This window comes from Sesamum indicum, linkage group LG7 (genome assembly GCF_026168435.1).
Source record: "Sesamum indicum cultivar Baizhima isolate 11 linkage group LG7, ASM2616843v1, whole genome shotgun sequence".
NCBI lineage: Eukaryota > Viridiplantae > Streptophyta > Magnoliopsida > Lamiales > Pedaliaceae > Sesamum > Sesamum indicum.
Window position 1 is genome coordinate 2,971,756 of NC_142663.1, and position 72,089 is coordinate 3,043,844.

The window sequence follows — 72,089 nt, forward strand, 5'->3', positions numbered from 1 at the left end:
ATCTATTGCCGAGAAGTGCCATTAGAAGAGGGAGTGTCCTAAGCTCCTCTCTGATGAAGGTAAAATCTTTAATTTAGTATTAAAATAATTACCATTCTACTCTTGGTATTGAATACCAATAATTCATAATCTGCAAATGATTTGTAAGTGGTGATGAGGAGTAGAAAAGCCAAAACAAGAAGATCTTAAAGCTTAGCGATAGCAGGACTGTTATTGCAAAGACCAAGGACTTAGTAGGTTTAGTGGCGATCATGTTAGGATAGTATTTATGTAACCTAGCTTGATTGATATAGTATTATTCAATTATTTTTAGACAATTTAGATTACATATTTTGATCAATAAAGTCTTTTATTTGACATTGAAAGGGATTCATGTCTGCTGGGTGAAACATAAAATTTATACTATCTCATAATTGGATTATGCATACTCAAATAAAGAATAAAGTGACAATTAAGAACGAAATGTACAGTCCTGGTAGGTCAATCTCTTCTAGTTGAGGATGAGAAAGAGTGATGGATTCAAAAAGTACTAGAAATAGACGATTTGCATCCATTAGTTTTCAAAACCTTTATTGAGAAAGAGAAAGACCACAAAAGCACTTTTAGATCTTGCTTACCAGCTGGGACTAACGCAGATATCTGCCTTAGTCCCAACTAGTAGCATGTCTACTTACCAAATGGGAGGCCCGCTAAAATTAGCCAGGTCCTGTTCTCTCCCAGATTGTGCAGGTCACTATAATCCCCCCCCTGGCACCCTAGATACAAATCATGCCCTCCTGTTTCATCTCTTTCCATGGTTGTATTTGACAATAATGCCCCCAATTTTCTAATGTGAAATGTCCGGTTTCGCCGTCTGCACCTACCAAATTAATTCCACTGTCCTAATATTTATTTTCTGACCGATTTCTTCCTCTGTTTAAAGGGAAGCGTAGAGGGAAGGGCTTGCAAACACCACTTCCCATTATGGTTCTTAATTCTTCTTCATCAAGACATGGGTCTTGGTAATATTATTCTTCAATTTTTTCTTATTCCTCAATAGCTTCATATTTTTCACTCCACTTAGCTGGTGTAGAGACTGATGTTAGGTATATTGTATGTTATTTAGTTTTGAAAACTTCCTTACCGGAGACGGCACTAACATTCTTTTCTCAAATCTGCTTCGCGTTGAGGTGCATCTTCGTTGACAAATCGAGAAGTCGTCTGGATTTGAAGCTCAGGTATGCTAGATCCCTCTATTAATTTATTTGCTGGTTTGGTGCATCCCTTTCAGTTGACTTGTACTCTAGTGTGTAATGTTGCAAAATGTTGCGTGCTGTTTTTTTTTTAGGTCCCAACTCTGGTTCATCTTTGTTGCTATTAAAATTTTTCTTCATTACACAGTTATGTTTATACCCAACATTTGTAATAAATATCAAATTCTGACAGCATATGTTGCTGGTATTTACTATTTACTGCAAATTTCGGTAATAATACAACCTTGTTCTGTGTTTGGAAATTGTGAATAATCAAAATGTCGAATCTAGTTGCTCTTATGTATTGCAATCGTGCAAAATTTTTCAATGTGGACAACTATTTTTGTGCTATTTAGGATAAGTCAATTCAAAGAGTTACATGGCTTTAATAGCTCTACAACAAGTTATGGACGAGATTGCAGTTGCTCTAACTATATTTACTTCTGTAACAAAATACCTCACCTCCCATAATCGTACTCACCATCAGTCTCGGAGTCGGAGTTACACGATCAATAATAGGATACCTGACCAGGTTCGACACCTGCATAGGCTACTTTTTGTTTTGATGAGTCACTTGTGTAACCTACGTATGGACCTTAACATCTTTGGACGGCTTTGCAATTTACTTGAATATTCTGGAGTTGTTTCGTCAACAAAATATATGACAGTACAAGAGCAAGTCGCAATATTACTTAGAGTGGTGGCTAATCACAAAATGAATTGTGTGGTGAAACATGATTTCTTACATTCTGGCCACACGATTAGCAAACATTTTCATCGTGTGCTGAATGCAATAGTTAAGTTGTACAATATTTTGCTAGCACGGCCAATTCCGATAACAGAGTACTACATAGACCCCCTTTGGTGATGGTTTAAGGTACTACTAGAAAGATATTTTTCTTTAATGCTTACCAATACAGTGTAATAAGTTGTTGTGTTCTGAGATGTGCTGATTATTTTTCACTGCAATTTATTATTGGAATCCATACGATAGGGATGTCTCAATGCTTTAGTTGGCACATTCATTGATGTCCGAGATACGAAGCATGAAAAGGGACGCTACCAAACACGCAAAGGTCAAGTGGCCATGAATGTACTCGAGGTGTGCAACCACAATATGCAATTCATATATGTTCTTACCGATTGGGAGGGGAGCGCAGCGGATAGCCGTGTATTACATGATGCTGTCCACAGACATCTAAGAGTGCTAGTTTTCCATACATGCTTTTGTGTTGTATATATTACTCAAAAGGAACGTTACGGAATTTAAGTAATCAAGAAAATATAACCTACGCTCAAACCTTGCATAGGCAATTACTACTTATGTGACAATGGGTATGCGAATGCGGAAAGCTTCTTGACCCCATACAGAGGTGTTCGCTAGTATCTACAAGAATGATAGTGGTTGTAGAGGACAGAAAAATCATCAGGAGTTGTTCAACCTCAAGCACTCGTCCGCGTGTAACATTATTGAGAGAACGTTTGGTCTACTTTAAGTTTGTTAGGGTATTTTACAAAGTCAGTCCCTACCCCATCAAGGTGCAGGATAGAATAATCTTGGCTTGTTGCACAATTTTTTAAGGAATGAAATGCCTGATAATCCCTTAGAGAATGAGCTACATAGTCATGGTGAAGGTGGGGCCAATGTTGAGTATGACTGTGTCTCAACTATTGATAGCAACCCGTCATGGGCGAGCTGGAGGGATGCATTGGCTACATCGATGTACAACGAGTGGAATAATCACCAATGATATCATTCTGATTTTATCAACACAATGCTTGCTCTCTTAGCTTATGTTCACAAGTGTAATGATGCGTGTGAGATGTTGTATTTCGTGAGTTAACTGTAGTCACTGTATGTTACCCACACTTTTTAACCGAAAATTTTGTGAAGACAGTCTGCGAATGGGTTTGGCCTCATGTTTTATAATCAATGGTGATAATTCAATCAATGTTGAGTTCCAAAGGTTGCAGATGATATTAATATCATTCCCTTCGTACAGTCCTTTCAAATTTATTTTTAGGTCTATACCTGCACATTATTTCCATTGTCTACCGATTGTGTTTCACTGCCAATTATACATTTGCATTTGGATAATTAACCATAACATTGATATTTGTTGCAGGTTTTACCCAAAAAAAGAAAAAAAAACAAAGCCAAATTCCCTCTGAAGATGGATCTCAGACCTGATGAGGGGAACAACAGACAGCATCAACGGGGACGGAACAAAGAAAGGCCTTTCAGTCGCCGAACATAGACGATTAAGGAAGAGGAATGTCTTCTAGCTAGACTTAAGTCTCTTGTTGTAACTGGTTGGAAATGTTATAATGGCTTTCAGAATGGTTATCTAGCGCAATTGGTGGCTCATGTGGCTAGGAATTTTTCATAATGTGATATTAAAGCCGAACCACATATCACCTCTAAGTTGCACGTCTGGAAGAAGGATTACTCTACACTGAGCACTATGATGACCAAGTCTGGCCTAAGTTGGGATGAAAGCCGCAATATGATAACGGGTGAAGATGATAATGCGTGGGATGATTACGAGAAGATACAAATAAAGATAGTGATTCGTAGAATACTTTTCCACCTAGATGGATCTTTTGTACAATGTGATTGACTTTATTCCTTTGCGGTTTCAGATGGACCCTAAAACAAAGGGGATGCGTTATAAGACTTGGTCTTTCTTCAAGTCATGGCAAGAAACCTTTGGGAAGGACCGTGCGAATGGGGATCGGTGCGGACCCTTACAATGATGCAAATAACATTAGAATTGAGGAGCTGAGCGACATGCAGGATTGTTACGTCTGCACCGCTGAATGGAATCCAGACATAGGTTTCATCGGCCTGGAGGAGGAGCCCGCGTCGTCATTCAATGAATGTGGATCCCACAGTTAACTCATCTAGTGGCACTAAACGGACGAAGCAGCACTTTAAGGAAACACAAGCTATGTGAAACTACTTGAGATATCCCAAAGTTCGTTGAAATGGTCTCTATATTTTGTCAATCAGCCAACACGCGCTTAGGAACATTGACTCAGGTACTTGAAAATGAATTTGGAGACCCCGATCAACGAGCTGTAATCTAGTTTTAAGTTAGAGATTTAGAAGTATTCGATGAAAACAAAACTTGATGGTGGCAAACAAACTTGTTAAGAACCCAAAGGAAATGCAGTTTTTCCTCGAATTATCTAAGGATTCTCGCGTGAAGATGGTAAGGCTGATGCTTGCCGATAAGATTTAGTGAGTTGTCATCCCAGTTAATTCCATATGATAAAGTTATAAATAGTTTTTGTAAATTTCAACCTAGGCCTTTTGACATGCAGCCATAACCTTGATTTTCAATCACTAATTTTCTATGCTATAATTTTTGTTGCCTACAAATAATTTAAAAGGCTTGTCTATATTTTCTTGTTGGAAGTCTACAGCTTGTGTAAGTTATAATAGAACGCTTTTTCTGCGATATTTTGTATTATTGAAAAGGCCAAGCCCTCCGACTGTATTCTATTCTACTTATTCACTCTGTCGTGGTTTACTTTATTTTTTTTTTATTTGTACATCTAACGAAACTAATTAGTGGCTTAAAGTCCACAATCCTCATTGCGGAACATAATTTTTTAGAGGTAGCTTAACTTACTCTCTATGTACACAACAAATGGAATTGCATTCACAAGAAAAAAGTATATATTTGCATCTTATATTTTATTTTATATATACACGTTTCGTGTATAAAGATTACATCATCAATTTTTTCAATTATTTTATACATACGACGTGTATATGTAAAATAAAATAGAAATAGCTCTGTCATGTGCAATATGGATTGCAATAAGACTTTTATATTCAACTTTATCTAGGGGAAAGTTCAACTTATAATTTTGAATATTTGCTTTGAGTTATTCTTAACTATAATGGTAAGATTTTCCTCTCCCGAGATATATAATTTTTATTTTTAAGACAAAGAATAAAATAATTAATGGTGACAAATTACTTACTTAGTATCAAATAAGTAATAGCGAGAAATTACGTACTTTTGAAAGCATCTATTTTTCTCTAAATATTATAAACTATTTTTTAATGTTTATTTGACATATACACATACATATATATCAATTTTGGCAGGCCTATTAATAGATATTCGTGTTGGGTTTTTAGTTTCAATTACAACTTATTTCGATAAAATGTGTCAAATAAATAATAACACAGCAAAAAATCAACAAATTGTTATAAACTTAGAGAAATTCTAAGTTTATTGGCCTATCACTCCTAATAGAATATAAAGTAAAATGTATATGTATTTCTCCAAAATCACTTTATTATTCTCTCCAAAATCTATTTACAAATGAAATACATGGTGGTATTTATAGACCACAAAAAATATGATTACAAAATACACCATAAATCATTATAATTATAAATCATAATGGGGGATACAAAAAGGTATAACATAATGGGTATTAAAAAATAATATGAAGAGGTATATGCATTCATATATACATATTATATATAATACTCCCCTTAAATGCATACCTCTTTATCATATACATCCTGCCTCGTTAAAAATCTTGCCTGAAAAAATCCAATGGGATAAAAACCAAGGTTAAGGAAAAGAGTACAGTTGTATAATCTCCCCTCAATTGAAGTAGATATCTTTTAGGTGTCGCATGCCAATATTACGTACGAGTTGTTGGAATACCTTTGTTGGTAATGCCTTCGTAAATAAATCTGCTAAGTTCTGACTTGATGAAATTTGTTGAACATCAACTTTGCCTTCCACTTGAAGCTCATGAGTGGAGAAAAATTTTGGTAATATGTGCTTGGTTCTGTCGCCTTTAATATAACAATCCTTGATTTGGGCGATGCACGCTGCATTGTCTTCATATATTACTGTGGGACTTTTCTCGATTGATTGCAGTCCACATGATTCATGCACATAATGTATTAGTGATCTAAGCCATACACATTCACGCCCAACCTCGTATAATGCAATTAATTCTGCATGATTTGATGAGGTGGCTACCAAATTCTGTTTGGTTGAACGTCATGAAATAGCAGTTCCACCATACATGAATATATGTCCAGATTGAGATATAGCTTTATGTGGATCAGATAAATACCCCGCATCTGAATAACCAACTAATTTGGTTGTTTTGGCATCATCATGCCTTTCAAAATATAGTCCCATGTCACTTGTTCCACGTAAATAACGTAGAACGTGTTTAACACCATTCCAGTGTCTCTTTGTTGGTGTTGAACTATATCTTGCTAGTAGATTAACTGAAAATGCTATATCTGGTCCGGTATTATTAGCAAGATACATCAATGCACCAATTGCACTAAGATATGGTACTTCTGGACCCAAAATCTCATCGTTATGTGTTGGAGGACGGAAATGATCTTTATTAACATCAAGCGATCGAACTACCATAGGTGTACTCAATGGATGAGCTTTGTCCATATGAAAGCGCTTAAGGACTTTTTCTATATAGTTCGATTGATGAATGAAAATTCCACCCTTAGTATGTTCGAACTGCAGGCCGAGAGAATACTTTGTAGTGCCTAAATCTTTCATCTCAAACTCACTTTTTAAGTAATCAGCTGCTTGTCGAATCTCTTCAGGAGATTCAATAATATTCAAATCATCAACATACACAGCTATGATTACAAATCCCGACTTTTTCCTCTTTATGAATAAACATGGACTTATTTGACTATGGCAAAATCCTTTCTTTATTAAGTACTCACTAAGACGATTGTACCACATACGTCCTGATTGTTTAAGTCCGTACAATAACCTTTTTTATTTGATGGAGTACATATGACGAGACTTTGACTGTAATGCATCAGGCATTTTTAATCCTTCTGAGATTCTCATATAGATATCTGTATCCAATGACCCATACAGATATGCAGTTACCACATCCATGAGTTGCATTTGCAGTTGTTCAATTACTGATAAACTGATAAAAAATCTAAGTGTGGTTGCATCCACTACAGGTGAATATGTTTCAGTATAATCAATTCCGGGCTTTTGAGTAAAGCCTTGGGCCATAAGTCTAGCTTTGTACCTTACAACTTCATTTCGTTCATTTCTCTTGCGTATAAACACCCACTTATAGCCAACAGGTTTGATATCTTTTGGTGTTGGAATTATTGGTCCAAATACTTCTCACTTATTTAGCGAGTCTAGCTCATTTTGTATGGCCTTTTTCCAACTTTTCCAATCATTTCGATGTCTACATTCCTCCATAGTTTGAGGATCATTTTCATCTTTATTCATGATTTGAACGGCTACAAAATAGGCAAAAACATTATTCATTTTAATTTCTTTTCAATACCAACCTAAATTGTTATAAGCATAATTAATAGACATCTCATAACTATTCTCGAGATCTTGCTCATTACTTTTAGAGTCATCAGATAAAACCGCTTCAGGGATTTTATCCTTAGAGACACTAGTGCTCACATTAGCATCGTGATTAATTGAGACGATATGTTCCTTTCTCTTTTGAGGATTTGCATCTTTAGAGCAAGTGGTCTACCACTCTTCCGGCGTATTTGTGACTCAGATGCGTTTGATTTATTTAGAATCGCTTCAGGGACTTCTAAATGAGCTGGAACATTTTCAACCGGAATATATGATTTTGTGACCTTTTTGGTATCTATCAATGCTTCTGGTAGACTATTTGCAATGCTTTGCAAATGTATGATCCGTTGAACTTCAAGTTCACTATTATTTGTCCGTGGATCCATAAAAGACATAGATGTTGCATTCCATGCAATATCTTTCCTTTTAATCTCCTTATCTACTCCCCCTAATGCCGGGAATACTGTCTCATTAAATTGACAATCCAAGTACCTAGCAGTGAATTGATCACCGGTCATTGGTTCAAGATACTTAATAATTGGGCGAGCTGGAGGGATGCATTGGCTACATCGATGTACAACGAGTGGAATAATCACCAATGATATCATTCTGATTTTATCAACACAATGCTTGCTCTCTTAGCTTATGTTCACAAGTGTAATGATGCGTGTGAGATGTTGTATTTCGTGAGTTAACTGTAGTCACTGTATGTTACCCACACTTTTTAACTGAAAATTTTGTGAAGACAGTCTGCGAATGGGTTTGGCCTCATGTTTTATAATCAATGGTGATAATTCAATCAATGTTGAGTTCCAAAGGTTGCAGATGATATTAATATCATTCCCTTCGTACAGTCCTTTCAAATTTATTTTTAGGTCTATACCTGCACATTATTTCCATTGTCTACCGATTGTGTTTCACTGCCAATTATACATTTGCATTTGGATAATTAACCATAACATTGATATTTGTTGCAGGTTTTACCCAAAAAAAGAAAAAAAAACAAAGCCAAATTCCCTCTGAAGATGGATCTCAGACCTGATGAGGGGAACAACAGACAGCATCAACGGGGACGGAACAAAGAAAGGCCTTTCAGTCGCCGAACATAGACGATTAAGGAAGAGGAATGTCTTCTAGCTAGACTTAAGTCTCTTGTTGTAACTGGTTGGAAATGTTATAATGGCTTTCAGAATGGTTATCTAGCGCAATTGGTGGCTCATGTGGCTAGGAATTTTTCATAATGTGATATTAAAGCCGAACCACATATCACCTCTAAGTTGCACGTCTGGAAGAAGGATTACTCTACACTGAGCACTATGATGACCAAGTCTGGCCTAAGTTGGGATGAAAGCCGCAATATGATAACGGGTGAAGATGATAATGCGTGGGATGATTACGAGAAGATACAAATAAAGATAGTGATTCGTAGAATACTTTTCCACCTAGATGGATCTTTTGTACAATGTGATTGACTTTATTCCTTTGCGGTTTCAGATGGACCCTAAAACAAAGGGGATGCGTTATAAGACTTGGTCTTTCTTCAAGTCATGGCAAGAAACCTTTGGGAAGGACCGTGCGAATGGGGATCGGTGCGGACCCTTACAATGATGCAAATAACATTAGAATTGAGGAGCTGAGCGACATGCAGGATTGTTACGTCTGCACCGCTGAATGGAATCCAGACATAGGTTTCATCGGCCTGGAGGAGGAGCCCGCGTCGTCATTCAATGAATGTGGATCCCACAGTTAACTCATCTAGTGGCACTAAACGGACGAAGCAGCACTTTAAGGAAACACAAGCTATGTGAAACTACTTGAGATATCCCAAAGTTCGTTGAAATGGTCTCTATATTTTGTCAATCAGCCAACACGCGCTTAGGAACATTGACTCAGGTACTTGAAAATGAATTTGGAGACCCCGATCAACGAGCTGTAATCTAGTTTTAAGTTAGAGATTTAGAAGTATTCGATGAAAACAAAACTTGATGGTGGCAAACAAACTTGTTAAGAACCCAAAGGAAATGCAGTTTTTCCTCGAATTATCTAAGGATTCTCGCGTGAAGATGGTAAGGCTGATGCTTGCCGATAAGATTTAGTGAGTTGTCATCCCAGTTAATTCCATATGATAAAGTTATAAATAGTTTTTGTAAATTTCAACCTAGGCCTTTTGACATGCAGCCATAACCTTGATTTTCAATCACTAATTTTCTATGCTATAATTTTTGTTGCCTACAAATAATTTAAAAGGCTTGTCTATATTTTCTTGTTGGAAGTCTACAGCTTGTGTAAGTTATAATAGAACGCTTTTTCTGCGATATTTTGTATTATTGAAAAGGCCAAGCCCTCCGACTGTATTCTATTCTACTTATTCACTCTGTCGTGGTTTACTTTATTTTTTTTTTATTTGTACATCTAACGAAACTAATTAGTGGCTTAAAGTCCACAATCCTCATTGCGGAACATAATTTTTTAGAGGTAGCTTAACTTACTCTCTATGTACACAACAAATGGAATTGCATTCACAAGAAAAAAGTATATATTTGCATCTTATATTTTATTTTATATATACACGTTTCGTGTATAAAGATTACATCATCAATTTTTTCAATTATTTTATACATACGACGTGTATATGTAAAATAAAATAGAAATAGCTCTGTCATGTGCAATATGGATTGCAATAAGACTTTTATATTCAACTTTATCTAGGGGAAAGTTCAACTTATAATTTTGAATATTTGCTTTGAGTTATTCTTAACTATAATGGTAAGATTTTCCTCTCCCGAGATATATAATTTTTATTTTTAAGACAAAGAATAAAATAATTAATGGTGACAAATTACTTACTTAGTATCAAATAAGTAATAGCGAGAAATTACGTACTTTTGAAAGCATCTATTTTTCTCTAAATATTATAAACTATTTTTTAATGTTTATTTGACATATACACATACATATATATCAATTTTGGCAGGCCTATTAATAGATATTCGTGTTGGGTTTTTAGTTTCAATTACAACTTATTTCGATAAAATGTGTCAAATAAATAATAACACAGCAAAAAATCAACAAATTGTTATAAACTTAGAGAAATTCTAAGTTTATTGGCCTATCACTCCTAATAGAATATAAAGTAAAATGTATATGTATTTCTCCAAAATCACTTTATTATTCTCTCCAAAATCTATTTACAAATGAAATACATGGTGGTATTTATAGACCACAAAAAATATGATTACAAAATACACCATAAATCATTATAATTATAAATCATAATGGGGGATACAAAAAGGTATAACATAATGGGTATTAAAAAATAATATGAAGAGGTATATGCATTCATATATACATATTATATATAATACTCCCCTTAAATGCATACCTCTTTATCATATACATCCTGCCTCGTTAAAAATCTTGCCTGAAAAAATCCAATGGGATAAAAACCAAGGTTAAGGAAAAGAGTACAGTTGTATAATCTCCCCTCAATTGAAGTAGATATCTTTTAGGTGTCGCATGCCAATATTACGTACGAGTTGTTGGAATACCTTTGTTGGTAATGCCTTCGTAAATAAATCTGCTAAGTTCTGACTTGATGAAATTTGTTGAACATCAACTTTGCCTTCCACTTGAAGCTCATGAGTGGAGAAAAATTTTGGTAATATGTGCTTGGTTCTGTCGCCTTTAATATAACAATCCTTGATTTGGGCGATGCACGCTGCATTGTCTTCATATATTACTGTGGGACTTTTCTCGATTGATTGCAGTCCACATGATTCATGCACATAATGTATTAGTGATCTAAGCCATACACATTCACGCCCAACCTCGTATAATGCAATTAATTCTGCATGATTTGATGAGGTGGCTACCAAATTCTGTTTGGTTGAACGTCATGAAATAGCAGTTCCACCATACATGAATATATGTCCAGATTGAGATATAGCTTTATGTGGATCAGATAAATACCCCGCATCTGAATAACCAACTAATTTGGTTGTTTTGGCATCATCATGCCTTTCAAAATATAGTCCCATGTCACTTGTTCCACGTAAATAACGTAGAACGTGTTTAACACCATTCCAGTGTCTCTTTGTTGGTGTTGAACTATATCTTGCTAGTAGATTAACTGAAAATGCTATATCTGGTCCGGTATTATTAGCAAGATACATCAATGCACCAATTGCACTAAGATATGGTACTTCTGGACCCAAAATCTCATCGTTATGTGTTGGAGGACGGAAATGATCTTTATTAACATCAAGCGATCGAACTACCATAGGTGTACTCAATGGATGAGCTTTGTCCATATGAAAGCGCTTAAGGACTTTTTCTATATAGTTCGATTGATGAATGAAAATTCCACCCTTAGTATGTTCGAACTGCAGGCCGAGAGAATACTTTGTAGTGCCTAAATCTTTCATCTCAAACTCACTTTTTAAGTAATCAGCTGCTTGTCGAATCTCTTCAGGAGATTCAATAATATTCAAATCATCAACATACACAGCTATGATTACAAATCCCGACTTTTTCCTCTTTATGAATAAACATGGACTTATTTGACTATGGCAAAATCCTTTCTTTATTAAGTACTCACTAAGACGATTGTACCACATACGTCCTGATTGTTTAAGTCCGTACAATAACCTTTTTTATTTGATGGAGTACATATGACGAGACTTTGACTGTAATGCATCAGGCATTTTTAATCCTTCTGAGATTCTCATATAGATATCTGTATCCAATGACCCATACAGATATGCAGTTACCACATCCATGAGTTGCATTTGCAGTTGTTCAATTACTGATAAACTGATAAAAAATCTAAGTGTGGTTGCATCCACTACAGGTGAATATGTTTCAGTATAATCAATTCCGGGCTTTTGAGTAAAGCCTTGGGCCATAAGTCTAGCTTTGTACCTTACAACTTCATTTCGTTCATTTCTCTTGCGTATAAACACCCACTTATAGCCAACAGGTTTGATATCTTTTGGTGTTGGAATTATTGGTCCAAATACTTCTCACTTATTTAGCGAGTCTAGCTCATTTTGTATGGCCTTTTTCCAACTTTTCCAATCATTTCGATGTCTACATTCCTCCATAGTTTGAGGATCATTTTCATCTTTATTCATGATTTGAACGGCTACAAAATAGGCAAAAACATTATTCATTTTAATTTCTTTTCAATACCAACCTAAATTGTTATAAGCATAATTAATAGACATCTCATAACTATTCTCGAGATCTTGCTCATTACTTTTAGAGTCATCAGATAAAACCGCTTCAGGGATTTTATCCTTAGAGACACTAGTGCTCACATTAGCATCGTGATTAATTGAGACGATATGTTCCTTTCTCTTTTGAGGATTTGCATCTTTAGAGCAAGTGGTCTACCACTCTTCCGGCGTATTTGTGACTCAGATGCGTTTGATTTATTTAGAATCGCTTCAGGGACTTCTAAATGAGCTGGAACATTTTCAACCGGAATATATGATTTTGTGACCTTTTTGGTATCTATCAATGCTTCTGGTAGACTATTTGCAATGCTTTGCAAATGTATGATCCGTTGAACTTCAAGTTCACTATTATTTGTCCGTGGATCCATAAAAGACATAGATGTTGCATTCCATGCAATATCTTTCCTTTTAATCTCCTTATCTACTCCCTCTAATGCCGGGAATACTGTCTCATTAAATTGACAATCCAAGTACCTAGCAGTGAATTGATCACCGGTCATTGGTTCAAGATACTTAATAATTGAGGGAGACTCAAAAACCAACGTAAATTCCTACTCTCCGTTGTGGCCCCATTTTAGTTCGTTGAGGTGGGGGTATTGGGACATACACCGCACAACCAAACACCTTTAAATGAGATATTTTTGATTCTCTTCCGGAGACCAATTGTAATGGAGAAAATTTATGGTAAGCGGTAGGTCTAAGACGAATTAGAGCCGCTGCATGCAATATTGCATGCCCCCATGCCGATGAAGGTAATTTTGACCTTATCAATAAGGGTCTAGCTATTAATTGTAACCGCTTAATTAACGACTCTGCCAGGCCGTTTTGAGTATGTACGTGAGCAACTGGATGCTCCACAACTATCACAATTGATTGACAATAATCATTGAAGGATTTAGAAGTAAATTCTCCCGCATTATCTAACCTTATCCTTTTAATAGGATAATCAGAAAAATGAGCTCTCAATTTAATAATTTGGGCTAACAGTCTTGCAAAAACAACATTTCGTGTTGACAACAAGCTTACATGTGACCAACGTGTTGATGCGTCAATCAACACCATAAAGTATTTAAATGGCCCACATGACGGTGTTATTGGCCCGCATATGTCTCCTTGAATTCGTTCAAAAAACATAGGAGATTCTACATTCACTTTTGTCATAGATGGCTTTGTAATTAATTTTCCAAGAGAACAAGCCGAACATATAAAATCACTTTTAACAAGGAACTTAAGGTCCTTTAGTGGGTGTCCATGTGAATTTTCAATGATCCTATACATCATTGTTTTACCTGCGTGGCCAAGTCTATCATGCCACAAAGTAAAAATACTTTGATCAACTAACTTCGGGTTAGTGATACTATGTGTTTCAACGGTGCTTATCAATGTGCCATATAAACCAGAAGTATATGTTCTCATTCTTTCTAAAACTTGCTTCTGGCCAGTTTTATATGTTGTAAGGTAGAGATATTCGATACCATTTTCATTCATGGTTTCAATATGAAAACCATTTTGTCGAATGTCCTTGAAACTTAATAAGTTCCTTTGTGATTTACTAGAATATAAGGCATCATTGATATGTAATCTTGTTCCTTCAGGTAACAAGATTGTAGCTCTTCCGGAGCCTTCAATAAGATTGCTAACTCCTGAAATAGTACTCACATTTGTTCTTGTCATTAACAAACTTGAGAAAAATTTCTTGTTTCTCAAAATTGTATACGTAGTTGCACTATCAACAAGACAATGTTCATTGTTATTGAGATTTGTAATGGCTTGATCCATTCTATATACATGAGATAGATATATAATAAGTAAAAGAAACACTTCATTCATAAAATATAAAAACATTACAAGATTAAAAGAAATACCCTATCAATGAAAGTAAACGTAACTGAATAATAGAACATACTAATGACATATGAGACAAATCTAATCAACAAGCATGTCAAAATCCTCAATAATGTCACCAAACTGTAGGGGCAGCTCAGGGAGATTTTTATCTTCATTTTCAATAGACTGGAAAAAATCTGAAGCGTCCATGTGGGTATTGTCTGCGATTCCAGCCTCAACAAAATTAGTCTCAACTTCTTTACCCTTCGCTTTTACAGAAGCCTGGTATAATTTGACCAGATGTTGTGCCGTACGACAGGTACGGGACCAATGCCCAGAAATCCCACATCTATAGCAAAGATTTTCATTTGTAGTTTTCTCTTGTTGATTCTTTGCCTTGTTCCCATTGTGCTTCTGAATAATAGGATTAATCCATGTATTACCACGATCATTACCGCGACCACGACCACGGCCGCGACCGCCATGACCACGACCATAAGAATGGCCCCGTGGTGAGCCATGGTAACGACCACGCCCCTTTCGTGAAGAAGTAGCATTTGCTTCAGGCAATGCCGTTGAAATTTCAGGAAGTGGCTTGGAACCAGTGGGTCGGGTGTGATGGTTATTCAACAAAAGCTGATTATTTTCTTCTGCAACAAGCATGCATGAAATCAACTCTGAATAGGTTTTGAACCCACGTTCCCTGTACTATTGCTGGAGTACAAGGTTGGATGCATGAAAAGTAGAACATGTTTTTTCCAACATTTGTTCATCCGTCACATCTTCTCCACATAACCTCAACTTTGATACAATTCGAAACATTTCAGAATTATATTCAGCAATCGTTTTGAAATCTTGCAGTCGCAATTGTATCCACTCATATCTTGCACGTGGTAAGATTATAGTCTTTTGATGGTCAAATCGATCCTTTAAACCCTTCCAGCGTTGAAAAGGACTTTTGACTGTTAATTATTGAGACTTTAGGCTCTCATGAAGATGATGACAAAGCAAAATCATTGCTTTAGCACAGTCTTGCTCAGAAGCAATAGTATTTTGTTTTATTGTTTCTCCCAATTTGCTACTTGGCAAATTAGTTCGGCATCAAGAACCCATGATAGGTAGATTTTTCCAGAAACATCAAGAGCAACGAAATCCAATTTTGTGAGATTGGCCATTAAGCTACAACAAGTTAATATGCACTTTTAGCATAATATTCAACATATACATAAAAGTAAAATAATATGTATTACACATGATATAAAGTAAAAATGACATGAAATATTACTAACATTAAGTTACATATAAGTTACCATGTAATTAGTATGAATTATTATGGCATGCATACATGAAATCAAATATATTTAAGTTTGGCTTAACTCTTATAATGTTACAAATAGCAATTAAATGGTATTCATGCCAAAATTATTTTCTTAACAAATAAATTTTGTTGCATATACTAGTGAAACATGCAAAATACATACATGGGCATATGAAACAAAACTATGTTATCGAAAAATTATCACAAATCAAATAAATAAACGAAGAAGCATCGGGCTTCTTGATCAAGCCATTATCTCAAAACACTTCAGGTGGTGAGAAAATTAAATATTATATTATCATCGCTTCAGGGATGATATTGCACATAATTGATAAAAAATATTTCACCTACTACTAGAAATGATTTTAACTCATTACTTATTTCAGGAAGCAATGAAATTTTATAGAACATATCCACTTCAGGGGATAAAATTAAGAATTATATGCCTACTTCTGGAGGCAATATCACATCCACTTTAGGGGATGAAATCGAGAATTTATATATATATGTCTACTTCATGAGACATTGAAATATATAATATAATTACTCATATTTTATTATGAAATATTCAAGAATAAAAGTAACTATAATATTGCAGAGGTAAACAAACAAAAAATAAAAATTATACTAATAAAATTAACATTTTACCTTGATCGATCGTAACGTAACGTCGTGTTGATAATGTGTTATAAACTTAAAGAAATTCTAAGTTTATTGGCCTATCACTCCTAATAGAATATAAAGTAAAATGTATATGTATTTCTCTAATATCACTTTCTTATTCTCTCCAAAATCTATTTACAAATGAAATACATGGTGGTATTTATAGACCACCAAAAATGTGGTTACAAAATACACCATAAATTATTATAATTACAAATCATAATGGGGGATAAAAAAGTGATGTGTGATTAATGAAGAACGCAAGGGAAATACCAAAAAGGCCCTTCATTAAGGGTATTTCTGCTATTTAAGGGAGGATCCGCGCATTATTCATCGGTCGGGTCGAATAAGACCCGACCCGGATCCATCTGCCTTTGAATACCCGGACAATTGTGGCCGTCCGATCGTGGACGCTGGCCAACAGGATGAGGCCACGTGACTGGCAAACTCTGCCCTGCTGAGCCCTATATAGAGACCGAAAACGCCGTCATTAAAAGTAATTGTTGCGCATTAATTGAGATCCAACTTTGTGATCTCACACTTTTCTCTCGATCAACCTAACTTGAGTTTCAGAGGTTCATTGTCGGGAACGTGCCCGACGAGCTCACTGTTCTTGTTTTATTCTCAGGGAACCCAAAATCTGACCTTAGAAGAGTTAGCTGTCTGAGTTGGGATCGTCTCACGAGATCGCTAATTTCGACCCGGATCAAAAAGAGTATAACATAATGGATATTAAAAAAAAATATGAAGAGGTGTATGCATCCATATATACATATTATATATAATACAAATCAAATTACTAGTCTAATTCAAAAAATCAACAAATCAAATCACCCAATCCATTCTTCTTAAGAAAGTCATCCAACACCTGCATCTCTTACTCCTACCAATTCAACTTCCTAATAAAAACCACAACCAAAGATCAAAGAACAGAAAATACTGCATCTGATTTAATTACACTTTATGGAAGATTGCCAGTGCCATTGTTTCGACACTGATTATATCCAAAACACATTACAACCCTGGTAACTGGTAATACATAAGTAAAAACATCAAAGGTAATTAAATACACAACATGGACGGAGGCCATGAGGAACTAACCACTAGCCCGCGTTCATGAACTTGGATATAGTTTCTTCCCAACAACCTTTAGTTTTCGCTTTCACTTGAGACCAGATCCACTACCTCTGGCTCTTCGTCTTCTTTCACCCCAAAAATGTAACGCCCGATCCATGGTCGTTGTCTTCGTCAACCTCCATGTTTTTCCCACCGAAGGCGAAATCGACAGGCATGACCGAATATCTCCTGCATCGGCTCCCACTTCGGCTCGCCATAGTAACAATACGCTTTAGCAGGGGTTTACTACAATGGGGATATTCTCACATGAAAATATCCATTATGATAAAGAAAATTAGTATTTTAATTTAAAAAATTTATTTAGAATCGGTAAATATTGGCTTACCTGGATTACACTCTTCCAGTCCTCACAACGATCGAGGATTCGGTTCGTGTCCTCATTCCAAGTAAACGCCAGTTCTGCCAAGACCTTTTGAAAGGTGTTGTGCCTTAACCGAAGCAAACTAAGCCTACTTTTTGAAAAAATAATACGGCCAGGCCCTGTCGGCATAACGATGGACGTTATCGGCAGCAAACTTTTACGCCTCCTCGTTGGCTCAAGTGGGATGGATTGATTTCGACCGAGCAAGGCGTGATAGTAGAGAATGTTCACGAAGGCATTGTCCATTCTCTTCGTCCAAGTGCTGGTATAGAAGTACCTACTTAGCGCCATAGGATTTTTTCGACTCGTGATTGTAGCAGTTTGATGGCTTCGGAATTGCAGAAGAAGGGTGAAGACGAAGAGAAAAAGGCAAAGAGATTGTGGGTAACCTCGTAGCAGCCTTTTGAGTCTTACAAAGGCACGAAAACCCCTTTATCTTCCATGTAATGATGAGCTGTGGTGATGATTGGACGGATACACTGATTATGGAAGGGCTTTACGTAAAGCAGCAACATTGCCTTAACTACCAACATTTAATACCGGTTAATTAAGTGAGTAATGTATATACCGTTTATATTATACATTAACACATTAATATACATTATACATTAATATATATATATATATGTATTTATTAATGTATTTAATATGGATTTATGTATTACTTCTGTTGATGTCCGTAAAGAAGCAATATTACCGTAATTACTAACAATTAATACCTGGTTAATTAAGTGAGTAATGTATATATATTATATATACAATATATATATTTATTAATGTATATAATATGAATTTATATATTGCATAATACGAATTATTAATAAAATGGTGTTGGTTGATTGCATGTACAATAATTTGGAAGATTTTGCATTATAATAAAGTACAAAATAAGCATGACATTAATACTTAATAAAAACAGGCAACTGTATTTACATAATTGCACCAAATATATTTCAGCAATTGCCTACACAGTCCGCGTGGAATTGTGTTTGGTGCTCAAAAGATGTACATCTTCCTACAGATTCTAATGCTCCACCACTTACATGATTTGTCAGTGGCAGTTGTACCCATCACAGTACGTAAAATTCCCATGCAAACATATTGCACGAAAAACCTAGCATGCATCAACAAACAATAAAAAACATACTACCCGAGTTGTGCCCCCCAAATGCCAAGCTCTTGGATCCACACTAGTTATAACGAGATACACGTCCTAAAAAAGAAAAGCCTAATAAAGTACGGCGGTGGGAACCAAGTTTTTCCACTGACAACATGATCCCATAAAAAAATGCCGCATGCAACACACACACACATATATATTTATATATATAAGGACTTAAGTAGCAATCTACACTTGGACCTTTTACTTAAGTTAGTCTAACTTCTTCAAGGGAGTCTCATTCGATGTGGTAGAGCTAGCTGTGTCGGAATAGGTGACCAAAGGCCAATTAGATTGACGGTTTTGAGAACCATTCAAGTAATCTTTATTTAAGCAATGTTGTCCTGATGAATATGGTAAGTATTCGTTTTCGGCATATGTATCTATTGTGCTTACCAAATTACGTCAAGCACTGCTTTGGCGTCACAACAGATGCCCACAGATCACTATAACAACCCTGAAATAGTTGAACTGCGCATTGGATGGCTATCATGAAATCAACTTCCAAGGATTGAGTCTGAAATATTCCAAGTTGAAAACCTCGAGAATGGCATCGAGTGTCATATGGAAACTCTCATTGAGAGTGGCATTCAATTGATGAGTGCCTTATTCATCGGCAACAGACGTGGGATGTCTATGCAATCTTAGTGCATCGATTGGGTAGGTGTCAAATCGACTGAACTGACACGCAAGGATCGTCATATGGAAGCCTTGGAGGCTTGATAGGTATGACTCGAATCTCTGGCTCCGACAGTACGGGAGTAGTCCTCAGGTTTGAGAAATCACGGCAGACACATGCATGCGATAACTGTATCTTAGATTTGAGCGAGAGGTGATCGTGTCCCAAATATGATCATCATAAGCCTTGTCCAGTGTAGTCAAAGCATGTGGCGAGGATGTTGAATTCCAAGAAGAGGATCCATCCCCTGTCAAAACGTGATAGAGGTATCTCCTATGCACTTGGAGATGCGTTTTCTAAAAACTTATGGCCACAGTCATTGATCGAATAGGAAAAAGGGGATCATATGTCGAGCAATTTTGGCGCAACGCATTCCCAAGTATTAAGCTTAGACGCCTAGTTCAGGATGGGAACTAACACCCAATTCAACAACATAAACTAAGGCGGGAGATGATAGGCGGAAGGATTGTACCTGTATGGACTCGAGAACCTAAAAGTTAACATGGATATTCACCTAGTCTAAAAGTGTCATAGACCGTTGCTAAACAGCCACCCATGGTAACGGACTATCTTGATCAAGGGTTGATAGAGGATTATTAATTAAATTAGATTTAATTAATAATAATGCTTGATACTAGCCCAAGTCTAGCTGAAATGTGAACCTAAAGAGTCACACACAAATCACCGAGATGGGACGAGGAACTAATTAGGAATTAATTCCATAAGTAATTGGAATACTTATTAATGAGAGGGATCCATTGGATGGAGGATCCCAAGAATAAATTAATAGGATTGATTTATATTGAGCTTGCCCTTATTATTTAATAAGTTGGACTTATTAATTAATAAAGGCTTATTGGGCTCATGTATTTAATTGGATTAAATATATGATGGACTTAATTAAGTGGGCTTTAATTAAATTGAATTTAAATAAAATTGATTGGGCCTTGTATTTTACTTAATAAAATCGGATAATGCAAGCCAATAATTAAGTTGGTGGAAATTCTAAAAAAATGAAATGATTCACTAACAAATTTACTTTTGGAAAGTGCCATTTTAGTCATCTTTTTAATCCTTTACCTTATGGATGATAGAATGAACCTAAACCATTCTAATACATCAATACAAGGTATATATATGTATATTAGTTACTTGGAATGACTAATAAATACATAACAAAAAAAATATAAATAATTTCCTACACTAGCACCCAATTTTGCCTCCCCCTCATAAGCACACTTGCTGTGTTTTTTCTTCTCAATTCTTTTCTAGCAAATTGAGTTGAGGGATCCCAAATTCCAGTGTGGTGTGGACACAATTTTAGAGGGCTTCTACATTAAAGTCTTGCGTGAACGGATCAATAGAAGGAGGTTCGAAGTAAATCCAAGAAAGAGGTCATTCTTGATTTACGATCTTGTACCTCTCGATTTTTAACTCTACCATTAGCCCCATTTAATTTTATTGTTATTATGATAACTACATCGAACGCCCGGGATCTCCAAGGGTACAACCCTTGGAATTATGGTTTCATTATGTTTCGTTTTTAATTTACGTATTTTTATATTACCGCTTCTGCTTGCGCGTCCCGAGCCGATTCACTCGCATTTCACGATGCTTTCAAGTGATATCAGAGTCTGATTCGATGTAAGGGCTATAGTTTTATACGAATAAGCATGATAACATGATTTTATTGCTTTTGAAGCATGATATTTTTTTTTGTTTATTCTTGAATAATTATATGAGAAAATTAACTTGTTTAATTTTTTGCAAGTTTAGATGATTGAAGTATTTTAAGAAAATTGAATTTTTTAGTTAAATACTTTTTTTTTTAATTTCAGTTAAATGTGTGGAAATAAAAAAAAAACTGGTACTATAGTAATGCACTGCACACCGACAGTGCATAGAGTGCGGGCAGACGAGCGCCCACTGGAAGGCAGTGCTCGCAGACTGTGCGGCCGCTGGGCTGCCGCTGCTATTGACAGCCGATGGCTGGGTCATTTTCCACCGTTTTTTCAAAAATTGGATTTTTTAATTTCTGCACTTTTAAAAAAAAAATATTAAGTTTTGCTAATTTAATTTTGGAGAAAATTGAATTTTTTCTATAATTAAATTGCTTTAATTGATTCGGTTGTTTTATGTGCATTTGATGCACGGGCTTTTGTCATCCCTTGAATTGCAAATTTTAAACTTGTTGTTTTTCTGCATATAATTTTTAGTCGTGGTATTAGATAATACGATGATTTCTTGGAATGTTCATTTTCTTGTTTAGCATGATTAATTATTATTATGTGCCAGAATGAATATGAATGGATGATCACAGAGTCCTAGACCGCATATATGTCTTTTAATTTTTTGTTGGGTGGATTCGTGTGCCCTTGTGATTTTATTTTCTCCCCCTTCTCGTTTTAAGTCTTGGAATAATAAGGCTTTCTATCTCCCTCTAATGTGCTCCCCTGACTTCTAATCGAGGTTCCTTTTTAAGTTGTAATGAGTGTAGTATAGGACATTTTGGTGAGGTATATTTTTTAGCAAGCCCATGGAGAAGAAGGTCCACGGAGGAGCAGGCCTATGAAGATATCACAAGGCTCATCTATATGTTGAGGGGTAAATTACATTTATAATAGCGTAGGACCACCTTAGATAGACCTTAGTCTCACTATAAGGTTAGGGGATCGCATAGGTTAGGCTCGTGATCATCCAACAGGGGTATGCTAGGTTTCATTGCATGTGATGCGCTTATTTAATGCTTTAAATATTTGATATTTATACATGCAATGTTAACATGTGACGAGATCTCGGTTTAAACTTAATACTAACTCTTGCTTGGTTGGACCAAGTTAAATCTTAGGTCCATAATGGACTTGGATCAAACTAGTTTTGATCTGTCCAAGCCTTCTATCCACAGCAATGTGGTGAGGAAGCTACCGATACCAAAGTATGGACCCACGAGTCGTGGCACATTTGGGATAAAAGAAAGTTGCACTATTGTTGTGAACGAAGAAATACGCTCGTTGTTTTCCTATCTCATGAGTCGAGGGGGGCGGCAATTGAGGTATGATTTGGTTGATAGGTTAGGCTTAACATTGAGTAACATGATTCGTTCGGATTCGTCGGAATCATGTGAAGAGGTGAGGCAAAATATCTTGGGAATCTCATGGAATAAGAATGACATAAGTTGCCCCCCACGAGGCCTTTTCCATGTGAATCATAAAAGCGGCGCATGGTAAATTGTTCTTGTGGATCCCAAGCCCACTAGGAAAGGATTTTCCGAAATCCCATTTGAGAGTTCTGGGATTCTGTAGAAATAGTGGAAGACGTTAATGACTAAAAGACCGAGTCTTAACTCGTCACAATATTGCTATAATCTACTTACTACTTCTGCTTTGCATTTAGAATGCATGTATAGGATACCGTTTTTCAATTTCTTTATTTTGAGATTTACAATGAAACAAAATCGATTAAAATTCACTGTGAAAATTGAAGGATTGTCCTCGATTTTTGAATCTAGACTTATGTCATTGAAAAGCCACTTCCATCGAATTTGCGAAATGAGTCCTTGCTTAAAGAACATTTGACGTTCGGGATTAATGCACAAGGACAATCACAAGGTCCGCAACATCATACCTGCTACTGTCATTCATGAGCGATATGACAAGTTGGACGTTGTTGGTTCAATAAATGCTCCACATTAATCAATTTATGCGGCATCGAATCGGTATATTGGATATGCGACGACAGAAGTATTTTTTGAAGCCTAGCTGACTGAAGATCGTCTGTACACAAACATTGGCTAAGATGCAATCCTTCAGGTCCCCTCATCCTCCTTCATCCTATTTATCATAAACTCTAAATGGTCTTGAGAAGATCATTTCATGAGTTGATGAAATAGTTAGACCAATACAAGGCAACAATTGAAGAATCTACATCGTTGGTATTGGATTTGGAGGCTTCGACCGCAAGAGCGAAAGGCAAGCGTGCCAAACGCTGAATGAGAAAGAACGATGAAGCAAAGTCAGCTGCTGCAAGCGTCTTGAGCATTCCTGCCGCCTTGATGAGTGAAGGTAAAAGGAAAATGAAATAATGGTTCGGCAGTCAAAATTTACTTATGATGTTTGCATGAAATTGCCAAAGGGCATTAGAAGAGGGAGTATCGTGAACTCCCCTTCAGCCGAGCTATGGCATTTGTTGAGCGAACATGATCGCTATTTATATTTCCAAGTGTTGGACACTTTCTCCCACACCGCATGTCTGCAAATAGTTTGCAGAAATGAAAAGGAATAAAATGCTAATACAAGTAGTCCTAAAGCTAAGGAATGGCTAGGGCATTACTGCAAAAGCAATAAGACTACATAAACTTAGCTAATAGTATTCATGTTGAAATAGTATATGATTAGGTAACCCAGCGTGATCAAGTCATTATTCTATTGTTGGACAAATTAGACTACAAACTTGATCAATAAAAGATTCTTTTGAGCCTGTTAAGTTATTAAATTATCGTACTACATAATTGGATTATGCATGCTCAAAACAAATGACTAAAATAGATGGTCAAGAACATAACTTACAAAGAATGGCATGCATGAGCTAGGCCATATCCCTCTAGTTAGGATGAGTAGGTTGGTAGATTCAAAGATTCTAAAAATAGATGATTTGAGTTTACTAACTTATGAATCCTTTCTGAGAAGGAAGAAAGCCACGAAAGCACTTTGTGGGACAAAGAATTCTTGTCCAAAATGATCTATTGGATTAGATCCAAAATAGACATCTGTAAGTTACTAAATACACAAATACTAGTAGAGGGTTCACAAGTGTAGCACCCCCTTCGCTACAAGGGTTATTATATCTACCCTAAACGTCATACTTATAGTAATCCCTGTGTTTATAAATATAAATGCACATAATAATTTAACCCATACATATACGTAACCCAACGTCATAACAAGTGTAATGAACCTACATCATCATATATGCATATCAAACACTACAAGTAGTCCATCATAAGTAATCTCCATGCTTACGTTCTCTCTATACAACAAAATATATTTTGTACTCTAACTGACAAAGAGGAGAAAACTGCATACTAGCCCGACCTGCCTGAGTATAGTGCATAGACCTATTCTTCAATAGTCAAACACCTCAAAGTCTACTCCTAAAAGAAAATGTCAGCAGGGGAGTAAGCCTGCCACTCAGTAAGCAAATAACCAGTCCTATCTATATATGTATACCAAATATAACCTCAAACAAGATACATAGGTAATATGCATAGAATATATAGTCAATTTGCTTCCACATAACCATCTTTATTACACCACATAGTTATCACGCAATAAGAAAATCAATTAAACTTCCTCTTTTTCCTAGTTTGCTTACCAGAAGGTGTTATTGGATTTTTCCCGCCAACTCAATCTCACCATTATTAAATTTAAGTGAATCCCCTTGACAGCCGGCTCATCCACCTCATCTCGCACATAGCGCTTTCATTTCGCACATAGTATTTTCATTTCGCACATAGCACTTTCTTTTCGCACATAGCATCGCATCAAAGCTCTTTTCATTTCATTTCGCCTTATAGGCTTTTCAACACATCAAGGGGTATTCACACCACAATTATATTCAATTTCCACCACTCCCTCATTTCCACATATCACCATTCTTGTAAGCAACTAGTAACGTAAAACCATATATCAATACATTCTCATTCTCAGACACTCACAACACATCAAACAACAAACATAATATTTCAACGTACTTTCTCATTCCACATACACAATATCGTTAATCAAATCAAATCATCCATCACTCATATACTCCATACAAATCAATGTCAGCACGAACCACAAATTCATATAACAGTAAAATCACAAATACAGAAGGCATATATAGATAATACTAATTATTTACTTACCTCGATCTTAGAACGTTTCTTTCTACTCGATCGCTAATTATCAGTCCTTTCGCCTCGCCCCCGTATACTATAATGAGTTATACCACATACAATTAATATATCAAGAATATCGTAATTTTTTTTAAATATAATATTAAATATTATTCGTACAATCTCTAATAATTCTTCAATTTTCCATTTCTATCGAAGTACAAATCTTCGTTTTTCCTCTTTATTAACATACCATTTATTAAATATAATTTTCAGAATATTTCTATGAATTTTCTATCAATTTCTCGCTATTATACTCTTTAATTGAACAATAATACATATAATTGTGTATTTTGTTAACAATTCCGATGAAATTGTATAAATTGGCTATAGCAATATTAAAGTCTAATAAATTTAATAATCTAATTGATCAATGATATCGTTTTTATATCCAATTCGATATTTAATCCGACACTATTTTAAATAGTCAAACTCATAAAATATTCCGGTTAAATAGTACATCGCTTAGTATAAACAACATTTAATAAATGAACTAATTAAATAATATAATTATATAAATTAATAATAATTAAAATAGAAATCTTACCTCCTCGGCGCGGGTGATGAAGCAGAAACAGGAAATTGCAATTTGGTAACATTGCAATTATTCAACATACATATATATATTTATGTGGGGGGTGGGGCGGTGGGTGAGGGCCCACCCCCAAAATCCTTTCCTTTCCCTTTTTTTTTTTCTTCTCTTTGCTTTATATATATATATATATATATGTATGTATATATATATTTTACTAATGTATATATCATTACATATATATATAATATTATTATTTTATTTATTATTTTAACTTTTCTCAAAATACCCATTACGTCCTTCCTAATTTCTTAATTAATATAATTTGTTCACAAATATTCTAACAAGCTCCAATTTAATCCGTTCAAGTTTTATTATATTCCAATTAGGGAATGTAATTTATTTACTAATTAACTAAGCTTTATATAAATTACCAATTAATCGCCCAATTAGATAATTATAATCTTTGGGGCGTCACAACAAGTCTAAGGACTTCTGAATTTCGGAGAAATTAAACTTGAGGTGGAAAACCAAACTGGTTATGGAGACAAGCCACTCGATGGGATTGAGGTGGTGCGTATTTAGTGGGAGTTCTTGAAAAATTCGAAAAAATGAGAATAAAATTCTCATTCAGTGAAATTCCTCCGAAAGAGACGATGTTGAACTGTCTTAGGTAAGGAAGAAATCGAACATTGATTGGATATGATTTGATCGGTGCTTCACTGAATTAGTTGGCCCATCTGAATGTGGACTTTCGTAAAACCGTCAAGTTGTAAAACATGGTGTTTCCTTAGAGTCGTAATTCAGACACCATATTTGATATGGATTGGCAAACCTGTGTCCTACAAAAGTCTTGACTATGAAGAATGGTCCTGCATACATCAAAGGACTAGTGGAAGGAAAAATCAGACTCGGAGTTTGATTGGTACAGGTTCATTATGCAATAATGCAAACATCACTTGTAATTGAAACTTTAACTAACCATGTACAAGTTCTCCAAAGGGCAATCAGAAAACTCTAGTTACCTGAAAAGTACGAGTTTCTAAAACTGGACAAGGACAAGCGATGTAGGACATCGATTCGGATAAATAGCTTGGAGCCATAAAATCCGCTATGGAGTTCAAATTAGATTTGAACGTCCTACGTACTTTTTTTTTTGACAAATTAATGAGGTACATAACTTGGTCAAGAACAAGGTGCAAGGTTAGTGGGAGCAGAACTGTGCTCCAAGTGTTTTACATGTTCGAACATCTTGATCATTCGGAATGATAGAAAGACGCCTTAGAAGTCTGAAACACAAAATATGTTCATAAAATTCACCATAATAGGAATTGGATTCCTATCTAGGGATAAGCTATCCAAGACCCAGTCATGGTAGACTCATGATGGAGCTTATATCTTCGACGTCCCCTACGTCTCTGCTATAAGCAGCATGGAATGTTGTTCGATGCTCTGAACCCGATGTTGCTTATGCTTTTTAACCATAACAATGGACATCGAGTGTGCATCGATGAGGCAAAAAACAGTTGTTGAAGGGTTATCTTTAATACCTGAATAAGAATTGAAGAAGAGCCCTTGACACACATTAATGGGGAGTTGATTCTGGATGGCTATAGCAAAAGTAGCTTTCAAGATCATATGAATAATATTTAATCTCAAAACAAACATACATTCGAGATTTATGATAATGTGGTAATATTAGAAAGGTTCCAAGTGGAATACCATGATGAACCTTATCATAAAAAAATTGAATGAATTTAAATTTTGAAAAACGGTTAGGACCGAAAAACAACGCCCGATTGTTTGGTGTGCTACCTAGTATAGCCGCGCTAGTAGTCACCTTGGAGGATGACAACTAGGTTATAGCACAAGGCAAAAGGCCCAAGATCTCATCACAGGTCCAAGAAAAAATTTTAGACACCATCATCTGCTTGGAGAGATAATAGGAAGATGTAATGTGCGGTTGGACCGCAAGACATTGGCAGCAACGAAAGTTGACCCATAAAACCTATCCGGTATCGCAGATTTCTCATAATCAGATTAATCTGAAAATATGAGTATTGACTTTAAGATTAAGTGGGCGATTGTTGGAAAAGATGATCAAAAGCCAATTAGATTAGCGGTTTTGAGAACTATTCAAGCAATACTTACTTAAGCAATGTTGTCCCGATGAATATGGTAACTATTCGTCTTCAGTATACGTATCTGTTGTGCTTACCAAAATACGTCAAGCACCACTTTGACTATACAATAGATACCCACATACCACTTTAACAACTGTGCAATTGTTGGACTACACATTGGATGGCAGTCATGAAATCAATTATTTAAGGTTGGGTCTGAAATGTTCCAAGTCGAGGACCTCGAGACATTCACCACCCGAATAGGTTTGGAGAGAGAAATCGCTGGTTCCAAACCAAAGCGGGACTTGCTTCAGCCTTTTTCCCCTCTGCCCCTATCCTTTTATCCGGTATGGAGCCATCGTCGCGTCGGTCAGCATGCCCTTGTGCTCACCCTTTGAACCGATATTCCCTTCGGCTTTAATCGGGATAAGGACGCCCGTTCTCGGAGTCGCTGGTTTTATACTCCTCCTTCGATACTATGGACAGTGATAGTCGTCTTGTCGATACAAGGATTCAGGGTATTCCGCTATATATACCCTTTTTCGCTCTTCGTGCCCCTTGAGTATGCGCTTGTTTTTGTTAGTAGGGAAACCAGCTGCGTAACCATTCACAGTTGAGTATCCGACGCCTTGGGCATCGAGAGTCCTACTGAGACTTGCATTAAGAATCACATTCATTTGATGAGTTTCATGTTTCATCGGCGACAGACATGGGACGTCTATACAATCTTAACGGATCGATTAGCTAGGTGCCGAATCGAGTGAACTGACTCGCAGGGATTGTTATATGGAAGTCTTAGAGGCTTGGTCGGTATGACTTGAGTCCCCAGCTCCGATAGTACGGGAGTAGTCCTCAAACTTGAGGAATCACGGCAGTCACGTGCATGCGATGACTGCATCTTAGATTTGTGCAAGAGGTAATCATGTAATGGTCATCATAAACCTTGTCTAGTGTAGTTAAAGTATGTAGCGAAGACAGTGACCTCGAAGAAGAGGATCCGTCCCCTGTCAAAACGTGACAGAGGTATCTCCTATGCACTTGGAGATGCGTCTACGCTTTATAAAGCTGTGGTCACAATCATTGGTCGAATAGGAATAAGAGGTTCCTATATCGAGCAATTTGGTGTAACGCAATCTCAAGTATTAACCTTAGATGCCTAGTCTAGGATGAGAACCAACACTCAATTCTAAGCCCTAGACTAAGGCCGATAGACGGTAGATGGAAGGACTGTACCCATATGGACTCAGGAGCCTAAAAGTTCACATGAATTTTCGCCTAGTCTCTAATGTCATGGACTGTTGCTAGACGGCCACTCATGGTGATGGGTTTTCTTGATCAAGGGATGATTGAGAATTATTAGGGTTGGACACTTACTCAAGTCTAGCTGAAAGATTAACTTAAAGAGTCACACACAAAAGACCGATTCATTTTTAATTTACGCTATTTATTGTAGCCGCTTTCACTTGCGCGTTTCAGGACAGATCCACTCGCACCTTGCGGTGCCTTTCATGTGGATCCCAAGCGCACTAGAAAATAATTTTTCAAAATTCCGTTTGAGAGTGGGATTTTGTAGGAATAGTGGGAGGGGTTAATGACTAAAAGACCAAGTCTTAACTCAAATATAATATTACTATAATCTACTTAATTTTCTGCTTTACATTATGAATGAATGTCTAAGATCCGCTTTCTATTTTGTATTTTTGAGATTTATTTTATGGAACACATTAATTAATAAATTGGACGCTAGCCCAAGTCTAGCTGAAAGATGAACCTAAAGAGTCACACACAAATCACCGTAAAAGGACAAAAAATTAATTTAAAATTAATTCTATAAGATATAAGTAATTGGATAAATCACACATGGAGGTCCACTGAATAGATAGCCCAAGTTTAAATTAATTGGATTAATTTAAATCGGGCTTGTTTTTACTTGATTAATGAATTGGATTGCATTAATTAATATTGGGATTGAGTATTTAATTGAATTAAATACCTAGTGGGCTCAATTAAATGAATTTCATTAAATTAAATTTAATTAAAATTTATTGGGCTATGCATTTATTTTACATAAAATTGGCCCAATCATTAAGGCCCATTAGCAAAATTGATGGATAGAAAGTTGACCAAAGAATTGCATTTTTGGAAAGTACTAGCTTGGTCATAATTAGAGTTTTCTCTATTTGGAATGGATTGAATAGTTGTCTTATAGATAATAGAATGTATCTAGACACATTCTTGTTCATCTATTCAAGGTATACTGTGTATGATTATTAGGGTAATAATATGTTATACAATACAACACAAAAGTTCCTCCTCAACCATTATGCATTTCGGCTGCCCCCTCTCCTCTCACAAAAGATAAGACCTTGATCTTGATTCCTTCTAGCAAAAGGATCAATTTCTCATTTTTTCGTGTGGTGTAGATCATCTTTGGAGGATTCCTACGTTCGAATCTTAGGTGAACATTCAATGAAATTAACCGATTGGAAGTTCGAAATTTTAAGAGGTAAATATCGAACTTAAACTTATTTTCCCCTTCTATTTTCTCAACCATAGCCTTGTATGAGTATTTCTTTATTGTTGCTACATCGAACGCCCGGGAACTCCAAGAGTACACCCCTCGGATTCGGTATTTTTATGTTTTAATTTTTTAATTATTGTATGTGTTTCCATTACCGCTTCCGCTAGAGCGTTCTCGGGCTATACCACGCAACCCTTCAAGAGTCGCATTCAATTGATAAGTACCATGTTTCATCAGTGACAAAAGTGGAACATCTATGCAATCTTAGTGGGTTGATTGACTAGTTGTCGAATTAACTGAACTGACTTGCGAGGATCTTCATATGGAACCTTGGCAGCTTGGTCGGTATGACTTGAATCCCTGGCTCCAATAGTACGGGAGCAGTCCTCAGACTTGAAAAGTCATGGAAGTCACGTGTATACAATTATTGTATCTTGGATGTGTGAGAGAGGTGATTGTGTCGCAAACATGATCATCATAAGCCTCGTCCAGTGCAATCGGAGTATGTAGCTAGGACGGTGAGTTTCAAGAATAGGATCTACCCCCTATCAGTAATTGATAGAGGTATCTCAAATGCACTTGGAGACGCGCTCACGCCTTACGAACCTGTGGCCACAATGGTTGATCGAGTAGGAAAACAGGTTCCTATGTCGAACTGACACAAATTTCATGCCCTAGACTAATGTCGAGAGAAGGTAGATGAAAGGACCGTACCCGTATGGACTCGAGAGCCTAAAAGCTCAGACGGCATTCACCTAATCTCTAGTGTCATCGACCGTTGCTAGACGGCCACCTATGGTGATGGGTTTTCTTCATTAAGATTTAATCAAGAAATATTAATTAAATTAGATTTAATTAATAATAGTGTTAAACACTAGTCCAAGTCTAGCTGAAAGGTGAACCTAAAGAGTCACACACAAATCACCGGGAAAGTACAAGGAATTAATTTGGAATTAATTCCACAAGTAATTGAATTACTTGCAAATGGGAGATCCATTAGATGGAAAGTACAAGGATAAATTAATGGGATTAATTTATGTTGTGCTTGTCCTTATTATCTAATAAGTTAGACCATATTAATTAATGAAAACAATATGTGCTTATGTATTTAATTGGATTAAATACTTACTGGGCTCAATTGGGTGGATTTTTTATCGAAATTGGATTTAAATAAAAATTCATTAGGCCTTGTATTTTTAGTGATAAAATCGGGCAACACACACCTAATTGAGCAAATTAAAAAATTCTATGGAAGAAAATTATTGGCTAGCAAATTTTAATTTTGGAAAGTGCAATTTTAGTCATCTTCTTGATTTGGAATTAAGAAGACTTACTTTATAGATGAATAAATATACCTAGACACATTTATGTACATCTATACAAGGCATATATATATATTATTGTTTATAATATTATTACACAATAACGCAACACAAATTTTTTTCCTCCCTAGTCTCTGTCTCTCGGCCGCCTCTCTCTCCAATTCTTGGAGTTCTTCTCTCTTGTTTTCTTCTAGAAAAGAAAGAATTGAGATTCTAGTACCGATGTGGTGTGGATGAATTAGAGGCTTCCTGTGTTGGAGCCTCACATGAATGTTTAAAGTAGTTGGATTTCGACAAAGGTAAAATTTTATCCCTTGGTTCCTTTTTTGGTTTTTTTATCTTGTTACCTCAGCCCCTTTTATTTAATTATTTCATGTTTACTTTACATCGAACGTCGGGGACTTCCAAGGGTACACCCCTTTGACTCATTGTTTTACGCTGTAATTTTTATTATTGTATGTGTTTTAGGTTACCGCTTTCACTCGCGCTTTCCTGGGCCAATCCACTCGATCCTTCAAGTGGTATCAGAGCCCGGCTCGATGTAGGGGCTGATGGTTGTGTGTAGAAGTAAGTTGACGTGTTATTTACAGCTTTTGAAGCATGTTTTATTACCTTTTCTTTTTTGTTATTACATGATGAAAATTTGCTTGTTTGTGTTTTTGCAATTAATTGGATGATTCAAGCATTTGAAATTTTGGAATTTTTCTATATGATTCTTGATTTTTGGTACACATAATAAACAAAAAAAAAAATTGCAGTAGCACTGTCGCTATTGCCGCTCAATGTCCGCGCGGTCGGGCGCATGCGCAAGCGAGGGCCTGCGCATAGCCTGGCTAGCGCGCACACTGCGCAAGTAGGCAGGAAGGGGCCCTTGCGCGCAGGCTTGCAGCCGTGCGCTTTGCAGGCCGACAGTTGGGCCGTTTTTCGTCGTTTTCTGGAAATTTGATATTTCTGGACTCTTCTAATTATTAATTGTGCTATTTTAATTTTTTGGAATAAAATCTGATTTTTTCTAAAATTAAAATTACATGATTAATTGGATTTATTATGTGCATTGGATGCAGATGGTTTTTTGTCATCCTTTTGATTGCAAATTTCGTACTTTCATTTTCTTCATATAATTATTTTGTGATATTAGATATTATGCTTTAGATTGTACATGGAATGTATGATTATTTGTTTAAATGAGTGATAAAGGATGATTACGAAGCCCTAGACCTTTACTTGCGCATTATGTTAGTTGGTGGGCTCATATGCCCCTTCTGTCTCTCTTCTCTCATTTTTTGTCTTCAAATAATAAGGCTCGCTATCCTCCCCACTATGTATTCCCCCTAACTGCTACTCGGGGTTTCTTTTTAAATTGTAATGAGAGTGGAATAGGTTTTCTTTTGGTGAGGATTTTTTATTTTTATAAAGCAAGCATACGGTGGAAGGAGGCCTAAGGAGGAGTTACAAGGCCCATTAGCATGTTAATCGGTGGATGAATTGTTTGTAATAGCATAGGGCCAGACTCACTATAGGTTTTGTGGGTCGCATAGGTAGGCTCGTGATCATCCAACAGGGTATGATAGATCATATTACATTTGATATAATTATGTAATGAGGTTCGGGTCAAACACTCAAACGTAACTCTCACTTGGTCCGACCAAGATAAATGTTAGGCCTACAATGGACTTGGAACAAGATTGTCTTGATCTGTATAAGCCTTCCATCCATAGCAATGTGGTGAGGAAGCTGCCACTACCTAAGTGTGGTCTCACTGGTCGTGGCACACTTGGAATAGAGGAAAGCTGCAACGTTGTTGTGAACAAAAGAGCATGTTCATTGTTTTCTCGTCTCACAAGTCGTGGGGGGCGATGGCTAAAGTGTGATTTGGTTGATGGGTCTAGCCTAACACTAAATAACATGATTCGCTTGTAGTTCTTGGAATCATGTGAAGAGGTGAGGCAAAAATCTTGAGAATCTCATGGAGTGAAAATGGTATTTGTTGCCTCCCACAAGGATTTTTCTATATGAATCGTAAAACAGGGGCATGGTAAACTATTCTTGTGGATCTCAAGTCCACTAGGAAATGATTTTTTGAAACCCCACTTGAGAGTTGTGAGTTTTTGTATAAATAGTGGGACAGTTAAAAACTAAAGACCATGTCTTAAACTTATCAATAATATAACTATCACTTGTTAATTTATGTTTAATTCTATTATGTAGAAAATATTTAAGAACCCCTTAACCCTGAAAATCGAGACTAATAACTTCAATGGGACGAACTACAACGACTAGCTACAGAATCTAATGATTGTGCTAAATTTCGAGAACCAGAGCTATGTCTTGGACAAGCCGCTCCCGACTGCCTTGCCGGAAGGGTCCTCGCCCGAGGAATATGTGACATTCAAAAAGTGGCTAGAGGATAGTCGCAAGGCCCGCAGTATCATATTGGCTTCTATGACCAACGATATCATATTGGCTTCTATGACCAAGCAATATTCATAAGTTAGACTTATTAATTCATATAAACTTATTGGGCTCATGTATTTAATTAGATTAAATATGTGATGGGCTTAATTAGAAGAATTTTAATTAAATTAGATTTAAAATTAATTGGGCATTGTATTTATCTTATTAAAATTGGCCATTGCACACCTAATTAAAGGTTGTTGAAAAATTCTAGGAAAGAAAATTATGAACTAACAATTATCACTTTTGAAAAGTGTCATGTTAGTCATCTTTATTTAGAATAAAGAATTTATTATCTTATACATTCTAGAACGAACCTAGACAAATTCTAGTACATCCATACAAGGTATATATATGTATATTAGTTATTTAGAATAACTTATGAAGACATAACACACAACACACAAAAAAATTCCTACACTAGAAGCTAAAAATCAGCCAACCCCTTCTCCTACACACTTGTTGTGTTCTTTTTCTCCCTAATTCTTTTCTAGAAAATTGAATTTAGGGATCCCATATTCCAGTGTGGTATGGACGCATCCTTAGAGAGCTTCTACATTGAAGTCTCGCGTGAACAGATTAAACGAAGGAGGTTCTAAGTAAAACAATCAAAGAGGTAATTCTTGATTTACGATTTACGTACCTCTCGTTTTAATTTTACAATTAGCCCCATTTAGTTTTATTTTTGCGATTATTAACTACATCGAACGCTCGAAAACTCTAAGGGTACACCCCTTGGAATCATGGTTTTATTATATTTTGATTTTAATTTCGTATTTTTATATTACCGCTTCTGCTTACGCATTCTCAGACCGATCCACTCGCATTTTTGTTGCTTTCAAATGGTATCAGAGCCCGATTCGATGTAGGGGCTATGTTTTCATGTGAATAAGCATGATAATATAATTTTATTGCTTTTGGAACATGTTATTTATTTGGCAAAATATCACTTTTGGTCCCATTAGATAGGTCATTCTCACTTTTTGTCCCACGCTTTACGTGTTCAACACTTGTAGTCCCAAAACCCTAATTTTTTAATATCTTTAGTCCCACTCCGTTAAAAACTGACGGAAAGGGCACGTGACTTGCTAGTATGGTCCATGCTGGTCAACGGTAAAATATCACTTTTGATCCCATTAGATAGGGCCATTCTCACTTTTGGTCCCACGCTTTATGTGTTCAACACTTGTAGTCCCAAAATCCTAATTTTTTAACACCTTTAGTCCCACTCTATTAAAAACTGACGGAAGTGGCGCTGAAAATAGACTGCAATGCTTGTGTACAATGTTTGGAGGGAAATAATGGCGCAAAAAATATACTTTTTTGCTATATCTAAACAACCCACAAACACCACACAACATTCTCATCGTTTTTTCATAGGCCAAACAAATAAGAAATATACTCAAATGCACTGGTTTTGATCATTAATAAAATCTGCCAAATACTACCACAAACAAACCAAAATATGACAAAAATCTTCTTACAATACCTAGCAATATTTTGTTCCTTGAAACTTCACAAATTTCCCTTTCCAATACAAGCAAAAAATCTGATGCTATACAAACCAAAAACGGCTTCCAACAAATCATGAAGTCCTTCTAGTTTACGATCAAGCAACTTCTCAAAGTGGCTCACTAAAGCTTGCATATGGAATGCATCGACCCCATCGTGTATCGTTTGTCCCGAGTTGTTGTCATCACTTGCTTGAACAACTCCTTTATCTCGATTTTTTGCCATTTAGTAAAATATATATAAATATTTTTATAGAAGCCTCACCAAATTCTTGCCACGCTCTTTTTTACTCTCTTTATTTTTTCCCTCGTGTTTTACTCCTCACTTAATAGGCTCACACTTTTGGTCCTCAATGATAGTCTCACTTCACTCAACACTCTCTAATCTAAGCTCCTGTGAAACTCAATGCTTTATCTAGTGACTCAAAAACAAATGCCAATTCTTTTCTCAACCAAGTATGTGTATGTGGATGCTTCACACTCACCTGTAGCTAGAGAATGGTCTAAATAAGTTTTATACAACTAGGGAAATGAAGACCAATTGGCTTATAAAGATAATAGCAAAGTAAAGTGATGAACAAATTTTTTTTTATTTTTTTTGTTTTTGTCTTTTTAGGCTGCTCTCCTTTTTTTTTTTTTGAGCTTTTCTTTTCGATTTTTTTTATAACAATTGGAGGGGGGGAAGGTACGAAATATTGTGGTGGTAGACGATAGATTCAAGATAAATCAAACGAAAGAAAGAAATCCTACCGTATCAACTTAGGCTCTGATACCACATGATATGGTATCGACCATAGGTGGCCTGATCTTTACGGCGTAGACTAGAAATGGATAAAGTGGTATGTGACCTGAGGAATGTAAATAGCCAACCACTTTATATGAACCTGACCTACTATTTGGAACATTCAACCAACCACGAGCACGAGTAAACAAATCCACACAACGACACACTTGGGTCGAGCACAAATTGGGGGCTTTGTGAATTTGAATCACCAATCTAATAGACTAGATTGACAAAGCAAATGTTTCACCAAAGCTAAAACAAGTATATGACTCTCTAAAATTAGAGAACACTCAATATTTTATAAACTTAGATCAACTCTTGAATATTTCGATTGTATCCCGCATGCATGGCTGGTATGTGCCTTTTATAGGCCTAAAACACTTCCAAATTAACATTTCATATCCCCAAGTGACTACTTGGTGGTTGTACATTCAATACGTGGTCAAAAATGACTAAAAACTACGCATTCTTGGTCAAAAACAAGTAAATCCATGCATGACCATGGAAATCCAAAAATTAGCGTATAAATGCACTTTGAATATAGTTGAAAGGTCTCCTTTGACCACATGGCTGCACTTGGACGAGTTGGGTCCTGTTGTGGGCTTCCTTGGGCTTGAATTAATGAAAGTAAGCTCACATGTTAGGTCTCCGATTGTGACTTGATCCCATTAGCAAAGACTAAGTTGGATTGGACTTGAATTACTTCTTGCATTCTCTTCAACCTTTCTCTTGTCATTGGTTCACTTCCAAATGTTAGGATCTTGAATTTCTTTTGCTTGTTAGACGCCCTCGGTGTTCCTATCACTTCTCTCTTTCTGCATTTGCATTCTTCTCACTCTCACTCACTCTACTTCAGATGTTGAGTTGCTTTTGATGAAGATTAAGCTTCACTGCAAGGAACCCCCGAGAACATGCCATTGGTGTCCTGGAATGTCTCAGTCCCACTCTCCATCAGGGTTTTGGGACTATAAGTGTTGAACACGTAAAGCGTGGGACCAAAAGTGAGAATGATCCTATCTAGTGGGACGAAAAGTGATATTTTGCCGTTGACCAACATGGACCATACCAACTGACTAACGGCACGTGACAGTTTTTAACGGAGTGGGACTAAAGGTGTTAAAAAATTAGAATTTTGGGACTACAAGTGTTGAACATGTAAAGCGTGGGACCAAAAGTGAGAAAGACCCTATCTAGTGGGACCAAAAGTGATATTTTGCCTATTTATTTTTGTTTATTCTTGAATCATTATATGGGAAACTTAACTTATTTAATTTTTGCAATTTTGGATGATTTAATCATTTTAAGAAAATTGAATTTTCTCGTAAAACACTTGGTTTTTAGTTTCATTTTAATGTGTGATAATAAAAATATATATTTAGGGTATTGTAGTAGTGCATTGCCGATCGGCAGCGCACAGCGTGCGCGCGGCCGGGTGCGCGCTGGCGAGAGCCTGGGCGCAGCCTGGCCAACGCGCGCACAACGCCTTGCGAGTAGGCAGTAGACTCCAAGCGCGATGGTGTGCGCGCAGGTAGGGGAGCCAATGAGCGTGCGCGGGCGGCTGCTTGGTTGCTGCTGCACTTGACGGCCAACGGCTGGGCCGTTTTCCGCCGTTTTTTCCGAAAAATTAGATTTTCTAATTTCTGCATATTTTCTGAAAAACATTAATTTTTGCCTATTTAATTTTGGGTAAAATTGGATTTCTTTCCTAGAATTAAATTGCTTTAATTATTTTGATTGGTTTGCATGCACTGGATGCACGAGGCTTTATCATCCTTTTAAATTGGAAATTTTAAGCTTGTTGTTTTCTGCATATAATTATTTTTTGTGATATTGGATATCACAGTGTTTTCTTGGGATGTTCATTTTCTTATCTAGCATGCTTAGTTGATATTATATGCTAGTTGAATATGAATGGATGATCACGGAGCTCTAGGCTGCATGTATATCTTTTAGTTTTGTTGGGTGGGCCCATGTGCCCTTATGATTTATTTTCTCCCTCCTTCTCGTTTTTAGCCTTGGAATAATAAGGATTGTTATCTTCCTCCTAATGTACTCCGCCCGACTTCTGATCGGGTTTCTTTTTAAATTATAATTAGAGTAGTATAGAAAATTTTGGTGAGGATTTTATTTTTAGCAAGCCCATGGTGAAGAAGGTCCACGGAGGAGGAGGCCCGCAGAGAAGGCAGCCCACGAACATATTACAAGGCCTATCTACATGTTGATGGGTAAAATATTTTGTAATAGCATATGGCCACCTTGGACTCACTGTGGGATCAGTGGGTCGCACATGTTGGGCTCGTGATCATCCAGAAGGGGTGTGTTAGGTTTCATTGCATGCGATGCGTTTAATTAATGCTTTAAATATTTGGTATTTATGCATGCAATGGTGTTATGTGATGAGGTCTCGGTCTAAATTCAATATTAACTCTCACTTGGTTTAACCAAGTTACAATGTAAGAGCCCAAAATCGACATGGATAAAAATGATTTAATCTGTCCAAGGTTTCCATCCACAATAATGTGGTGAGGAAGCTGCCACTATCCAAGTGTGGCCTCATGAGTCATGGCACATTTGGACTAGAGACAAGTTGCACCATTATTGTGAACAAAGGAACATGCTCACGATTTTCCTATCTCACAAGTCGTGAGGGGCGACGGTTGAGGTGTGATTTGATTTATGGGTTGAGCCCAACACTAACTAAATATTAAGCCCATAAAAGGACTTGGATCGAAATGGTATTTCTATCTATCTAGGCCTTCCATACATAACAATATCATGAGGAAGTTACCGCTATCCAAATGTGGTCTCACGTGTTGTGGGGGTGATAATTGAGGTATGATTTGGTTGATGGGTCAGGTTTAATACCGAGTAATATGATTCACTTGGAATCCTCGGGATCATGTAAAGAGGTGAGACAAAATATCTTTGGAATCTCATGGAATGAGAATGGCATCAGTTGCCTCCCATAAGATTTTTTTCATGTGAATCGTAAAAGCGAGGCATGGTAAATCGTTCTTGTGGATCCCAAGCGAAGTCTAATTTGTACAGGTTCATTATGGAAAATGCAAACATCACTGTAATCGAAACTTAATTGACCATGTATAAGCTCTCCAAAAGAGGATCAGAAAGCTCCAATTACCTGAAAGGTACTAGTTTCTGAAACCGGACAAGGAGAAGCGATCTAGGAAATCGATCCGGATAAATGGCTTGGAGCCATAAAATTCGCTATGCATTCAAACTAGGTTTGAACGTCCTACTTGTTTTGAAAAGTTCATGAGGTACATGACTTGGTCAAAAGCAAGGTGGAAGGTCAGTGGGAGCTCAATTGTGTTCCAAGTGTTTAGGTGTTAAAAATGTCTCGATCATTTGGAATGATAGAAAGGACGTGTTGGAAGTCTAAAACACAAACGTTGTTCATAAAATTCTCCATAATAGAAATTGAATTCCTATCTCGAGATGAGCTATCCAAGATTCAGTCATGGCAGACTGATGAGGAGCTTAGATGTTTGACATCCCCTACATTTTTGTTGTAAGCAGCATGGAATGTTGTTCGGTACTGAGCCCGATGTTGCTTATGGTTTTAAGCATAACAACGGATATCGAGTGTGCACTGATGAGGCAACATATAGCTGTTGAAGGGCTATCTTTAATACCTGAATAAGGATTAAAGAAGAACTCTTGATGCACATTAATGCAGAGTTGATTTTGGATGGCTATAGCGATAGTAGCTTCAAGCATTATATGAATAATATTTAATTTCAAAAGGGACGTACATTTGAAGTTTATGATAATATGGTAATATTGGAAAGGTTCCAAGTAGAATACCATAGAGAACCTTATCATAAAAATTGAATGTATGGCAATTTTAACGGTTATATTGGAAAATAGTTAGGACTAAAAAAACAAAAAAAAAAACAACGCCCGATTGTTGGGTATGCTACCTAGCAAAGCCGCGCCAGTAGTCACCTTGGAAGATGATGACCAGGCTATGGCACAAGGTAGAAGACCCGAGATCTCATCACAAGTCCAGGAAAAAATCTTAGCCAGCATCATCTACTTGGAGCGATGATAGAAAGATGTAACATGCGGTTGACCACAAGACATCCGCAGAAACAAAAGTAGACCCATAACACCTAGCTGGTATCGCAGATTGCTCATAATCAAATTAATCTAAAAACATAAGTAATTGGCTTTAAGGTCAAGTGGGAGATTGTTGGAATAGGTGACCAAAAGCCAAGAAGATTAGCGATTTTGAGAACCATTCAAGCAATTTTTATTTAAACAATGTTGTCCCGACGTATATGGTAAGTATTCGTCTTTGGCACATGTATCTATTGTGCTTACCAAATTACATCAAGCACTACTTTGACGTACAACAGATGCCTACGGACTATTTAACAACCGTGCAACAGTTGGACTGCACATTGGATGGCGGTAATGAAACTCAAGGGTGCGCCTCTTGGACTCGTTGTTTTGTGCTTTAATTTTTATTATTGTATGTATTTTACGTTACCGCTTTCTCTCACGTGTTCTCGGGCCAATCCACTCGATCCTTTAAGAAAACTCCAAATGAAGATTCTTTTCGATGGGTCATGAGATTGAGCTCTCCAAGACTCGACCTCCTATGACTGATGAGTAGTTTATAAAGATGTTTGACATTCCATATGTATTAGTTGTAGCAACATGCAGTATATTATGTTGTGCTATAAGCCCGATATTGCCTTCACTTTGAGCGTAACAAGCAGATTTTAGGTGGATTGCGGTCAAGACCATTCTTAAGTCCCTTAGAATGTCTAAAGATATGTTCTTCATTTATGGTGTTGAGGAGTTGATTCTAGAAGTTATAATGACACTAGCTTTTAGTCGAATGTGGTACCACAGTGGATACCACCACAAAGGATGAATACATAGGGGCTTCAAAAGCAACTAAGGAGGCTGTTTGGATGAAAAAATACATCCAAAAGTTGGGTGTAGCACCTAGCATGGCCAGTGATTATCTTCTGTGGTAGCAACAGGGAGATAGCATAAACAAGGGAACTGAGATCTCATCATAGTTCCAAGCACATTCTTAGATGCTACCATCTACTTATAGAGATAGTGGGTAGAGATGACGTTCAGATGGACCGAGTCACGTTATAGAAAACATAGCAGATCCATTTACCAATCTTGTGTCGCATGTTTCTCAATACTCAACATTTTGAAAAGATGGGTTTGAGAAATATGGGAGATAGCTTTAGGTCAAGTAGGAGATTGATAGGATGGGTGGACACAATTAAATTGGTCTTTTTCGTAATCTATTTGGCAATTCTAAATTAATGTAATAGTAATAATAAATAAAGTAATTGTCCATACATTGGCAATTATATTTGTTGTGCTTCCATAATTATGTTGAACTACTTTGACATCATAATAAGGCCCACAAACCAAACGAAGAACCCATGTAGTTGGGGTGCGCATTGGATGGCAACTACAAAACCAACTTTTGAGGGTTGGATCTAAAATATTTCAAGTCGGACACCTCAAGACAAGTCATCTCCTACTGAGACTTGCACTAAATGTTGCATTCATTGGATGAATGTCGTGTTTTATCACCGTAAAATGTCGGATGTCAATGCAACTATAGTGGGTGGTTGACAAGGTTGTTAAAGAAGTTGAATTGACTTGCGGGAGTTGATATATGGAAGCCTTTGAGACTTGATCAGTATGACTAGAATTCCTCGCTCTGATAGTATGGGAGTAGTCCTGGGACTTGAGGAATCACAACAGTCACATACATAGGATGGTTGTATCTTGGATTTGGCAAGAGGTCTTAGATGTGGTCATTATAAGTCTTGTCCAGTGCAGTCAAAATTTGTAGTGAGGATGGGTTTCAAGATAGAATTTGTCACCTATCAGTATATGACAATTAAATTTTCTATGCGCTATGAGATGGTTTAAGCTCTTGAGTTTGAGTCAAGAACAATTGGTCAAATAGGAAATAGTTTCTTATATCAATCAATAGAGTAAACACATCTCAAGTTTTTCGCACAGCTGTCTAGTTCAGGATGAGAACCAACGCTAATTTTATGCCATAAACTTAGACCGGGAGACAGATAATGGAAGTACCCTACCTGTATGAAACTCGAGAGCTATAAAAGTTTACGCCAGCATTCACCTCGTCTCCAGTGTATGGATCATTGCTAGATGGTCACCCATGGTGGCGTGTAAAAGATCGCTGTGGTACAGCCCGAAACGCGCTAGCGGAAGCGATAGATAAAAAATGTGTAATAACAAAAATTTAAAATGCAGAAATAAACGAGTTCAAGGGGTGTACTCTTGAAGTTCCCTGGCATTCGATGTACTATAAAATAAAACATAAATGGTGCTGATGTTGAATCATGTAAACCGAAAAATAAAGAGGGTGAAAACAGATACCTTTTTTTTCTCTAACGCTCGGTTGAAATGCTCTTCACTTGAGGCTCCAAAATAGGAACCCTCTAATTCGTCCACACCACACTGAAGCCAAGATCTCTACGTCCTCTTTACTAGAAGAGAATGAGAGAAGAAAATTACACCAAATGCAAAAAGAGAGGGGTAGCCGAATTGCATTGGAAGAGAGGGGAAATATTTTTGTTGTGTGATAATGATTATAATTATTTTCTAAATAATTATGTTTCATATATATATATATATATATTTTCTTGTTTGATAATTAAGAATGTTGCTAAATACATTCTTTTATCTACAAGTTGTATTTCTCTTTATTTTCAAATAAAGAGATCCCCAATAATGGCTAGAATTGCACTTTCAAAAATTGCAATTTGCTAACCATTTATTTCCTTTCATAGAATTTTCTATGGGCCCAAAAAATAATGGACTTGGGAGATTTTTATCCTTAAAAATGAAAGTCCAATGAATTTTTATTTAAATCCAATTTAAGAAAAAATTCATTTAATTGAGCCAACTTGTATTTAATCTAATTAAATACATAAGCCCAAGTTATCCTTATTTTTTAATAAGATCCAACTTATTAAATTATAAGGACAAACTCAATATAAGCCATTAATTTATTCTTGGGCCTTTTTCCATCCAATGGATCTCTCTTTATAAGTAATCCAATTACTTGTGGAATTAATTCTAAATTAATTCTTTGTTCATTTTTGGTGATTTATTTATGACTCTTCAGGTTCACCTTTCAGCTAGACTTGGGCTAGTGTCTAACATTATTTTTAATTAAATTCAATTTAATTAATAATTCTTGGTTAACCCTTAATCAAGAAAGCCCGTCATTATGGGTGGCCGTCTAGCAACGGTCCATGGCACTAGAGACTAGGTGAATTACTGTGTGAATATTTAGGCTCTCGAGTCCATACAGGTACAATCCTTTTGTCTACCATCTTCTGGCTTTAGTTTAGGGCATGGAATCAGGTGTCGATTCCCATCCTAGACTAGATATCTATGCTTAATACTTGAGATCGTGTTACACCAAGTTTCTCAATATAGGAACCTCTTTTTTCTATTGTATCAAGGACTGTGGCCACAGATTCATAAAGAGTGAACGCATCTCCCAGTGCATAAGAGATACCTCTGTCACATACTGACAGGAGATGGATCCACTTCTTGGAACTCACCATCCTCGCTACATACTCCGACTGCACTGGACAAGGCTTATGATGATCATGTCTACGATACAATCACCTCTTGCGCAGATTCAAGATACAGTTATTGTATGCACGTGAATGTCGTGATTCCTCAAGTTTGAGAACTACTCCTGTATCATTGGAGCCGGGGACTCAAGTCATACCAACCAAGCCTCTAAGGCTTCCATATGACGATCCCACGAGTCAGTTCAGTTAGTTGACCACCTGTTCAACTAACCTACTGAAATTGCATAAACATCCCACGTTTATCGCCGATAAGCGGCATTCATCCAATAAATACAATACTAAGTGTAGGTTTTAGTAGGACTCTTGATGCCTAGTCTCGACGTCCTCGACTTGGAACATTTCTGATCAACCCTCAGAAGTTGGTTGCATAGCCGCCATCCAATGCGCAGTCCAACTATATGGGTTATTAAGTGGTCTGTGGGCATCTGTTGTGACGTCAAAGCAGTACTTAACGTAATTTGGTAAGCACAACAGACACATACGCCAAAGATGAATACCTACCATATTCGTTGGGATAATATTGCTTAAATAAAGATTACTTGAATGGTTCTCAAAATCGTCAATCTAATTAGCTTTTGGTCACTTATTCCAACACCAGGCACTTCTGATTAATGGTTAACCAGAAATAATTAATTTAATTTAATTTGATTAATTAATTATATTGGACACAAATTCAAGTCTAGCTAAGGATGAAATTCATTCTAGAAGAAATGAATTAGTTTAATTGTATTAAATTAATTTATAGAGAATATAAATGATTAGATCATTTATTTGGGAAAGACCATTTGATGGATGGATAGCCCAAAATTTAATTAATGGAATTAATTAAATCCTACCGTGGCACATTTAAATTAATTGAATTAATTTAATTGACATTGATCTAATTAGTTGATTGGATTAATTAATTAGTAGTTGGACTTATGTTTTATTTAATTAGATTAAATAAATCAGTGGTCTTGTATTAGGTTTGAAATTAATTAGATTAATTTAAATTACCCATTATATTTTGATTGAGCTTAATTTAATTTAACGAATATATAAACAATCCCGATTCATTAATTTAGTAAGCCCTAGTCGTCCATCTGGAAGATCAAGTCAAGGAGGAACTGGACTCCACCTTCAAATGGAGAGGCCACTCAGTGGGGATACTTGAACAAGCCCATTTGCCATGCTAGGTAGTTATGCATACGTTGTGTAAGTGCTTATTTAGGAGATAACTAGTAGTTTATAAAACTAGGCTCTTACACCAAATACGTCACACACAACTCTCTCTCTCGCTCGCTCTCTCGCTCTCTCGCTCTCTCGCTCTCTCGCTGCTTCTCTCTTCTAAGAAACCGAGCTCTCTCCGAAATATTCTCCTTACTTTTTTTGTTGTACATAAATTAAATTCAAGTTAAGAACAAATAAAATCTAAACATACTAATTCATAATGTGATTCGAATTTTTTAATATCGATCTTGTCTATCTAGTAGTAGATCCAGATTTTCAAGAGATATTTTGTGCAGGAGAAGCCATGGAATAAGCCATCGTATTGATATCAGTAAAATGAATGTTCTCAGAAATGTTACACAGTACAAACGCAATGCTTCTGGGTTTAAATAGGAAGAAAGCAAACAGAAAAACTAACTCAGCTAACTAATAAACTAACTCGTACACGTCAGCGCCATACGGCCAACAACTCACATGCCACATCACAATCACTTATACAAACGTGTTTAAGAAAGAATATAGAAAGAAATGTTAATAGCAAAACTACACCTCTTCTTCTTTCTGCTACTCTGTTATACTGATGTTCTTCTTCTGCTGCTGCTAATCTGTGTCCCAGCTGCCATTGTCCACACCATTCTCAACACCAACCCCCCCCCCCCCAAGTTGGACTTGGGATCCTTGAAGCAAGCCCAACTTGCACACCAAAGCGTGAAAAAGAGCAACAGACAATGATTTTGTGAACAAATCAGCAATTTGGTCTTTATTACAAACAAACACAGGATCAAGAAAATCATCCTTATAAGAATTACGAACGATATGACAATCGATGTCCAAATGTTTAGTGCGCTCGTGAAACACGGGATTGGCCATAATATGCAAAGTGGCTTGATTATCACAGTGAAAGGAAATAGGTGCATTAACAGAGATGCCAAAATCACGAAGGAGAAACGAAATCCACTTCAACTCACATACAGTATCAGCCATACTCCGATACTCGGCTTCAGCAGAGGAATGAGACATAGTGCACTGCTTTTTAGTTTTTCACGAGATAAGTGCAGGTCCAAGAAAAACGCAGAAACCAGAAAGGGACCTTCGCGAGTCAAGACACGCAGCCCAGTCGGCATTACAGAACGCCTGCAGTTGGAGGTTAGTTGAGGAAGGAAAGAACAGTCCCTTAGCACATGTACCTTTCAAATAACGAACCAGATGAATAGCGGCTTGCTAGTGAGAAGAACAAGGACGCTAAAGATACTGACTTAACTGTTGAACACCGAAGAAAATATCAGGTCGAGTGAAGCTGAGGTAAAGTAAACGGCCAACCAACGGCAATAAGCCTCTGGATCATCAAGGACACCTTCATAATCCAAACGCAGCTTAAACCCAGGCGAAAAGGGTGTAGCAACATACTTCGCGTCAAGCAATTCACAGTCAACCATAATATCCAAGATGTATTTGGGATTGAGTGAGAGCAAGACCAGACTCTGATCGTGCAATCTGCAGTCCCAAAAAATAGCATGCATAGCCCAAATCCTTGATGGTAAACAAGCCATCAAGATATGTCTTTACCTGCAAGATCAAACAGTCAGTGGGTGCCATAACTAACACATCATCGACATAGACCAAAAGCCCAACAAAATCAGATTCCAAACGTTTGAAGAATAAGCAATGATCTTGCTCGGATTAAATGAAACCATAAGCAACCAAGCCTCGAGTGAATTCCAAATTTCATTGACACGAGGCTTGTTTCAACCCGTACAATGAGCGCTTACGAAGACACACGTGCCCAGGCTCAACTTTGTACCCCTCAGGCACAATCATATATATCTCCTTGTCAAGATGCCCATGAAGAAAGGCATTATTAATGTCAATTTGGTGCAAGGGCCATTGAAATGCAACAGCAAGTGCGAGAAAGAGACGCATAGTCACAGCTTTTGCAACGGGGGAAAAACGTCAGAATAGTCCACCCCCTCCACTTGTGTGTACCCCTTAGCCACTAGCCTGGCCATGTAACGTTTGACAGAGCCATCATCCTTAAGCTTCACTTTGTACACCCACTTACACCCAATCGGACGTTTGCCAGAAGGCAAAGGCACCACCTCCCAGGTCTTATTAGTTTCAAGTGTTTGCAATTCTATAGACATGGCATCAACCCATTGTGGAACACTTGAAGCCTGCCTGTAGTCACGAGGTTCCTGCAAAAGAGATAGCAAAGCAACAAACGACAAGTATGCAGAACTGAAGGAGGTCACATTGAGGATAGAAGCATCAGTGGTTAGATGGCATACAAAATCAAAAAGCCACAAAGCTTGTTATGAGGACACAAGGACCTGCGGACTAAGGGAGCATATGGTGGAGGGGTGACATCATTTGATGGAGGATGAGGTGAAGAAGGAGTAGAGGAAAGGGAGGAAGTAGAAATAGCAGGAGCACCATGTGTGTCAGCATCTAGTAGAATAATAGGTACTGGAATACGAGGTGAGGGAGGAGAACAGAGAGCGAAAGGGAAGACATTTTCATGGAATTGAACATTCCTACACACAAATGTGGTATGAGTATCAAGATCATAGAGTTTATAGGTTTTTTGTCCAGGTGGATAACCCAGTAATACGCATTTGGAAGCTCTACTGTCAAATATGGATCAGTTAGAGTGAGGTTTGATAGGAAAACATAAACAACCGATAGTCCTAAGGTGTGAGTAAGAGGGGACTTTGTTATGTAAGATCTCGTAAGGCGATTTCCAACCTAGTATGGCAAAAGGAAATCTATTGATCAAAGACATGGCAGAAAGGATTGCATCACCCCAAAAACGACGACGCAATGCAGACTGAAACATGATGGACCTAGCAACATCAAGGAGGAACCTATGCTTGCGCTCTACAACTCCATTTTGCTGCAGAGTGTAGGCGCAACTACGTTGGTGTAAGATCCCAGAATCTTGAAGGAAAGCTTGGAATTGGATACTTAGAAATTCAGACCCATTGTCTGTACGAATACATCGTATGCGTTTGTTAAACTGAGTGAAAATGAGCTTATAGAAATTCTAAAATATCTCCAAAGTTTGGTTTTTGAACCGCATGAAAAACGTCCAAGTAGACCTACTAAAATCATCAACGGTTAAAAAATAGTGGCACCCATATGTAGTGGGCACCTTGTAAAGACCCCAAATATCCATGTGAATGAGAGCAAATATTGAAGTTCTATGAATGGAACTAGAATTAAAAGGAATTTGATGCATTTTTGCCATGGGACATATTTGACATGGTGCTTTGAGAAATTGTAATTGAGGTAGTGAAGTAATATGTTTCATTGAATTCTTGGATAAATGCCCAAGTCTTTGGTGCCAAATATCCCCATTATTTACACCAATGTCAGTACAAGAATTGAGTTTACAGTGATTGTCAAAAGCTACAGAGTTGTTTTGTCGTGATCAAGGGAAGGATTCAAGCACATATAAATTCTCTATTAAACTTCTTGTTGCCAAAGTTTTCTCAGTCCTCAGGTCCTGCATGATCAATGAGGGTTAAGAAACTGAAATTGAATGGGTAATAAAAGACACAACATTCGAACCCGAAAGCAAATTTATAAAGAATGTGGGGATATGAAGCAATTAAGAGGGCATGATTTCTGGTGAAATTTGAACTGAACCTATATATGAAACCGATTGTACGTGTCCGTTAGGTAGGTGAATGGATAAAGGTTGTGTGGGTTTAGTGAAAGAGTGAAAAACTTGAATATCTGCACAAATGTGGCTTGTCGCCCCACTATCAATAATCCATGAACTTGAAACTATAGAAACAGTGGCCATAGTGTTTCCTGCGAAATCGTCCAGTTGTGCAAAGTTCACCTTGATAGGATCCAAGGCATCTCTTCCTGCATTAGCTTCTTCATTTCACTTCTTACAAGTTCAGCAATGTTGTTAATTCCTTCTGGTCACATATTGTTCTGTTCATTCGAGTGTTGTAGCAAATCCTCGCCCTCTGCCTCCTGTTTTCTTCCTTTTATCCGTCATTTCCTTATACCAATCCGGCACTCCGTGGATCTTAAAGCAAGTTTCTTTGGAGTGTCCAGGTTTCTGGCAATGCTCACAGAGAAGTTGACGCTTATCAACCAGAGGTTTTCTCTTAAAATGTTGAGTCTTAACCTGAAATGCGGCTCCACTATTCATTTATATACTGCCTACATTCATTTGCATTTGTTTTTCCATATGAATGAGCATGGAGTAAGCTTTAGTTACTGAAGGTAGAGGCTCCAACAGTAAAATCTGGCTACGTGTTCGATCATAGATTGTGTTCAAACCAACTAAAAATTGTATTAACTGATTCGAAGCCATCATCTCAGTCATGGCTCTGTTAACTCCACAGGTGCAGCCTGTGCATATGCATCTTGGTGTCAGTGATAAACAAGCAAGTTCGTGCCACAGCCGTTTTAGCTTAGTGTAATACTCCGTAATAGACATGTTCCCCTTCCGTAACTTGTCCAATTTCTCGTTGTAGTTGGTAGATCATATGGCTTTTACTCTCCCCAAATCGTGCCTCTAATTCCAGCCATAGCTCTCGCGATGAGCTAAAATACATAAATGATTCAACCAACTCCTTTGACATGGAGTTCAATATCCAAGTTGTGACCATGGAATCGATGCGATTCCATCTCCTAAATTCATCGGTATTTCCAGGAGGTTGAGTGGCAGTTCCATCCACAAAGTCTAATTTCATTTTTGTCATCAAAGCTCGTCTTACAGCCCTGCTCCAGGTGAAATAATTGGCACCTATTACCAGCGCTGAAACCATAACTATGCCAGGGTGGTCCGAAGAGTGCAGCTGCATAAGCTCTTGCTCTGCTGCAACGTGTGTTGCTGCTGTGCTTCCATAGTCTGTGGTCGCCATGATTAAACACTAATTTGAATGTGAAGGTGAGAATGCTGCAGAGCCTTCGTTATGAAGGCTCTGATACCATGTTGGAACAGATAAACAAGATATTTTGTGCAAGAGAAGCCAGGGAATAAGCCATCGAATTGATATCAGTAAAATGAATGTTCTCATAAATGTTACACAGTACAAATGCAGTGCTTCTGGGTTTAAATAGGAAGAAAGCAAACAGAAAAACTAACTCAGCTAACTAATAAACTAACTCGTACACGTCAGCGCCACACTGCCAACAACTGACATGCCACATCACAATCACTTCAACAAATGTGTTTAAGAAAGAATATAGAAAGAAACGTTAATAGCAAAACTACACCTCTTCTTCCTCTGCTGCTCTGTTATGCTTCTACTGCTGCTAATCTGTGTCCCAGCTGCCATTGTCCACACCATTCTCAACACGATTTTATGCACCTTTTCGATTTCATCTATAGCTACTGATGACATGTTTAGCACGTCTTACTTTTCTATTTATATTTTTAAAATACCGAACGCCTGAAAAATTCAAAGGGTACATCCCTTTGTATCTATTTAAATTTCTATTTATTTTGCTTCCACTGCATTTTGACGCCCCAGGCCGTGTCAATCCCTTCATCCCTCACATATCATTTCAAAAGGTTGCTTTGGGCACAAAGCCATCCTTAACTTGAAAGTACAAGGGCAACCCTGGGACTTGCTTTTTGGAGGTTGTTACTAGAAGATCGAACGGTGACATCGGTATCTGTCTAAGGTTAACGCTGCATATCGCGACCAATAACTTTCCGGCCGATCACACCACCAAAACACATTGCCAACGGACACAATTGTTATTGATCTCATTGATGTTGTTGATGTGGGCTATGGAAGCAAGAATTTGCACAAGCAGTGTTCGAACTGACTGACGCCTATTATATATATACTCCATTCCATTGAGCAAATTGGCAACGAAAGACACACTAATCTGGCACTACAAGAGCAATAATTTGTTCACAGTTATGAGTGCGTACGGTTGGAAATGCAGCGCCTGATGCGGTGTAGTGTACAATATGGCACTACACCAGCAATAAACATTAACAGGCTTCTTCGTCCACATTAGCGGATGCCATTGCAGCTCCATTGCAATCTGAATGGACGTGCATTTGAAGAAGCCGGGTGCACCTACGGTGAGCAAATATATTTGCGAGCAAGTCACAACGACTTACCAACGCAGGAGCAACTCGCACGATGAATAGGGCCGGAACAGGAAGGTTGTGGTTTGTGTGCGGAGGTACAAAATCCCTTAGTTATGTGTTGTTGCAGTGTCAGTTTGCGCTACCGGTATTGGCACTGTCTCATTTACCGTGGACGATGTCTCTGTGATGGGATTTGAGATTCAACAGTGGCTCAGGGAAGTCTATACTAAGTTGCAAGGCTGTGACAGAGATGTTTCGTTGTGCTCTGCTGGGCTTTGTGGAGGAACAAAAATGAGATGGTTATGGAAGGGGAAGCAAGCACATTCCATTGGCAGTGGTAACAGTGGCGAATCTAGTATTTGAGGAATATTGTTTAGCGACACAAGCTCCAGGCGCAAACCAGTTAGAATATTGGGGGCATATGGACACATATTCCTGTATACACTGAGTTCACTGTTCCAATTTTCTTTCTTAGCAAAAGGACAAAACGAAACGCTCAAATAATCGCTCTTAAAATTCAAATTTTAACTTCATTCCGATTAATGATACAAAAATTCAAATTTAAGTTTAAAGGAAAAGCGAAGATTTCACTTTCAAATTGCCAAATTCCAGACTCGGAAAGAAAAATCCAACCACTATATAAAAGTTGTACTCATTTTCACCAAATGAATAATTATGTACACATTTTATGGCAGCCACAAAGTTCCGATTTTGGACCAATTTGACAACAGTATTATACCTCTCATGTCTTACGATAATTTTCGCTCTTTTTCTCCAAATTGTGCTGGTGAACAGGATTTTTACCTTGAAAAAAAAAATATGATAAGTCAAATTAACTGATAAAAGAACAAAAGCATATCACATCCTTCTTCAATTGTAACCTTGTCCAGCCCAGATTCCCATTCACAAATATAGAATACAGTATCCGGGAAAATGAGACCAGAAAATGTGACTTCAAAGTAAATTCTACATACTGCAGGGCTAAGAAGGATTTACACGAATAGGGTGGGCCTTAGATTAGAATTTACCAGGCGCCAGCTGACTGCTAAAAACTATCCAAACCATCAATGATGCAGTTGTGTGAATGGCCATACTTTTGCGGGTGCATATGGACAGGAATATGGGAGAAGTGAATAAAGCTGGAAATATGAACAAATATGGCCTTCACGGGGATGCACCTTCTCCAAGATCATTGCCCCCTACCTGACAATTTTTCCTAGGGATCAGAACTAAGGAAAAGATTTTTAGAATTCTTTGCCCTTCAATGATCATCGGGCAACTATTTGCCACATTGTCCCAGGGATGGCGTCATTTTTTCCTGCTGCATAATTTTTGCCATGAATTATCAGTTCTTGTACACCAAGGGCTTGTTCATATCCTCTACAAAACTCTTGCCAGGCGTTTACTTTCTACTTGCTTTTTACCAGGCTCAAAAGGAAATCTGTAAATATATGCTCATATTCTGGCATTTTCCCATATCCTGCAGGTTGCAACAAGCATGTAAGAACTAATTCTGTGTGCCCTTCACATTTCTAAAACCACAATACTGCTACAAAGAAGTTTGAATCAAACGATGACTTCACAGCCAGTTGCCCTTATATCTTTCCCAAGTGAACACATATAACTTGATAGAATAACTGGGGTATGGTACCTGGAAAATAGTTTATATCTATCACATAGTAATGGTCTCGAGTGCCGTGTTCACGAATTATATCCAAGTTGAACAGTCGGAGACCCTGCCATGAGGCCAACAAAACAATCATCAAGAACCAAGGGAACAAGGGCTTTCAACAACCAAAATAACTGAGTTGTTACTTGAAAAAAAAACAGTGAGAACTAAGCAACAAGGGCAACAGGAGTACCAGTCGTTGACGTAGTTCCCTGGCCAATCTCTCGAGTAATGGTCTTGGCGGGAGCTCTGCAGGAAGAAAATGAACCTGAAAGGTAAGTACCCCTCGGATTGTCCTTGCTCAAAAACATATCTCAAACCATAGCACATGCAGAAGTTAATTAAATAGCAAAAGTCCAGATTTACTTCAGTAGAATAACTCACCAGCAACACATGGATCCAAATCTGCTTCATCAGCAGATGCAGCAGCACAAGATACTCTAGGAAAGCGATAAACACCAGCATTCTTGGATAGTTCACGCTTGCTGACATCAGGCAAGGAGAAACGACGTACCACCTTAATTGCTTCCCCAACAATATATACTTTGAACAGCACACCACCTACAATTAGACAATCACAGGAAATGTAAAGATTGATGAGAAAGAGCGACCTAGTTTGACACATCCATCCATGCAAAACACTTAGGGAAGTATTAAACACCAGAAGAACAGTGACCTCATACCATGATTAATGAATTCCTGCAGCACAAGTGGGGGTTCAAGATTCTGGAGGGAGAACTCATCATAGGCAAGAGAGAGCTCATGTGACTTTGCAACCAATGGTTTTGCCACTAAAATAGGTATAAAATTAATTACAACAGTTAATATTCAAGTGTTGACAAAGCAGTACTAAATTTCCTGTCATCATGTAAAATTACATAAGTTGAATACAGCCAAGAAACAGTTAAATTTTCCAGTATACCATGATGCTTGTGAATTTAGTTCTTGTAAAAGTCACAACACACTCAACAACTGTAAGATTTGCTCATTTGTATCGAGTTGTAAACATATCATAGAGCCATACCAATGGGTAGCCTCAGCCCAGTCTTGTTCACTGCATCAGGGATAGATGATGGGTCTTTTTTGATAACCAATTGCTTAGGGACACCAACTTTACCTGCAAGCCAAAATTATATGAGATTTCTCATGGCTTTTTCAGAAGTAGAGTTAATAATTTCTTGTCATATTTATTATATTTCAACCAAGGACCAAGAGCTTGAAAATAAGCATCAAGCACGCACTTAAAATCCTACCGTCCACCTCAACCAAGAAGAAAAAGCTTCTTTAGCATGCAAAAAGAGCATACGTAACAAAGGCATATCCATCGAAGTTACCATGTGAGTCAGACAGATTCAGGTCAGCAACATCCTGAAGCATTGATTGACGGTTGTACACATGCTGTATGGCATCAGGAGGATCAAGAACTGTAACATTGGGATGCGTCTGTCGATAATCCTTCAAAAGAGGTGAAAAATGTAAAGGAGCCCTCAGAAATTTGCATATGAATTCATCAACTCAATTGGTATGCTTTTCATATTTCTGACCACTTGAAAGGAATGATGTTTTTCATTGGTAAGCATGAAAGGGGTAGGCCAAACTCCAACCACCTGAGACAGAAATTTAGCTCTAGACGCTAACATGTTCAATAAATTCTAGCAACAAGTGAATTAAATACCATGTAAGCAAACAAGAAGCAATTTGAAGGACAATGCCAAAGTCTAAAAAACATCAAAAAGTATAGCCCTCTCCTCAAAAGCTGATATTACAGTAGTGATGAACCCCAAAAAGAGAATCCCTGAAAACATAACCAGGAATCCTCTGTGAATACAAACTAGAAATCAGCTAAATAGTTGGTGGAAGGAGAACGCCCTCTTTGCTGGAATCTTTTATCAAGTTATAATTCATGACGAAGTGAGAGGAAAGCACTATGCAAATTATATCAAATGGGAATATATTTAACAATATGACTGCTGGTTGGCCATCAGTCACTGACGACACATGTCCAATCTAAGCCATCAATGTTATCATGTAATTGCCTAGGCAGCTAAAGTTGTCTTTCTACCCATAATCTCTAAATCACTTTACACTTTCTTGACCTAAATTCAAACACCGACCAAATGATGAAACCAACCTCCAGTATGTGCCGCCATTCTTTTCCAGATAACTGCAGGACAAGCAAAGAAGGTAAATGTATCGATTTAGTATCATCATGGCCCAAATAGTCCAGAAAGAGAATCATCGATTACCACATGGAGAAAGGTGGAAAAGGCACGTGAAAGCTCACCTTATGCAACACAATATCAAAAGGACCTTGATCTGAAAGGGGTTTACTATGGTCAATAGCAACAAATAGAATTCCCTTGTTCCTGCATTCGTGCACCAAAATACCATTAGCTACAAACAGTAGCAGGCAGTTGGGTACTATTAGTGATAACAGTGGCACAGGTAGTCAATTTTAAGAAAGGAGTTACTATGATGGAAATCATTTGCAGGTTAATGTCAATGGGTCATGGAATTTCCCTTTGCATTGCTTCAAAGTTATGGGCCAGGCATGCTACATTGCAATCTCCAAATAGTCAACTTTTAATTCAGTAGTTCAAGATTCATTGAAACATCCATGCGTTCAGAAGGGCATAACTGGTAAGACATTCCACATCTTAGCTATGCCACATAATTACAAGTAAAAGCCGCAACCTACTCATCCAGCACATGATCAAAATTTACACTAAGAATAGTTGAATTCAACAGTACATGGACTATGACAGCTAATGGCAACAGCTTAAATAATGATATTGCCAAAACCAACTGCTAGCATAAATCAAATTTTCACTCAAATCAAAAGAGGAAAAAGTTCCTGAGGAAGTATCATGAAAGTGACAATAATCATAGAATAACTATACAAATTTCTTTATCATTTTGAACACAAAGTCACCTTCACTAAAATCAAACTTCCTCTAGATTCAAAATAGCAAAACGGACAAACCAACCACTTGATGTAAGTGGCAAGGATCAGAAAATAACTGCTACTTAAATTTTGTTGTAATGTAAACAAAATTTGTTCTATGCCACACAAAAATCTTTCCGCAGGTTTGTCGCAACCAGATATCCTAATAAAGGACATTCAAATTAGATATTCATAAAGAGAGATCCAATTCACAAAAATCGAAAAGTCAAATCCCGAATCTCCTCATGCAGGCACAATTTATCCTCTAATAACCGATGATATTTAACATCAGAAAACGTAATAACCAAAAGGCAAAAAGAAAACGAACTGAACAATATCTGCTAATGTGAAAATAGGAGTAACAAAAGCATTTCTAATAGCCAACGATCCCAAAACACCTTCAACATATATGGAACACATATATGTATATACATATATATATATATATATATATTAATATCAAAACAGTGTATCTCAATCCTTCCCCAGAATAGTATTTACATTTAAGTTTTTTGTACAAATGCCGTCCGAATACGCTTCCAATATTACCCAGCAAAATGCACTCAGATTGTCTCCAAAATTTGTGAAATTGAAAATTTAAAAGAATAAATGTAATAAATTGAATCTATTACCTAGCTAATCCTTCAAGCTTGGGTTGTAAAAAGCTCTTGACCTTCTTGGAAGTAAGAGCATATCCCACCACCACCACCTTCATCGTCGACGGTGGCGAAAACCCTCCTCCCACCGCTGCCACCGTATATCTCCTCTGTGCCACCATTTTCTCTTCCTCCAGGTCTGCGTCTTTTCCCACCTCTTTTTCGTTTTCTCCTTCTTTAGTATACGCTATTTCTCCTCTCATTCTCATTGCCGGAGTCTATTTATACCTATACAAAATAATATGTGTACGTCCGTATAAATTTGCCCTTTTCAAACACTTTGACCCGCAATTCAATCACCTTTTTCCAACAAAGCAAAGAAAGTTGCTTCTTTTTCTTTGAATTTCTTAATATTTGCTTTCTTCTCGTTGATTTCTTGAATGGGCTTACACGAATTCTCCTCCGAATGTTTCGGGCATCAGGTTTTTCTGATATACCAATATAGGGCTGAAATTAGAGCGAAAAACGAAGATTTAGGGAAGAAGAGGATGGACTGTAGAGAAAAAGAAACAGAGGTTTTCTGTGTAGAGAGAGAGAGAGAGAGAGAGAGATACACGCGTAGAGAGGACGAGAAATGAGCTGTAGAACGAATGCTGGGTACTATAAAAGCTTTAAATGCAACGCGTGGAGCATATGAACCAACACCGTATATAGAGAGAGACGGAGAGACATATATATACATATATATATATACACACACAACTGTGTGTGTAGTATATATTTGTAGCTGGGCTCCTGGAAGAAGCAACTGTAGAACGCGCTGCCTTGACGTGGAAAATACTTGCCACCATTTACTTCATTATTTTAAACTAGTAAATCAAGCACACTATATGTATGTACAAAATTTTAAATTCAATTATATTTTTTTATTTAATTTAGTAAAAAAATGAAAAATAAAATAAAATAAATTAATAATCAAATCAGATAAAAATAATAATTTTAAATAAGTGTAAATACAAATTTACTGATAAAACCAATGAATAAAAAATAGTTATTTGTAGAACAGAATAAGTATTTAGGGTATTTTAGGTGTACAAATAACTATTTTTTACAAAAATTATATTTACAACTGTATTATTTAGAGTATTTTAGGTGTAAAAAATTCTCATATTATTATATTTGTACACTTAATTATAATTTTTTACAACTAAATTATATTTACACAATCAGATGTACTAGTATTGAATTGTCAAGAATAATTGTATACTTCATTGTATTTTTTACAACTATATAAAAACATATACATATTATATTTGTACACTTAATTATAATTTTTTATATTAATACAATTTTAATATTATAATTTTTTAAATTTTAATATATTAATTATACATTATTAAACAAAATTATATAATTAATTAACAAAATTTGATTACAAAAACAAAAAAACACTTGGAGTCGGTATTTGGAATACCGACTTGAAAACGGGATTCCAAATCCCGACTTGGGACTTTTTAAAAAAAAAATAAAAATTAAGTGAGTCACGATTCAAAATCGCGACTCGTTATATTATTATTAATATATTTAAAAAAATTATATTAATATAAATTTTCTTTTTTTTGGTAATAAAAAATTAAATAACTCGTTATTTTACGATTTGAAGAAAATTGTGAAGAAACTATGTTAAATGATTCCATTTAAAAAGAATTTAAATAATATATATATATAAGCAATTTTCATGTGAATAGCAAATGAGTAAATTGTCCCCTATGAACAAAAAATTAATAATTTACCTCCTTGTGTTTTTAAAAACACAGGAACGTAAATTGCTTCATTTTAAAAATTACAAAAGAATAAATTGCTATTATTTTTCATATAGTAGTAATTTGCTCATTTATAATATCAGAGATAGTAAATTGCATTAAACTCAAAGAATACGAAACTTATCAATATTCAATAAAATATAGTTCAAAATTAGAATCGAATGATCTCAAATTCTGTAAATTTAAAATTATCAAAAAGATTTAGAGAATTTATTATTAAAGATTCGAAATCAATAATTTCAAACCCTTCAATATAATTACAATCTTAAGGATAGTTTTTTTTTTTTTTCATAAATAGTATAGAGTAGTGAAACACTCGGTATGTATAATCAAATTTATTTTATATAAAACTTAGAACAATTTATATACTTTTATGTAATAAATATTTTTTGTTTATAAAATATTCTTAATTAACTATATAAAATGATTAAAATACTTTTAATGGCAAAGTTGGTGGAAGAAGAGCGAAAATTACATGTCTTTTCCGATGTAAAAGAGAGAAAAAAAAACAATATACAATGTAAAAGAAACCGAATAGAAAACAAATACAACATTAAACATATAATATTTATATATAAAAATATATATAAAAAAGATATGATTTGACAATGAAGAGTGATCTTTGTCTCCTGAATCCCAACATCAAACCTACACCACTTATTTTAAAATATTTTAAATGACCTCAAAACACAAATCCAAACATACTATCTATTTTCAACACACACTTACTTATCTGTAATTTTCTCTCTCTATTTCCAAAACACAAAACAAAACACTCAAAATACAAATCCAAACACTACGAAAGTTTCACCCAACATAGTTATTCTAACTCATGCCTATTAATTATAACTAATAGAAGGGGCATATTAAATTTATGTGCTTACATTTATCATATAATGCATTTAAAATATTTGTGTATTTTTATGTGACAAATATTTTCCTCATTAGATTATCTTTGATGTCTCTCCCTCTTCTGATATGTTGTTTACATTTAATTTATTATTTTTAATTTATTTGACTCCCTACTTCTCAATTATCTTTCAATAGTTATTTTATTTTATTTTTATTCATCTGTTTTTGTCACAATTTTTTTATAAATTTAGTATTAACTTATTATTTTATATATTTTTTATTAGATAGTAAAATTTTATGAATATTTTATTTTAAATGATATTTATAGAAGTTGCATACACATAAAGTGTACCTCAAATTACTAGTTATATATTAAGGAAGAACATCTTTTTAGTGTCTTTTTTATAAATTTTTATTTTACTTTTTTTTTATTTATTCATCTAACTTCCTACTGATCCTCCATTATCATTTCGTAGTCATTTGTTTATTTTTTTAATATTCATGCATCTTTTTTTTCCTCAACATTTTCTTATAAAATTAATATTAATTTATCATTCTATAAATAATTTATTATAAATAATATTATAAAATTTGCATAGATATAAAGTGTGCCACAAATAAATAATATAAAAATAATAATTAGAAAAAAAGTTCGCAAAGAGGAGAGAGAGAAAATCATATAAATTTGGAGGGTGAATAGCAATTTATCCCCCTGTGATATTAAAAATGAGCACATTACCCCCCTATGAAAAAATATAGCAATTTACCTCCCGATACTTTTTAAAATGAAGCAATTTACCTCCTTATATAGGGAGGTAGATTGCTTCATTTTAAAAATCACAGGGGGGTAAATTGTTGTATTTTAAAAAATATAGGGAGGTAAATCGCTATTTATTTTTTTACAAGGGGGTAATTTGCTCATTTGCGATATCACAAGGGGGTTGCTTGCATTTTTCCCTAAATTCGGAGAAAAGAAAAGAGGCCAAAAAATTCAATGATAATCTTTCTTTTTTATTTTGAGATGGAGTTAATTTTGATCAATAAATTGAAATGCAATTAAATTATTGCTCTATGTATTAAATAGTATTATTATATAATGTTTATAATTTTGCACGACAAATTTAGATTTATGATACACTTTATTTTTAGTAGCATTTTCAAGTTAAATTTTTGCTCTCCACAATTGTCGGGGACTTTGTATATCTCCATCCACGTCGTACGTCGTTCATGAAAGTGACACACACTATTTGCAGCAAAAATATCCGTATTTTGCCATCTTCACCATTGAAATTAGATTTAATCAAATAGACACTTGATTGTTTGTAAAGTTACAGGTAAATTCATAAGGGGTGTCAGTGTAATATTTTTCATCAAGTGTTTGTTTAAAATTAGGAAAAATGCGAGCAACTTTTTTGTGAAATCGCAAATGAGTAAATTATTCTTTTATGAAAAAATAAATATTAATTTACTTTCCTGTATTTTTTAAAATACAATAATTTACCTCCCTATGTTTTTTAAAATGAAGCAATATAACTCCCTATATAAGGAGGTAAATTACTTCATTGTTTAAAAAGTATAGGGGGGTAGATTGCTATTTTTTTTTTTTCATATGAGGTAAAATATTAATTTACTTCCCTGTATTTTTTAAAATACAACAATTTACCTCCCTATGCTTTTTAAAATGAAGCAATATAACTCCCTGTATAAGGAGGTAAATTACTTCATTGTTTAAAAAGTATAGGGGGTAGATTGCTATATTTTTTTTTCATATGAGGTAAAATATTAATTTACTTCCCTGTATTTTTTTAAATACAACAATTTACCTACCCATGTTTTTTAAAATGAAGCAATATAACTCCCTGTATAAGGAGGTAAATTACTTCATTGTTTAAAAAGTATAGGGGGTAGATTGCTATATTTTTTTTTCATATGAGGTAAAATATTAATTTACTTCCCTGTATTTTTTAAAATACAACAATTTACCTACCCATGTTTTTTAAAATGAAGCAATATAACTCCCTGTATAAGGAGGTAAATTACTTCATTGTTTAAAAAGTATAGGGGGTAGATTGCTATATTTTTTTTTTTATATGAGGGTAATATGCTCATTTTCAATATCAAGGGGGGATAAATTGCGATTCACCCATTTAAAATTTCACAATTGAATAGAAAATAGAGATTGTTTTTATATTATACATGGGAATAATTACACTTTCCATCACTGAAGTTTAGCATAATTACACGTAGGCTCCCTATAGTTTAAAAGTTACATTTAGTACTCTTATATTTTACTTTTGTCTAACAAATAAGTCGCCCTATTAGTCAAATTTACTGAATTTAATGATATTAACAAAAACAATCGGATAAAAATTCATATTTACTTTCAATTGATTTACTATTGATTTATTGCAGGTCAATTAAATCTTTTCTGTGACCAAATTACCCTTATACATCTTCTTACATCACTACATGTGATGAGAAATATTGTCAACATTATAAATGTAGTTTACTTATAAAAAATTTGTTTGACTTGTAATAAGTCAATTGAGGTTAAATATTGCTTTTCATTCGATTATTTTATTAATATTAATAAATTTAGTGAATTTTATCTAATAGAGGTTCCTATTTGTTAGATGAAAACAAACTTTAGAAATATTAAATATAATTTTTTAAATTAATGAAAATTTATATGTAATTAAATAAAAAAAATATAGTTATCTCTTACATTCAAATAAATAGTATCAAAGTTTGTCAGTGTATTTACTAACTAACTTTTTTTGTTGATTTTTCTACAGAAAAATATCTCATATTGTGTGTATGTGAAAAATATCACATTATATAACCCTTAAATATCATATGTGCACTGTATGTAACGTTTTTTCAATAAAAAACTTGGTTGAAAATAATTATAAATTCAAAAGTGCAAACTTTTATAAAATTGAGATGGTAAGTTGACACAGAAAAAGTTTAGATGCTGATGTGTAAAAACAGTTATAATTTGAATAGCAAAATATAATGAATCCATAAAAAAAAAAAAGATAAAATTAGTGATAAAATACCAACTAATTACTTTAAGGAATAAAAACTATTTTATCTCCCAAACTAATGCCGTTTTGTAGCTATTTAATGTTTTTTTTCAATTTTAATTTTTCATACTAACTAGACGAGTTTGCAAGTTATCATGTCTGACCAAATTTTACCAGAAAATAGTCAAATACAACACACATATGTAAGAATCTTCTTTGTTTCTAAAACACCACACACGGGTTTGTTAAATTTTACATTGAATTTCAAGTTTTAATTTAAGAATATAGTGTTTTTTTTCAAAAAACGAATCAAATTTTTGAGATTCTATGGTAGAAAATTACACATGTATTTGTGGCCTTTTATGGTGGAAAAATTGTACTGAAAAATGATTTGAGATAGTAACTTGTAAAACTCGCGTAGTGAGTATGACATATTGAAACAGAAATCGTTTGAATGTCAAAGTACAAAAACGAGTATAGTTCAGAGGACAAAATATTTTTTACCCTAATTTTAAATTAAAATTAAAATTATATATTAAGGACAATAAACTTAATATTCTCATTATATAATTAATTATGACAAAAATTATACATAATATTATCACCATATATAACTAGATACACATCAATAATTATTTGTTGTCGCAATTTCGTCACTCTATGTGTGTCACGAATTATCTGACAATTTTATGGATAATTTTCTATCATAATTTTGACTAATACCAACTTTTACAAAATAAAAGTTATTACTAAAAAACTATGAAATTTATTATTAAGACAAAACACAAGTTGTTGTCATTAAATATATAAAATGCCCTGATAACATTAAAGTTAGGAAAAAATATTATTTTAGTCCGTTAAGTATGCCTAAGTTTAATTTTAGTCCGATAACTATGTCCATTTTTTTTAGGTCCAGTAACTTACGAAATTGCTTACTTTTAGTCCTCTAGCAGATTTTAGGACAATTTTATCCCTTTGAATGCATATGAACTAAAACAGCCTTTCAAAAGTTACATAGGGGTAAAATTGTTCGAAAATCTGCCAGAGGACTAAAAGTAAGCAATTTCGTAAGTTACGGGACCGAAACAAAAATGAACATAGTTATCGGACTAAAATTAAAATTAGACATACATAACAGACTAAAATAATACTTTTCCCTTAAAGTTATCATTTGATGTTTTTGGTTGCTGAACTGATCTCTCTTTTGTAGTGTGTTCTAATTTTCTATCATCTCAATTTAGGTTTTGATTTCTTAGTATGTTATTGTGATGCTTCAATGTTTCATGTGGTGTCGTTTCACATAAATCTATGATTATGCTAATAAGCAGAGCATATTTTATTCGCAAATTTACATACTTAATATATTTATTTAATTGACTAAACTAGAAATAAGTAAATAAAATGATAATTTTACCAAAATTAACTTTAAATGTGTATAAGTGGAAATTTATTCATAGTAATTAACTTTAATTATGGACACATAAATTTGGTGATTTATTGAAGTTTACTTTCCTGCTATATTGAAAATGAGCAAATTATCCCCAATAAAAAAAATAATAGTAATTTATCCCCATGTGTTTCTAAAACGAACCAATTTACCTCCCTGTCTAAGGTAATAAATTGCTTCATTTTGAAAAATATAAGAGGTAAATTGCTGTATTTTTTAAAATACAAGAAGATAAATTGTTATTTTTCTTTATAAGAGGGTAATTTGCTCATTTGCAATATCAGAAAGGGATTGCTTGCATTTTTTCCTGTAAATTTAGGAATATTAGGGTCAAAGTGTACTGTATCTTTTTGTAAAAAGGATAAAAGATATAAATAAGGAGTTCACAACATATAGAATTAAATAATTGAAATCTAAACAATTAAAAATTATAACAATTTTTGTAAAAGTTTATAAAGCGAAATAAATTCTTAAATTTGGAATTACTTGAGAATTGTGATAAGGATGCAGATGTGGGTGATGTATTGCATGGCAGAGGGAAAGAGCGATGATGTTGACCAATGGGTAGTGTTGAGTAGCTGATATAGATTATTTTAGGGAAATTTCAAGGACGTAACTGCGAGTCCAAATGGTCTTCATGTTTGGACCTTATCTTTTGCGTCGTTGGATATCATTTTTCTTTCTAGATATGATTGCATCTCATGAATTTATTTATGTATTCTTATGGTATGATGCAAATTTACTTTCCTTTAATTAGATATGAATCCAGAATATTCTCTTTCATGTAAATAATATATATATATATATGTATGCAATTCTGAATAAAGTTGATTTATATCCTATATCGGTATTTTTTTCTTATGAAATATTTTTTTTGGGATAGAATCATGATGTTTCAGTTAGCGCGAACAAAACATTGCACACTCGACTCGCTATGCGTGAGAGCAGGTTGAATCATCTGGCATCATTTGTGGAAATAAGGTCATTTGTCCTTTTCACGGCCCTCATCTGTGGGACTAAGTCATCTCGTTTATGGGAACAAGGCCATATATTTTTCCAGACTCCACATAAAGTGAACGGAAATACGATCGTATGTTCTTTTGAAATTCCTCATTCAAGGAACTAATCGTATTAGATTGTGTCAATCCCAAGCCTGCAGTGACAACCATATGTCCTTTTCAATCCCTTGTTAAGGGATTGATGATGTTGAATAATGTTGGTTCCCTTATCGCACCAATAGCAAACAAGGGACTTGCCCAAGTTAAAAATTCTAAAGTCTTTTCTCTCTTAACATACGTATTTTCAAATAAAAACATATGAATCTAATCAAATTAGCCTATGTTTGTATTTGGAGTTTGGTAATGACTCCAGCCAAATGAGACAATATCTAGTACTCGTACGTGCGGCCCCAGTCAAATCAAATAAGAAAAATTGCAAGCAACTTCCTTGTTATATTATAAATGAGCAAATTATCTTTTTATGAAATTTTTTTTAGCAATTTATTCCTTCTATTATTTTAAAAATGCAATAATTTACCACATTAAAAAGAGAGGTATATTTCTTAATTTTGAAAGCACGAAAATAAATCGCTATTATATTTTAATAAAAAAATAATTTTTTTATTTACAATATTAGATAAGAATAAATTATATTAAACCCAATTAGATAATATCTTATGTAGCTTTCAAACAATATCTCGTATAGAAACTCTAATGATGGCTCAAAGTTGAAACCAAACCAAACAGCAAATCCGTGCGTGTGTAAGGGGATTCATAATTACAAGTGCTTTCTTGATTAAAAGATTAAACAAAACTCTAAAATCATTATCACTGTTATGTCCGTATGCGCATGTTGTGATATTTTACACACAACATGCAAAAATATATACAAAATTTTTAGTATTTATATTTTCAGCATTTCTGATACCATCATTAGGAATGCAGTGACTTACTAAAAAAAAAAAAAAAAAGTTGAATAGCAATTTACTCCCCGTAATATTGAAAATGGGCGTATTATCCCTTTATGAAAAAAATATAGCAATTTACCCTCTTGTACTTTTTAAAATAAAACAGGTAAATTGCTTCATTTTAAAAATTATAAAGGGGTAAATTATTATTTTTTAAAAAATATAGGAAGGTAAATCAGTATTTGATGTTTTATAAGGGGATAATTTGCTCATTTGTAACATCACAGAGGGTTGCTTGTATTATTCCAAAAAAAAAAAAAAAAGATAATGATTGGACCGATATATGATACTGTAAAGTATACACTTAATTATTTAATAATTCAATAATGTTAGGATACATACCATATTGCAATGTGACTTGTTTTGCTTTTTTCCTTCTCTTTTTATTACTTTATTATGATGGGCATTGACGTTATGTGCTGGGGTCAACTTATAATATTTGAGGAAGCAGTCCACCTCTAATGGAACATATTACTCAAAGAAAAAAAAGAAACAATTGTGTTATTGCGACTTTTTTTGACCACATCCAGACCATACTTCCAGGTTTCATAGTACATTAATTAATTATTAAGACCATACTTTCCATATTTAATTAATTATTTTGTCATTTACGAAGTGGTTTCACCTTTTCTTTAATGAAAATTATAGAAAGTTGAAAACTTCCCTATCTATTTTCTTTTTTTATTTTCATCAATTGGAGTTTTATTTTATTTTCTGGCTGTGTTTTTTCTTTCATTATGGGCTCAGTCATAATTTACTCTAGCTATTTTATCATAATAATTTTATCTTCGATGTCATTCCAATATATTTTATGTCGTGTTATGATTATTATGTATTCATTTTAATTTGACTGCGTCGAATTTCAAATTAGACATGAAATATTTAAAATTTTATTTATGTTTATGATGTGGTCGAGGTTTTTACGAAGGGATAAAATTGAGAATTTTACCTACGGCACAATTATACACCAGGTGAAACACGATTTTTAAGAGAGGTTTTTTTGCCAGAAAAATAGTCACTATCAATGAATAGTGCTTGTTTAAAAAATTAATATTTTTTGATATTTATAGTAGGGTTGGAAGTTATATTATGTGGTGAGTTGCATTTGTTTAACATGTGCCTCATATATATTAAATTATGTTTTTACTCTTGCAGGTTAATAATTTTTACCAATATACATAAGTTATATGATTAGTTATATCGAGAATAATTGTGTAAGGTAATTAAGTGATATGACGAAATTATCTTAGTTAACTAAGGAGTTTACAGGGAAAAAAGTTTCAATTGAGAAATAAAATCTTATTCTTAAGGCAATCAAGAAAAAAGATAAATGAAGTACTGAAGTGGAAATATATATATATATATATATATATAATTTTTTTTTACGTATAGGTAAATTGCATTAAAACAAGTAATGAATACAGTTGCATACCTCACTCGGACAAACAATCCTCCAAATTACATACAAAGTAACCGTCCGTAGTTTAGGTTTCAAGTTGTCACTCATTACTAATACATGTTCTAAGTAACATATACCAGACCACCCACCACCACCAACAAACAGCCTGTCACCGCCTCCATCGCGGCGGCGCGGCGGCCGAAAAATTTCATCGGCGCATCTCAGGACACGTCCACCACCGTCAGAATCGCCTCGTTGAGATCTGTCCAACCATGGTGTGTATTGCTTGAATCTCTACTGGACGCGCCGTCACGGCTTCTTTGAAAATTACAATTTCGCCCCATATTTCGCCGAAAACTTCTCACTAACTTTCCGGCGCTGTCCCGGCGAATCGCCGGCCGTCCCATATACTGTTCGAAGCGCCTTGATGAGGAGAACATTTCCCCTCAAACGATTTGATGTTTCAACAACTACGGACGATGGGCTGACGAAATAGATCGGCCTATCTACTTAAGAGGGAACGAAGGCCCCTGGACCATGAGAGACTACCAGTGCTTGCTCCCGATGCTGCTACCGAAAGATGGTAAGGAATGGAATGATGAAAGGCCGGGTTCCCCCTAGGTGCCAGTTAGACATGAACTAAGATAGGGTCGATGTAATTGAGAAGAAGGGCTGAATCCAAAGCATTGACCTGTCCCGGTGATTCACCCTGAAAGACCAGTTCTTCCCTTTCCTTTATGTAAGTGAAGTAACTCATAGTTCACGAAGAAGATAAGCACTCCGCTATATCTTTGATAAATAGGGTAAAGGAGTAACCTTATAGAGAGTAGTAGATAGTAGGTATTGTAACCTTGATAGGACAGATCTATCGATATTCTATGCTTTCATAGTAATGAAAAAGCTTGGAGTAAAGGAAGATTCCGATAAAGGAGTGATGAAGATAGCCATAGCTATAGTCAAAGTGGATAGATGCCTATAACAGTGATCCACTAGGAGAAGTCAGAGTATCGGATGATGGAAATACAGTGTCCGGAAACTTCCAATTCTATAAGCTGGGGAAGAGCCCTAACTAGGAGGCTTCTAGCTTACCATCTATAGTAGGCCTCGAAACCTTTCCATATTCTTCTACTCCAGGTGACATCATAAAAGGGAGCCTTAAGTAGGAGTCCCGGAAGAGGAATCAACAACGGAAGGTGAAACCGGCTGATGGCATCGAAGAAGGCAATGAAATAGGTGCAGAAAGCAGGCCATCTGAAGGAGGAGTACCAGTGGATAGAGAGGGCAATTCCAGTTCCACTGTTGGATTCTGGGCATGAAGCCTTTACAAGGGCTGAGCTATTGAAACTAGGGCAAGAAAATCACACGTAGAAAGGAGGGATCCGCCAGATTTCACTTAAAATGAAAGTAATTCCACAAACAGGTTTAGAGTAGTCAATTCAAGACTTATAGTAGGACTTTCTCTATCGGGAGATGGTTTAGCTCGAGTAGTAGGAAGGGGAGGCATCAAGTCAAAGATTTCCCTCTTCAACTCCATCCAACAAGAGGAAATTCCATAGCTGATTCCTTGCCATCTACAGTAAGAGGACTCCGACAGGTTCTTATGCCAGCCAGAAAGACATTCACAGAAGGAGGGGTAACAAATGGTTTAGCAGGAGCTGAATAAGTCTCGGAAGTTGCCGTTGTAAAGGCTTCACCGGTCAGGCATTCACCAGCTGTTCTTTCTTTAGTTGCTGTATCGGAAAGTCCTCTTAATTCAACTGGAAAAGGTTTATCAATAGCGGAAGTAACTGAAAAATAGCAGAATAATCCACTCCAGCTAAGCTATAAAGATCCCTCTCCTACCGGAGTCATAAATTCCAGATTCTTCGGCTGTTCCAGAGCCGATGTAATTGAGCTCGACTGATAAGGAGAGGAGCGAAAGAAATGGATGCTTTAGCTGTTGAGGTGAAGAAGGGAATTGAATTGAGGTAAGGCTGTATAAGAGAATGGAGTTACTGAGCTACTGAGCTAATGGCCTAGAAGTAAGTGGAGTTAAGACAGCTCATAGCAGTATCGAAATACGATAGAATCCCTTCTTTACTTACCTATAGGCGAGTGATCACGAACGAAGGATGAATAGAGGCGTAGTCTATAGCCGGCATAAGCCGTAATAGGAGTTCGAGTTTTAGTTACTCCAAGAACTACAGGGGATGCCATAGTAGAGCTAAAGCCAATAGCCATAGCAGTGAAATCTGTCTATCAGAAGGTAGAAAATGTCCTCTTGCTCTAGCAGTCAACGAATCTCCATCGGAAAGGGAGGATCTTGTTACTGGTTCAATACGAGAAAGGGAATCTACATATGAAATAGCTCCAATATCGGCACAAAGATAAGCAGGAAAGTAGCATCAGAGTGAATAGTTTATGTAGCTGGTAACTCATTCACCTCTCCAGCTTCTCCGAGCTATCTATCTCTAATTCATTTACTTTACTTAACTTACGAAACCAGTCTCCTCGATACGACTTTCATTCCCTAGACCTCGTAGGCTGAAGATTGCCTTGACTAGCTAACAGTATCAGTTTAATCTGGCATTTCATCCTTGGTAATGGTGTACACTATCAATGAACCAATAGTTGCATTTACAGCAGAAGATAGATCGGTCCTCGTAGAACGTTCAAGACTTTTAGTCTGTTGTTCCATATCTATTACTAAACCTCATGGTATCCATGTACAAAACATACCATTACCAAGAAAATAATTAGCACACATTGGTGTCGGTCTACTAAGCCAGTCAATCAAGTATGTAGTGTATAGTCCATGGTGTAGGACAGGTTTTAGTCCGAGGAGTTCAATTAAAGGATTTATTTATAGTAAGAGTGATCCATGGCCTTGAGCCATGAGTCATAGAAGAATTCCTTCATGCTTCCCATAGGGATAGGAAAGAGTAAAGTGGCCGGTTAAGCAGCTAGTCCTAATCTATGCACATACGCCGGTTAGAGCAGTGCCTTTTCAAAGCTTAGCTTATGAGATTCTCTTACTAATAGAAAAAATCTTGATTTCGGTAAAGTCTTCTGCTTCTTGGCCTGGCCCAGATCTTCTTGAATAAATTACTGTTTGCCCCTTGGAATGAAGCCTCTTAGGCTGTCTACCTTTGATTCAATAGTCTCACCTTGGCGGTCTACTGAGAAGGTTGTATCCATGGTAGGGAAAGGCTTCCTTCCTTGGTCACGTGGTACGTACCAGGGACCTCACGTATACCTCTTCACCAAGGTCTGACTTGGGAACCAACCTGGAAAGCAATACCGAATTGTCCTTACCTTACATCACAGTTGATTAAAGGTGGTGTCAAACCTCGGTTAGCTCGTTCAAAATCCCCTTTCTAGCTATTACCTTTGCTAGAGGATTTTTCATTTATTTCTAAAGGCCTATATCTAGCTGTTTAGCACCTTTTCTGATCATTATATGGAAGATTACATATGAATCATTAAACATGACTTTTGAAGTCATAATCTCGCTACTCTGCTGGGATCTAGTCCGTGAAAGACCTCTCACTGGCTTGCCTACAGGATTTCTTAACCTAGTGTGCAGGAACTTGATGTTAAGTAAACTCCAAAGAGAACTTTCAAATTGCCTTACCTTATCAATTCAACTCTATGGTTAGCAACTGCCATCTAAAGAGCTTTTAGAACAGTATTGGTCTAACTAGCTTTAAGCTAAGCTTCTTCTGCAACTGGCTGATTGAATGGAAATAAAGAGGGAAGGACTTTTGTTTCACTTACAGACTGACCGCTAGAATGAAAAGAGGCTTGCTCAGGACAGGAAAGGAATGCCTTGAAGAAAACTCCCACTTAATGACCTGCATCGTCTATTCTCTTCGATGGGTATAAAGGCTGGTTACCCAATCCTGAACAAATTCTATTAGGGGACCATTGAAGCGTAGAGAACTTAGAAAAAAATTTCTTCTTTATAATTTATTAAAATAGAAAATATAGATGATTTGTCCAAAATGATAGTAAGTAAGTGGTAAAAAAGAAAAAGAATTAACCTTTGCCACATATTTACATCTTGATTGACAATACAACAGGGCATGTCCTTCATGGATGGAGTACAATCAAAGAAAGCCAGAACATCAAACCTATTTATTCCCTAGTGGGGATCGGTATCAATGACTCACTTATAGGCAAAAGATAAAAGAGTGGACTTGGTCTGTCATCGCTAAAGCACTTATGTTTCATCTCACTTGCGAAACACTTACTATAGCCTTGCCTTATTCCGGCTCATCTGTGAATGAATGAATCCTTT

General features: G+C 35.8%; 2 protein-coding genes, 1 long non-coding RNA gene and 1 pseudogene across 4 annotated transcripts; all 4 read right to left on the reverse strand.

Annotated features, from left to right (window-relative positions):
* Positions 1 to 12,914: 12,914 nt before the first annotated feature.
* Positions 12,915 to 13,337, reverse strand: LOC148787469 (uncharacterized). Its single transcript, XM_088882376.1, has one exon. The coding sequence runs from the start codon at positions 13,335 to 13,337 to the stop codon at positions 12,915 to 12,917; it is 423 nt and encodes a 140-aa protein (XP_088738502.1).
* A 1,426-nt stretch (positions 13,338 to 14,763) lies between these two features.
* On the reverse strand, positions 14,764 to 15,839 carry LOC105179093 (uncharacterized; annotated as a pseudogene).
* A 1,623-nt stretch (positions 15,840 to 17,462) lies between these two features.
* On the reverse strand, positions 17,463 to 26,513 carry LOC110011298 (uncharacterized). Its single transcript, XR_016066349.1, has 3 exons — positions 26,464 to 26,513; positions 25,887 to 25,953; positions 17,463 to 18,666 (listed from the first exon to the last, which is right to left on the reverse strand). It is a non-coding gene; the product is annotated as an uncharacterized LOC110011298 (long non-coding RNA).
* Positions 26,514 to 52,920: 26,407 nt separating this feature from the next.
* LOC105179082 (inositol-tetrakisphosphate 1-kinase 3) lies at positions 52,921 to 58,007 on the reverse strand. 2 transcript variants are annotated; one of them, XM_020691228.2, is made up of 11 exons: positions 57,334 to 58,007; positions 56,042 to 56,123; positions 55,889 to 55,921; positions 55,302 to 55,364; positions 55,092 to 55,212; positions 54,782 to 54,874; positions 54,441 to 54,548; positions 54,142 to 54,318; positions 53,951 to 54,006; positions 53,740 to 53,824; positions 52,921 to 53,568 (listed from the first exon to the last, which is right to left on the reverse strand). In XM_020691228.2, exons 1-11 carry the CDS (start codon positions 57,564 to 57,566, stop codon positions 53,498 to 53,500), a joined length of 1,122 nt encoding a protein of 373 aa, XP_020546887.1. In that variant the 5' UTR covers positions 57,567 to 58,007; the 3' UTR covers positions 52,921 to 53,497. The 2 variants fall into 2 exon arrangements, with proteins under 2 accessions (XP_020546887.1, XP_011100978.1); XM_011102676.3 differs by lacking the exon at positions 55,302 to 55,364 and having other exon boundaries at positions 57,334 to 58,005.
* Positions 58,008 to 72,089: the final 14,082 nt, after the last annotated feature.

Coding starts and splice junctions, on each gene's coding strand:
- LOC148787469 (XM_088882376.1), bottom strand. CDS start 13,337: ATGACCGGTGATCAATTCACTGCTAGGTACTTGGATTGTCAATTTAAT.
- LOC105179082 (XM_020691228.2), bottom strand. CDS start 57,566: ATGAGAATGAGAGGAGAAATAGCGTATACTAAAGAAGGAGAAAACGAA. Junction 54,875..55,091: donor GAATCTGTCTGACTCACATG/GTAACTTCGATG, acceptor TTTGGCTTGCAG/GTAAAGTTGGTGTCCCTAAG. Junction 54,319..54,440: donor GCAGGAATTCATTAATCATG/GTATGAGGTCAC, acceptor GTCTAATTGTAG/GTGGTGTGCTGTTCAAAGTA.